At 43.9% G+C, this 72089-nt stretch overlaps 1 protein-coding gene across 2 annotated transcripts; it reads left to right on the forward strand.

Moving 5' to 3' along the window:
- Positions 1 to 23116: 23116 nt before the first annotated feature.
- On the forward strand, positions 23117 to 48828 carry LOC132889696 (cilia- and flagella-associated protein 251-like). 2 transcript variants are annotated; one of them, XM_060926453.1, is made up of 7 exons: positions 23117 to 23210; positions 30720 to 31040; positions 33974 to 34000; positions 36570 to 36596; positions 46101 to 46142; positions 46337 to 46456; positions 46860 to 48828. In XM_060926453.1, exons 1-7 carry the CDS (start codon positions 23129 to 23131, stop codon positions 47768 to 47770), a joined length of 1530 nt encoding a protein of 509 aa, XP_060782436.1. In that variant the 5' UTR covers positions 23117 to 23128; the 3' UTR covers positions 47771 to 48828. The 2 variants fall into 2 exon arrangements, with proteins under 2 accessions (XP_060782436.1, XP_060782445.1); XM_060926462.1 differs by having other exon boundaries at positions 46866 to 48828.
- The last annotated feature ends 23261 nt before the right edge of the window (positions 48829 to 72089 follow it).

Genomic DNA, 72089 nt, shown 5'->3' on the forward strand with positions numbered 1-72089 from the left:
TCACCCAGACCATTTAAATATGTTCCAGGACTAAGACACACAGTTTTGATGATGTCCCTTCAAATACACCGCTCAAAAAAATAAAGGGAACACCATAATAATGCGTTGTTATTCCAAGTTAATCATACTTCTGTGAAATCAGTCTGTCCAGTTAGGAAGCAGCACTGATTGTGAATCCATTTTGCCTACTGTTGTGCAACTGTAACAGTGATCAGGTAGAAATGACAGGCAATAACCAAAACATGCCCTAAAAATAGTAAATAGCAACGCATTATTTTGGTGTCCCCTTTATTTTTTTGAGCAGTGTACAAACATTTAAAATGGCCATTTTATTTTAAAACCTACAAAACATCTTTTTTCTGTATTTTTTATAAATGTAACAGCATACTCTAAAGTGACAGCAATATATTTATGACGAGGCTAAGATCAGTAAACCAATTTATGACTTGGGCTACACTATTTACACATTGGCCACCACAGAGTGCAGAACTCAACCTCAGTGAGAATCTTTGGGATGTGCTGGAGAAGGTTTTACACAGTGTTCAGACTACCACCATCAATACAAGATCTTGGTGAAAACTTAATGCAAGACTGGAAGGAAATAAATCCAGACATTGCAGAAGTTTATTGAAACAATGCAACACCAAATGTGTGCCGTAATCAAAGCTATAGGCGGTCCAACAACATATTTGTGTGTGTGTGTGTGTGTGTGTGTGTGTGAGACCTTTTTTTTGGTGGGGAATTTTTTTGGCCAGGCTGTGTATTATGATTGTGATTGGGTTAATATCAAACGATGCATCAGTTGGGCTACGGCATTTATTAACAATGTCACCAACCTTTAACAATGACAACGTATGCCACAAGGGGAGTCGGGTCCTTCAAGTCAACAAGCTCAATTAGGCCAACCTTTCTAGTGGGCGAATCACAGTTCAAAGCCAACGGAATGCTCCCTGTACCAAGCACCAACACATTCAGTCCTGATCTGAAACAGAGATGTACAACAAGAAAAAAAAAACACATTAGCAATATATATTAAATGCAAATAGTTCATACTTTAAAAGAGCCAGATAAACGCCCAGGTTATTTAGTGGCGCCCAACTGATAATGTTTGAGGCCAAAGCCAGAAACAGTTCTGACAATACAGTTGTCACTTAAAGCGTTAAATGACCATTATAGTTTGCAACCTAAAATACAATTGAAAGAATCTTTTTCTGCATCGTTTTCTGTAAAGAGAACAGAAAATCAATCAGCATATTTGGAAACACTGGTTTATGATAAGGCTAATATCAGTAAATTGACCAGTTGGGCTCCACCATTTATATTAAAGATTTTCACTAACCTTTAACAATGACAAATCTCTTCAAAATGACCATGTGCAAACCCGCTACAATGTACTCCACAAGGGGATACGGGTCCTCCAAGTCACCAAGCTCAATTAGGCCAACCTCTCTAGTGGGCAAATCAGATAATTCAAAGCCACCGAAATGCTCTCGGTACCAAGCACAAACACCTCTCACTATAAAAATTGGATTATCCTTTACAATGCACAGCTGAATTATCTCATTAAATTTCGGAAGTCCATCTACAGATCCATGCACAATAAGCATCCCCTTTCTGTAACATATGCCGCTGTATGACAAATGTTTTGCCATATGAACCTCAGTAATTTCTGGGTATCTTTGATGCAGTTTTGACCTTACTCCCTCACTAAGGACATCCATAGGAAGGATTGAAATATCCGAGACTTCCAAGGAAGACTTCTTTAAGGTGGAGGCATGCGTGTCATAGGCTAGCATAAATTGATTAGTAGCCAGTGAACGAGGTATATTTTTAAAACAGTTTGTATACCGAGCAACCTGCTTAAAGAAGCTATGCTTAGCCTAGGGTGACCACCTGCTCATAAGCCCAAGGGGGGACAAGGGGTATGTTTTTGAGGGACAATGTGGGACGCCGCCCCCACTGCGCCACGCCGGCCGCTGGAAGACTCACAGATAGTGGTTTACCCATTTCTAGCACATACTACCTTACATGGTATATCAATAATACCCTATTCTGCTGTTATTGGTGATGTATGGTCATGAACAGGCCACCAAATGTGTTTTTTTTTTTATAAACATTCATAATATTTTGACCATCCAATGACTTGTCAGACACACTTCCACTTATGATTTACTGAAGCTAATTAATTTTATTTATTTTCCATTACAATTTATTCACTTTAAATCAATCATAATATAATATTGAGTCTGAGGCTTTGCAGTGCATCAGTACAGCAGGAATAGAGACAAGTCTCCATTTAGTTTTCAGTGGATTAACAGGAATTGTAGTGGCTCAGCACCACAGAAACAGTAGAAAAAGTCTCTTAACTCACAACCGCAGTCACTTTGTCAGCTAGAGAGTCGTTTTTAGGTCGGAGGAAAGCATCCATAGATTTAGACGTTTCTTTCTGTTGCACACGTTTCTTGTGAGTCTCCGCGAGCCTGTGTCGTTTCACATCGTATTCCCCGCCATGGAACTAAGATCCATGCATGCATGTCCGATTGAGAAAGATGTTTTGCAAAGGTCACAAAAAGCCCTCTCGGTATCCCCTTCAACCCCTTTCAGCCACAAATATTCATTTTCCCACTCTTTCCTGTACATACACCTTCTCTTTTTAACTGGAGGTGGCGGTGCCTCACCTGCCATCTCCCCGGTACCTTTCTCCATTTTTTAATATGAAAGCAATGCATGCGTTGCACCTGCGTCCCTCGTCACTGTCTGTGCACGTGAGTGCGGTGTCATGGCAACAACAAAAAGTTGACAACAACCAGTCAGTTGTGAGGGGTGTGTGAGTGTGTGTGTGTGTGTGTGTGTGTGGTTTTGTTCTACAGTCTATAGTGGCGACGGTGGTGTGCTGAAATGTCAAGTAATATTCGTTTGGCTGCCTGGGTGGCCCGGGGAGAGCAACATCCCCCTCAGCAAGCATCAATTATGCGGGACACATTCTGAATTTGCGGGACGCATAAATTCGGCTTCAAATGCTGTACGCGCACGCGCTATGCGGGACAGGTGGTCACCCTAGCTTAGCCTCGAACCTCATAGTCCATAGTGCTACCAGCGGCCCAAAGCAACGAATCATTTGCGGATAATGCTCAAAAAAGTGATGTTTTGGCAGGAGTTTTACATGTGGAAAGAGTTCAAGATAGCGTTGTCTGTGATCATAGATCTTAGCCTCAAGATATGCAATGGTCTCACTTGTGTGTACATGAGCTACTACCAACTCGACAATGTCCTTCAGATCCAGAATCAACAACCACGATGGTTCATTTTCTGGTACAATATGCCCAATGAAAAAGGGAAGAAATCGTAACAATGTCCAATTTTCATGTGCATTTCCGTCTATGGTGTTAGTGGATGTGAAAGAACGCGGTACGGCATGTGGGCGATTGGTTTTGTCTCCCCATTTGAATGGAAATGTCTGAATCAATGTGTTAAGTAAATCAAGAGTGAAGTATTTTTTTGAGATCAATAAAGTAATACAGCGTGCAAGTTCAACTGGCACAATACCTTCAAAGAGGTCGTGCACAATATCAGGAGGATATCCAGTGCTTACATGAAAATGAGAGAGGTTCTCTGTTAAAACACACGGTTTCTTGATACCACAGCAAATTGTTGCACTTTCCTGAGCAGACTGGACATGAACATCATGAATATCTCGGGTTCTAAGTTGGAAAGCACCAGACTTCACATCCTTGGTCTGAAATTCTGACTTATCTCCTGTACAAAATCTGCAGATTGACCCACCAGAAAAACTCTCAACAAATCCAGCTATTGCATGCGCACCAAGATTGTCTGCAATAACACATTGCACTGTACCTTTAACAAACTGACCAATCTGGGAAATAAAAACTCCGTGCTGCTCTAGTATACTCAAATCTTGCAAGAGTGGCTCAAACAGTTTTTGATAGCCATAGGTCTTGATGTCATCAGATTTGGAAAGAACAGCTAAATAGATTGAGCTAAGTTTTGAATGTGAACCTGGTGGCAAACTTCCCAACACCCAGGAGACACCACAGAGTTTGTGTTTTTTACGAGATGTCCCCAAAGGGTTACAGAGTTCAAAATCATCTACATAAAGATGAAGTGCTATTCTAAAGCCTTCACCGGACAGAAAGCTGTTTTGTTTATAGTACTCACCATCTCTTATGGTGCGGTACTCTTGTAAGCAAGATGTGGTTGGGTGGTTTCGCAAACCTGGAGTTTTAAGATGATCAAGGACGCCTTCATCAGAGAGCAACTTTTGTAAAGATTGTAACAGTGGTATATATTGAAATGACCTTTTCCTTTGGGTATCTAGTATGTATTCAACAGGCTCCACAATCCTAAAATGAGAGATATAATATTCTTTACGCTTATAAGCAGTAGCAAGAGGACCATCCTTTGCAATTGCTATACCTAATGGGTTAGTCTTACATATAACATTGGAAAGCTCATCAACGACTGAATCTTCAATTTGTAGATTATGGCTCTGAAATACACCAGAAACTGTAGCTTTTGTCAAAGACAAAGATTCTGTACTTAATATAAAGTGAAGTTCAGAGAGGACCTCATCAGTAACAGTCTTTGGAGTGTGAACAATATTTTCCAATCTCAGTAAAATACACGCAATTTTCTCTTCAATAAAATTTGTTTGATGTAACTCTGCAACACCACTACAACTTAGTGCATCGTGGTCATTGTCTGTGTCAATGGAGTCTGTTTGCCCATCTGCAGAATGATCTAACTGATGTAAATTATCATTTCTACAGATTACGGTTGCTTGAAAGTCTGTTAATGAATACTGGTTTTGTTTCCTGTTTTTGTGTGTGTGTTAAATGTACTGTAAATGTTGGTTTTAAATGTACAGCCTGAAAACACACATGGAACGGTTTCGTTTTGCTTGAGATGTCTATTTAGATGATGAAAAAAGTCTCTCTCTGTCGCTATTTCGCTGCAAGAACACACATGACACTGGAATGTAGATACTTCTAGTGGCTTTTGAGATAACTGTTTAGCGTGACTTTTGTATGTGTGATTTAATAGCTTATTCCATGTGTTAAATGTACAAGGACAATCTGCGTATGGACATGGAAAGAGACAACTACCTCTAAAATGGCCATGTGTCTGTCTGAAATGCTGCAACAACAAATACCTGCTAGTTAGTTCTAAAAAGCATTCTTTGCACTTCCACATTGATTATCCTGCAAAGGAGAGTAAAGACAATTAGCACAATTAACTCTCGTAAGGTCTTGTGTTACATGGGAGATCTGGACCCATGGCATTTTGGGGCTTTTAGATCAACTTGTTTTTAAATTCTTTTTTTAATTAACCAAGGCCAGTGAATCCCAGTGTGAAAATTATTTTTATATTTTTTCTTAAGATAAAAATTGAAAGAGAGTCAAACAGACCCGAAGACCTCACAAGGGTTAAAATTGAAGATATAACTGGCACAGATCCTGTGACAACAGGTGGTCAATTATTTACAATCACTGAGAGGTTGGCTGCTGTACTTTGGTGCCATTGATGTAAACTGCAAAAGATTAAGATAAATTCAGTGCAAGTGTAGGGATGCTCAGCATTTTCACCAAGTTAACAGCATTTCATGAGGACATTTGTCAAGTTTATTAGGACATCACCAACTAAAATGTAAAAATGAGTCCACTTCACATGTATTACACATCCTAGACAAGCATAGTTAATTAGCTGACATTTTAGCCATTGGCTTTCATACGCAAATTTAGGGATTGTATGTGGATTATGACTATTTGCCTAATGGCATATGGCTACTGACTGCCGCACGTGAGAGAAATGGACTGCGAAGAGTTCTGAGTAAACATGGGGACCATGATCTGAGTTCAGGATGCAAAAAAAGTAGCAAAACATTAACTCAACAGACACAGTGGGGCTAAACACCGCGTTGCGTGACAAGATGGTTGGCTCAGAGGGATATTCCTCGTTATGGCAGAGGAAAATAGTCGCAGATTGTACAAGTGGTCGCACGCGGCTACCAAACGGGAGATAACAATTTCGAAAGCATGCTACAGAACGTTGCGCTCGTTGAGGCTAAGCAATTCCTTCAACCAAGAAAACAACATCACGTAGAAAGCCGGTGCATTGGTTAAAGTCGCCCCTTCCCTCAAACTTCACAATATATCTTAGTTCACTCCCTCAAACAGTCAACAAACATACCAAAAACCAATAGTTTGATAGATGAATCATTTGCCTGCGTGCAGTCGCGAGAGAGATCTGCTGGTCGGTGCATGGCTTTGTCAGTGCAAAAAACTTGAGTCCCTTGCTTTCTCCCCTCTCGCTCATGAGCAGACGCAGCTCAAACACGTGCAAAGTGTAGCGGGGAGAACTCGGAGAGCCTGCATAGGTCACAGTGTTGACCCACACCAGAAACGTAAATTTCGACAAGTTTGCACTGACTAAGAGGTCTTTTAACTGACAACCAATTGTAAATATTCAAGTAATCAGTGCAATGGGTGAATAAGCATGTCCACCTGCGTGCGAAGGGGGGGAGGGGTAAATTAACTAATTGAATTGGATTCGCACGCAAAATTAATGATGTAATAATTAATTTTCACGTATTATACACTTTTCCCATAAAATTCACTACTAGTAGGGTAAACACAAACCGTGGTTTTGGTCAAACTTAATTCTCCGTCAGGGACCTTTAGCTAGCTAGGCTGCCAAAGCCAATATACCGACTTGACTGGCTAGTAAGGCGTCTAATTTCATGGCCTTTTCGCAACAAGCTTTTTAAGACAGTGTTTTAAAACATAACGAAATCGAGTACTCGCCAATGAGCGGATTCATAGCGGTTTTCCCCAGCAGTTCTCTCTTACCTGTTTCCCGCCATCCAGCCATCTTGTTGAAATGGGCACTGCTGCCAAGGCGCATGCGCACGGGAAGGTCCCAAATCAAATGAAACATAATTGTATTGGGTTCATGAATGTAGGGCGAATTTATTATGTTGAAACAATTATATCTAAATACATTTAGTATTTAACCAATTTGTTTGAGCAAATCAAACAAAAAATTAATGTGACACACCAAAGAAGGGCTTGGGTCATTTTTTTGAGTGTATTTGGTCAATAACAAAAGTTCATCTCAATACTTTGTTATATACCCTTTGTTGGCAATGACAGAGGTCAAACGTTTTCTGTAAGTCTTCACAAGGTTTTCACACACTGTTGCTGGTATTTTGGCCCATTCCTCCATGCAGATCTCCTCTAGAGCAGGGATGTTTTGGGGCTGTTGCTGGGCAACACGGACTTTCAACTCCCTCCAAAAATTTTCTATGGGGTTGAGATCTGGAGACTGGCTAGGCCACTCCAGGACCTTGAAATGCTTCTTACAAAGCCACTCCTTCATTGTCCGGGCGGTGTGTTTGGGATCATTGTCATGCTGAAAGACCCAGCCACGTTTCATCTTCAATGCCCTTGCTGATGGAAGGAGGTTTTCACTCAAAATCTCACGATACATGGCCCCATTCATTCTTTCCTTTACACGGATCAGTCGTCCTGGTCCCTTTGCAGAAAAACAGCCCCAAAGCATGATGTTTCCACCCCCATGCTTCACAGTAGGTATGGTGTTCTTTGGATGCAACTCAGCATTCTTTCTCCTCCAAACACGACAAGTTGAGTTTTTACCAAAAAGTTCTATTTTGGTTTCATCTGACCATATGACATTCTCCCAATCCTCTTCTGGATCATCCAAATGCTCTCTAGCAAACTTCAGACGGGCCTGGACATGTACTGGCTTAAGCAGGGGGACACGTCTGGCACTGCAGGATTTGAGTCCCTGGCGGTGTAGTGTGTTACTGATGGTAGCCTTTGTTACTTTGGTCCCAGCTCTCTGCAAGTCATTCACTAGGTCCCCCCATGTGGTTCTGGGATTTTTGCTCACCGTTCTTGTGATCATTTTGACCCCACGGGGTGAGATCTTGCGTGGAGCCCCAGATCGAGGGAGATTATCAGTGGTCTTGTATGTCTTCCATTTTCTAATAATTGCTCCCACAGTTGATTTCTTCACACCAAGATGCTTACCTATTGCAGATTCAGTCTTCCCAGCCTGGTGCAGGTCTACAGTTTTGTTTCTGGTGTCCTTTGACAGCAATTTGGTCTTGGCCATAGTGGAGTTTGGAGTGTGACTGTTTGAGGTTGTGGACAGGTGTCTTTTATACTGATAATGAGTTCAAACAGGTGCCATTAATACAGGTAACGAGTGGAGGACAGAGGAGCCTCTTAAAGAAGTTGTTACAGGTCTGTGAGAGCCAGAAATCTTTCTTGTTTGTAGGTGACCAAATACTTATTTTACCGAGGAATTTACCAATTAATTCATTAAAAATCCTACAATGTGATTTCCTGGATTCTTTCCCCCCATTCTGTCTCTCATAGTTGAAGTGTACCTCATCTTTTTAAGTGGGAGAACTTGCACAACTTTTTTGCCCCACTGTATATATATATATATATATATATATATATATATATATATATATATATATATATATATATATATATATATCACAGAATATTTAATTTATACTGATCCTGGTTTTTTTGTAATTAGATATTGTCTACATTTAAGTAATCATGTGATAAGTATAAATACAATATTTATAGTTAAGAAAAACACTATTGAGGATCCGAGCACTGAGACTGGAAATGGAATCCAATGCTTTTCTTACTTTTGAGTAACTTTCTTCTTCATTTTCTTTCTTTCTTTCTTTCTTTCTTTCTTTCTTTCTTTCTTTCTTTCTTTCATCTCCCACTTCTAAAGCAGGGCATAATCATGATTATTAGCTCATCTGGCCAACAGGCTATGAGCTTAATGCCTTATGTGTTGTCTATTGTCCATCCACCATCCACGTTTCATGAAAAGCATTTCTTCTCTCTCAGTTCTTCACCGATTTTGATTCTTTCTGACATGAAGGTAGGGGAACCTAGGGTGCATATAACTTCTACCCAGATTTGCTTAATTACAATTATTAATAAAGTTATGCACTAATTAAGCCTTAATGAGCAGTTCAACAAAAATTGCTTCTTCTCTGTCAATTCCTCACCGTTTTGGATTCTTTGTGGCAAATAGGTCGGTATTCCTAGGGTGAATATCGCTTCTATATATAGCTTGTATATCGTGTATATAGCTTGCAACATTTATTGCACAAGGTGGCCCACTTTAGATCGTTCCTTCTGGACTAGACGGGGCCGGAGTGAGTTACACCCTCATTGACGCTCTCGTTACTTATCATTACTTGTAGCAGTAACCTGATGATGTGTATCCACAATAGTATTTAAATCCACATTTTTTTTTCCTTTGTAAAAATCTGCAGTGTTTCAGTGTGTGCGCTGTATGTTTGTGTATTTTCTTTAATCAGAATGTTATATGTCTGGGATTTTAACTTCTTTTTCCATGACTTGTTTTATCTTCCTTTATCTCAACATGCGGTCGTTTGACTTGACTGTACTGCACTGATAAAAGTGCATCTTAAAAATATCCTTGGCTCATCTCTGAATGTTTATTCCATTCAGCTCAAGTATTTAAATATTATAAATATAGTTTCTACTAAATTAAAAACTACAGAATTATTCGCACCCTTAAACATAGCAGTGTCAGTATCCCCATTGAAAACGCAGTCACTAACCAAACTACAAACATGGACTCCCAGAACTACACATCCCAGAACACACAGCGCCCTCTCCCCATATAACCACGCCAGTTCCACACCTTCATTGTAAAGTATCACTCTGTGTTTCGACCAGTACTACTGAGCCTTTTCATTGTCTGCCTGCTATCTCGTTATTCTGACCCCGCTAGTATTTCGCTCTTGTCTTTTGCCTCGCCTACTTTGTGTTGTTTGCATGATCGATCGACCCTTGCCTGATTACTGACTATGTCTCTCATCACACGATTTGGCTTTGTTTGCAGTCTGCTTCTCAATCTCCTTCTGCACATACATCCGTGAGTGCCTGCAATCTGACAGTCAAGCTTTTCAAAGAGTCTGGATGTGTTTTTGAAATGGTGAGTCTCAGTTCCACTGTCACACCCAGCTTCAGGTCATACAGAAAAAAAGAAAACATGATCAGGTATGCCGTTATGGGAAACTAATCAACATGGGGATGGTGCAGTATATCCTAACACACAGTAAAGCATGTGGATCAACATGCATTTTGAGTGACACATTGACAGCATTTCATTCATTCAGCCTTAGTACCTGCCTGGTCAGAGTTACAGTAGTCTTAATTAGGGAAATAGAGTTATTTATAGATCTGTATAGCTCTATAGTCAACTCCAGATGTGTCTCATTTCATCTGAGTCCTTTGTGTTTCTGAATTTGTTCTTATTTCTCTGTACATGATTTTGATTCTTCATTTTGCCCCTTCCAGGTTCCAGTGTTTCCTTTTATGTGAGTCAGTTTCCATCCATGGTCATGCTGAGGAAAGAAGACCAAGTCCAGATCACTTGCAGCTGGAACATCAGCATCACCAGAGCAAAAGTCAAATGGTTTAAAGATGACCACACGGTTAAATTTAACCAAACTGACAAACTTGTTCAGAGAAACCCCAGCGAAAGCAATTCTATGTCAGTTCTAAAAAAAACCGCTAATAAAAATGATGCAGGTTTTTATACGTGTGAAGTTACGCAAGACATACCTCGGCTGGTGAAGGTAAACCGAACGGGGACAAACATCACATATGAGCTGGAAAATGGTGAGTGTGCTTCTTCCAAACGTACCATTTCATAAGGCTTGACTGAATAAAAATTAAACAAGGATGACTAGGAAGTCATGAAGCAGTTTTTCTTATAAATTTATCAAAATTTGTAAGAAACGTCAAAATTTTGCTTAACATTGATGTAATTGAACCTAATATTATGAATTATAAGTCACAAAATTAGCATCAGGCTGGATGAGATATTTCATGACATAAATATCTCAGGAAGTGAAAATATCATGGATGAATTGAGCTACTGGGTTACATGCCAACACTTAAGCAGCAGTTACACAGACTGGCCAAAGGGGAGCACTAGTGCACTAATGCAAATAATTGTTTGTTTGTTTTCTTTTTTTACTTTTCTGTAAGTTTACCAATAGCCATGCTGCCATATTGTCAATATACATAAAATACAGTCATAGTGTCTGTAGATTTACAGTATAGTGTGAGTATGGTAAAGAAGTAAAGACAGCTGTATGGTTCTAGTATATGTTGATATAAGGGATTCCTCGTCTCGTCTTCTTCCGCTTATCCAGGACCGGGTCGCGGAGGCAGCAGTCTAAGCATGGAAGCCCAAACTTCCCTTTCCCCAGACACCTCGGCCAGCTCCTCGGGAAGAACACCGAGGCGTTCCCAGGCCAGCCGAGAGACATAGTCCCTCCAGCGTGTCCTGGGTCTTCCCCGGGGCCTCCTCCCGGGGGGACATGCCTGGAACACCTCCCCAGGGAGGCGTCCAGGAGGCATCCGAAAAAGATGCCCGAGCCACCTCAGCTGGTTCCTCTCGATGTGGAGGAGCAGCGGCTCTACTCCGAGCTCCTCCCGAGTGACTGTGCTTCTCACCCTATCTCTAAGGGAGCGCCCAGCCACCCTGCGAAGGAAACTCATTTCAGCCGCTTGTATCCGCGATCTTGTTCTTTCTGTCATTACCCAAAGCTCATGACCATAGGTGAGAGTCGGAACGTAGATCGACCGGTAAATTGAGAGCTTCGCCTTTTGGCTCAGCTCCTTCTTCACCACGACGGACCGGTAAAGCGACCGCATCACTGCGGAGGCTGCACCGATCCGCCTGTCGATCTCACGCTCCATCCTTCCCTCACTCGTGAACAAGATCCCGAGATACTTAAACTCCTCCACTTGAGGCAGGACTTCTCCACCAACCTGGAGAGGGCAAGCCACCCTTTTCCGGTCGAGAACCATGGCCTCGGACTTGGAGGTGCTGATTCTCATCCCAGCCGCTTCACACTCGACTGCAAACCGCCCCAGTGCATGCTGAAGGTCCTGGTTTGAAGAAGCCAACAGGACAACATCATCCGCAAAAAGCAGAGATGAAATCCTGTGGTTCCCAAACAGGATTCCTTCCGGCCCCTGGCTGCGCCTAGAAATTCTGTCCATAAAAATTATGAACAGAACCGGTGACAAAGGGCAGCCCTGACGGAGTCCAACATGCACTGGGAACAGGTCTGACTTACTGCCGGCAATGCGAACCAGACTCCTGCTCCGTTCGTACAGGGACCGGACAGCCCTTAGCAAAGAGCCCCGAACCCCATACTCCCGAAGCACCCCCCACAGAATACCACGGGGGACACGGTCGAATGCCTTCTCCAGATCCACAAAGCACATGTGGACTGGTTGGGCAAACTCCCATGAACCCTCGAGCACCCTATGAAGGGTATAGAGCTGGTCCAGTGTTCCGCGACCAGGACGAAAACCGCATTGTTCCTCCTGGATCCGAGGTTCGACTATCGGTCGAATTCTCCTCTCCAGTACCCTGGAGTAAACTTTCCCTGGGAGGCTGAGAAGTGTGATTCCCCTATAATTGGAGCACACTCTCCGGTCCCCTTTCTTAAAAAGAGGGACCACCACCCCAGTCTGCCACTCCAGAGGCACTGTCCCCGACCACCACGCGATGTTGCAGAGGCGTGTCAACCAAGACAGCCCCACAACATCCAGAGACTTGAGATACTCAGGGCGGATCTCATCCACCCCCGGTGCCTTGCCACCGAGGAGCTTGCAAACCACCTCAGTGACTTCGGCTTGGGTAATGGACGAGTCCACCTCTGAGTCATCAGCCTCAGTCTCCTCAGTGGAAGACATGGCGGTGGGATTGAGGAGATCCTCAAAGTATTCCTTCCACCGCCCGACAATGTCCCCAGTCGAGGTCAACAGCTCCCCACCCGCACTGTAAACAGTGTTGGCAGAGTACTGCTTCCCCCTCCTGAGGCGCCGGACGGTTTGCCAGAATTTCTTCGAGGCCGACCGATAGTCCTTCTCCATGGCCTCCCCGAACTCCTCCCAGTTCCGAGTTTTTGCCTCCGCAACTGCCCGAGCTGCAGCACGCCTGGCCTGCCGATACCCGTCGGCTGCCTCAGGAGTCCCGGAGGTCAACATGGCCCGATAGGACTCCTTCTTCAGCTTGACGGCATCCCTTACTTCCGGTGTCCACCACCGGGTTCGGGGATTGCCGCCACGACAGGCACCGGAGACCTTGCGGCCACAGCTCCGAACAGCTGCGTCCACAATGGAGGTAGAGAACATGGTCCACTCAGACTCAATGTCCCCCGCCTCCCTCGGAAGCTGGGAAAAGCTCTCCCGGAGGTGGGAGTTAAAGACCTCCCCAACAGAGTGCTCGGCCAGACGTTCCCAGCAGACCCTCACCATACGTTTGGGCCTGCCAGGTCTGTCCAGCTTCCTCCTCCGCCAGCGGATCCAACTCACCACCAGGTGGTGATCAGTTGACAACTCAGCCCCTCTCTTCACCCGAGTGTCCAAGACATAGGGTCGGAGATCAGATGACACGACTACAAAGTCGATCATCGACCTCCGACCTAAGGTGTCCTGGTGCCACGTGCACTTATGGACACCCCTATGCTCGAACATGGTGTTCGTTATGGACAAACTGTGACTAGCACAGAAGTCCAATAACAAAACACCACTCGGGTTCAGATCGGGGAGGCCGTTCCTCCCAACCACGCCCCTCCAGGTGTCACTGTCATCGCCCACGTGAGCATTGAAGTCCCCCAGTAGCACAATGGAGTCCCCAGTCTGAGCACCCCTCAGTACCTCTCCCAGGGACTCCAAGAAGGCCGGATACTCTATACTGCTATTTGGCCCGTAGGCACAAACAACAGCAAGAGCCCTCTCCCCAATCCGAAGGCGCAGAGAGGCGACCCTCTCGTTCACTGGGGTAAACTCCAACACATGGCGGCTGAGCTGGGGAGCTATAAGGAAGCCCACACCAGCCCGCCGCCGCTCACCATGGGCGACTCCAGAGAAGTGGAAAGTCCAGCCCCTCTCGAGGAGCTGGGTTCCAGAGCCCAAGCTGTGCGTGGAGGTGAGCCCGACTATCTCTAGCCGGTACCTCTCAACCTCCCGCACAAGCTCAGGCTCCTTCCCCCCCAGCGAAGTGACATTCCATGTCCCAACAGCCAGCCGCTGTGTCCGGGGGTCAGGTCGTCGAGGCCCCTGCCTTCGACTGCCACCCAATCCACACTGCACCAAACCCCTACTGCTACCTCTGTGGGTGGTGAACCCACAGGAGGTCGGGCCCACGTCGCCTCTTCGGGCTGAGCCCGGCCGGGCCCCATGGGCAAAGGCCCGACCACCAAGCGCTCGCATACGAGCCCCAACCCCGGGCCTGGCTCCAGGGTGGGGCCCCGGCTGCGTCCTACCGGGCGACGTCACGGTCCTGGATTTTTTCTCCATAGGGGTTTTTTGGTGAACTGCTCTTGGTCTGGCCTGTCACCTAGGACCTGTCTGCCTTGGGAAACCCTAACAGGGGCATAATGCCCCCGACAACATAGCTCCTAGGATCATTCAAGCACACAAACCCCTCCACCACAATAAGGTGGCAGTTCTAGGAGGGATAAGGGATTCCATTACCTTTAATTTTAATAATATATTCTATTGTTTCAACTAGAGCCTGTTTCTACCATCAGACCAATTTTACTGCCTCACCCAATACAGAACATACGATTAATCTACAATGGCATCATGGGATCTCGGTGCCTATAAGGATATGGAGTTAGTATAGCAGAGAGGTATGTACTTTTTTTGTTTGGCTGATGCTTTTATCTAAAGTGACCTACAGCTGAGATGGGACACAGCTGAGCAGCTGGGATGTGAACTCAGTCTTCTAGTCAGTCCAGAGCCTCAACCAATGAGCTTCCTTTTCCAACAGATGTCTACAATGGTATGGTGCTACTATAGCAGAGTAGTATCTATAAAGGTATAGTGTTATTATTGCAAAGTCGATACTATCCATAGTGTTAGTATAGTAGTATTTATAGGGATATAGTGTTAGTATAGCAGTATCTACAGGGCTATAGTAGTAGCATTTATGGGGTCATAGTGTTAGTATTGTAGTATTTATAGAGAAATAGTGTTAGTAGTATTTATAGGGTTATAGTGTTAGCATTGAAATATCTATTGCATTATAGTGCTAGTATGGTAGTATCTACAGGGATGTAGTGTTCGTATTGTAGTATTTATAGGATTATAGTGTTAGTATGGTAGAATTTATAGGGCTATACTCTTAATATAGTAGTATCTATTGGGCTTTAGTGTTTATAAGGAAATAGTGAGTATAGTAGTAGATAGGGATATAGTGTTCACATCAACAGATGCTTGCTGACCTCAACACTCAGATGACACAACTCGCAACTGTGATGTCACAGGCCCTCCTACTATGCCCCAAGTCTCCTCCTAGCCCTGCGCTACAACTCCTCATGCCAGAGAAGTTCGCCGGAGACGCCATCACATGTAAAGGTTTTTTTACTTCAATGTTCTTTGTAAGTCCTGTGATGACCTGGTGACTTGTCCAGGGTGTACCCCGCCTTTCACCCATAGTTAGCTGGGATAGGCTCCAGCTTGCCTGCGACCCTGTAGAACAGGATAAAGCGGCTAGAGATAATGAGATGTTCTATGTATTTCGCCACTCTGCCGAATCTATCTGATGAGCACAAAATCGCTAAGTTTCTAACCTTTCTCAATGGAAAAGCTATCCACTGGGCAACTGCCATTTGGAACAAGGGCAGTGAGCAAACTAAGTCATATGAGCAGTTCCTCTCCCTATTCAAAAGAGTTTTTGATCATGAACCAGAAGGGATTGAGGTTGGAGAGAGTCTACTCGCCAGCTCTCAAGGGTCTTGAAGTGTTGCTGAATACGCCCTGGACTTCAGGGCACTAGTGGCTGCCAGTGTTTGGAATGATCCAGCCCTTAAAGCAGTTTTTAGCCAAGGTCTGTGCCCTGAGATCATCAGTGAACTGGCCTGTAGAGATGAGAACCTCACTCTGGACTCCCTCATTGACTTAGTTATTCGTCTTGACTAACTGTTAAATCACTGACCCTCTATCCACAAAAGTACCAGGTCTGTTCAGCTGTCAGAGGACAGCTCACCCATGGAGGTGTCAAGCACTAGGTTAACCCATGCCAAGCGTGCTAGACGATGGAAGGAGGGTTTATGCTTCTACTGTGGGAGCTCCGAACATAACGTCCGGCACTGTCCGGTCCAACCAGCCCGTGGGGTCCCAGCAGTAACACCAGCAAGATCTACAAGTCCGATGAGAAAATTCAACTCAAAATCCTTTAAGATTCCAGTTTTACTAAAGATGGCGTCCTCCACATACGTCCTTTCTGCTTTTGTTGATTCAGGGGCAGAGGGGAACTTTATCAGCAGTACCATTGTACAGAAGCTCAACCTGCCTACCACCCCTCTGCACAGTACACTCAGCATTAGGACCATCGATAGAGGACCCATAGATGACAGGCTCGTCACCACACGCATCCATCCAGTTCAGATTCAAGTAGGAGCATTGCACAAAGAATTTTTTTTTCACTTTGTGACCACAACCATTGATCATGACATTATCCTTGGATATCCCTGGCTTCAGTTGCATGACCATCTGATCTCATGGCAAAGAAATTCTTCAGTGGTCACCCACGTGTTTCCAGAGCTGCCTCTCTCATCCTCAGGTCAAAATACCTTCCACCTCAGTGAAAAGTCCTCAACCTGACTCCATGGACAATGTTCCTGACAGTTATCGGGACCTTTCGGAGGTCTTCAATAAGGGGAAGGCTTGCGGGCTACCACCACACCGGCCATATGACTGCGCGATTGACCTACTGCCAGGTACGTCACCACCACATGGTCATATTTATTCTCTATCCCAGAAAGAACACGTAGCCATGGAATACATTCAGGAGGCCCTCAAACAGGGATATATCCACCCTTCCAAGTCTCCTGCTTCGGCTGGTTTCTTTTTTGTGGTGAAACGAGGAGGTGGATAAAGGCCTTGCATCGATTAGAGGTTTAAACCAGGTCACCATAAAATGCCCTTATCCTCTTCCCCTGGTTCCAGCGGCCCTGAAGCAAGTCAGATCCATGAGGATCTTTTCTAAGCTTGACCTGCGCAGCGTAGAGGTCTGCGCGGGTCGGATTTTTCAGTCCCACTCCCGCCCGCACCTGCATTGTGCAGTCCCTCTCCCACCCGTGCCCGCAAAAAATTATGATTTTCAGTCCCACTCCCACCCGCGCCCACAAAAAAATTATGATTTTCAGTCCCACTCCCGCCTGCGCCTGCCATATTTTGTCCTGCTCCCGCCCGCAAATCCCGCATGATGCAGACGTTCGTGTTATTTCTCAGGAAAGTTCTTGTCTTGACACAGCGTGATGGTGCCCCGCCCCCTACTTTGAGTGGATTTGAGCATAAATATCTACAGCTCACGTTCACGTTTGTTATTATTTACCTTGTTTCTGAATTCAGCATGTAGTGTCTCTAATAATAATAGTGCTGTCAAGCGATTAAAATATTTAATCACGAATCGCACATTTTTATCACATGAGAAACCATTGTAATTCTCTGATCAGCATAAAAAAGTGAATGGGCTTGCTTTGTACCAATGGTGTTGTTTTTTTTTATTGCAAAGCAGAGCTAGTAAGAGAAGTGAATTGATTTACTACTTGAGTTAGTCTACAACTCTAATCACAGAGACAGGTTACACAGTGACGGTAGGCTTGACTCAATGCTATCCCAGAAATCCTTCCTGTGATATGCAAATTTGGCCGCCTCTGATTGGACAGCCAAATTTGCATATTACAGGAAAGATTTCTGGGATAGCATTGAGTCAAGCCTACCATCACTGTGTAACCTGTCTCTCTGATTAGAGTTGTAGACTAATGCAAGCAGTAAATCACTTCACTCATGGTTCTCTTGCTAGCTGGGTGTGAACTGCGAGTCATTAGAGTGATCAAAGGATTTCCCGTTAGGGTGATCAATGGCAAATTTAAGATGCTATTCCTCACTCAATCTAGCAATCTGACTAAAAATGTTTTTATTAATGCCAAATAAAATATCCAGCACAAATTATATATGATAGACATAAATTAATAATTTATAAATTTTATTTCAAACAAGTTTTTAGTTAGCGGGACTGCAGCTTGTCACCACTCCCGCCCGCGCCGCATATGTGAACTCCCGCTCCCGCCCGCGCCGCATATGTGCACTCCTGCCCGCGTGCGCATGTGCGCACTTCCGGTCCTGCCCGTGCCCGCAATGAGCTTTCAAAATTTGTCCTGCGCCACACTGCTTTGCGGTGGGTCCCGCGAGTCCCACGGGACTCCCGCGGGAGTGCAGGGCTCTAGCGCAGCGCATATAATCTGATCAGGATAAAGAAGAGCGATGAGTGGAAAATGGCCTTCAGCACTACTGCTGGACACTTCGAGTACTGGGTAATGCCTTATGGCCTCTCTTTGGTGCCCAGCGTGTTCCAATGCCTCCTCGGGGGGGGGGGGGGGGGTTCTGTCAGTAGACCCGCTGAGAGAGAACAAACTACAAACATGGACACCCTAAACTACAGCTCCCAAGGCACAGAGCCCTCTGTCTCCAGCCTACTGAAACTCAGCTGTCTCTCATTTCCTTAAACAGACTTGCTGTTTTACACTTCTGCTGAGATGGTAACTACATTTCTTTGGCTTTGTACTTGCATTGCTTAATGACATTAAAATTGAATGTAAACTAATCTATTCTAATGTGTAAAGTTCTGTTTTTCAATATCAGGGGCTGCTCAAGAAGTTTATAAAAACGGACTCCTCATTTTTGCAATCCAATGTGTGCCCATTACCACTTTACTGCTAGCTGTGTGTGTTCTTCACAGAGACAAAAAGAATAAATGGATAAGAGCAGGTGAGTAGGTACCAAAAAAAAGGATGTAAATTCCTGACCAGAAAAGCTGATTAGTTAGCTAAACTATGCGAGAATCACTTCAACATTTAAAGCTTTCTTTCAAAGAAATATAGCTAGCTACACTACAGGATATATGGCGAAAGTAACTACACCACAAAGTGTCAGAGAGAGACAGAGATGTCTCTTTGCCATCCAGTAACCTCAAGTTAAACCAGGTCAGCCCAGCTGCTGTAGATACGAGGGTTTGTATTTATACCTGATTTTATGATAACTGCCTGACTTTTAGTGGGTTGGGGGGAGGGGTGTATTGGTGTTGAGCAGCATCTCCTCTGTTTTAGTTAAGATGTACTGTAGACACTCTATTGAACACTACATTATTACTGTCTTAATTACTATTTAGCTGTACTGTAGAAAACAATGTTCATTTTGCAGAAGTTTGTTCAACAAAAACAATCCATTCTTATTATTCTGGACAAGTTCTATCACTTATATTAATGAAATACATACAGGATATTACAGAGTTGTGCGAAGATATGAAGGGTATCTTCGAGTGGTGAATATATTCTCAAGTGAGCAAAGCGAACGAGTAATGTTCTTTATATTATATGAACACATCCACACAAAAATGCAAGTCAATCAAAATTTTAATTCATCAAATTTTAGTTCACCATTTTGACAACGCGCGTCTAGTCATGAGACAAAATATCAAATGTGTTTGTAAGGTCCACAAACTACTGAAAGCAAGACTTAGTCATGGAGGAGGAGAATCATGAACTAGCAGGATAAGAACAACAGGGACAAAAAAGAAGAGAGGGATAAACGAGACCGTCAATTATGGCATGGCTCACTCCGACTCCATCTAGTCCAAAAGGAACGATCTAAAGTGGGCCACCTTGTGCAATAAATGTTGGAAGCTATATACATATACACTATATGTATACACTATATACAAGCTCTATATAGAAGCGATATCCACTATAGGAATACTGACCTATTTACCAGAAAAAATCCAAAATGGCGAGGAATTGATCAAGAAGCGATTTTTTTAACCATAACTTCATTAATAATTGTAATTAAGCAAATCTGGGCAGAAGTTATATGCACCCTAGGTACCCCTACCTTCATGCCAGAAAGAATCAGTCAGTGAAAAACAGAGAGAAGAGGCAATTTTCGTGAAATGGGGACGACGCCAGACGGACGACGGATGACACATCATGGGATAAGCTAATCACCTGTCAGCCAGATGAGCTCATAACTAGGAGAAGAAAGAGGAGAGGAAAGTAAGAATGAACTAACAGTAGAGGAAAGAAATGAGAAAGAAAAGGATAAACCAACAACATGGGGAAGAGAAGTGAAAGTTGTGAATGAATTAATGGGACAAGAAGAAATTTGAACAAGAGAAGTGAGGAATTGAATGAATGAATGTGTTGGATAGTTTATGAATTAGCAGATTCATGGAAGAGCTGCTGTTCTTGCTGCTAGAAATCACAATTCTCCAAACCTAGACCCTCAAACAGAAGGACAGTTAGAAACAATGCACTGGCTACTCATGTGCTTGTATAACACATTGAAAGTAATAAATAATATACCACAGAGGTTCACAGGTATGCAAATGAGTGCCCCCTGTCATGAGTTGCAGTGTTGCTTCATAGTCCCGCTCAAGAATCAGCCATCCGAGTGTCCCAACAACCCAAACTGCAAAGTAAAATGATTTCCACCTTAGTCCAGGACAATGTGCAGTGGTAGCTATCAGTTGTGCCAAAACACACTACTTTTAGCCCACATTCTGGCCTCAAAGTCCTGTACAGACTCTTGCAGGTTTCTTGCACCTGGCATACCTGCTTTTTGCTGAAGTCTTGAACAGCCATGTTGGTCAGTGAGGCCTCTGCAGCTGTGTACTTCTTAGCTGTATTTACACTCCAAGCATTCACGGTAATGGCAGAGCTCCTCAGCACCAGGGACAGATCCCACCCACCCACCTGGCCCCTTCCACCCCCTCTTTCCCTCTCTACTGCTAAGTCTCTAAGCTTAGAGATAAGAAACCATATGTGCTAAAGAAGGCAACTGGACTTGCTTGAAATCCTTGAAGACATTTCACCTCTCATCTGAAAGGCTTCTTCAGTTCTGTCTGACTATTGGGGAGTTCCAGGTATTTATCCTCTAGTGGACCAAAAGCAACCCTAAGGAGAGTCATTGAGGTCACATTGGTCATTGACCCTCTCAGCCATCCTGTAGGTATTAGGGTCACTGGAGGCCAGGTGTAAACGGTGTTAGCAGCCTAGAGAGTCTTTAGGGTGATCTGTGGGTTGTTGGCTCATATACCTCATGTACTAATACCTCATCCAGATTCCTGACACACCACAGGCTTCCCCTGATTGAGTTAGGACATACTGCATACCTGTGAATATTCTAGGGTGAATCCTGGATTCAGTTTGGTTCAAACATCAAATTTAAAGTATGAGAGTTCTTGCAAACTTCCACTGGGGTTTCCTGATTTGAATTACTATGAGTGCAAGCCTCATGGTGTAGTAGACATCATCAAAAAAAATTGGGAAGTGTGACCAACACAGAGTAAAAATGAAATTGAGTACATTCTTGATATGAGAATAAAAATTAACTGATTGGGTTACAGGATGATTTGCTACAGATGCAAGAACATTGATCCTGGCTGTATAGTAAAGGCACATGGCTACAGAAACTTTCACCAGGAGATCTTGTATTATTCCACAAAAGCCTGAGTCACACTCTCCAAAGCCTGCCTCCATGTCCTCATATTTTCACACACCTACCAGGATATCAAATATTGTTACTGGCCTCAATAATAACAACAATAAAGGACTGGAGCTACATAACTGGGGCAATGTTAACTCTGGCCTGGTAATGAAAGCAGGCTCTGGAATACCATGTCTGGGAGTATATGAGGTTGGCTACAAAGTGTTTGGACATCTTATTGACACTGTGGGCATTAATGAACAGGTCATCCAAGTCCACCATGCAACTCTTCTTCAGCAGGTTGTCCAGCATCTGCTTCATTAAAGTGGCTGGCACATTACAGACCCCAAATGGCATGACCCTGAAATACTTGAGCCCTTCACTTTGTTCACCCTTGGAATGAGTGCCACGTGACAATAACCCCTGTACTGGTCCAGGAGCTGAAAATCAGAACTGCAATCTGGTCAAGGGTGTTGTCATTGCAGGGCAATGCATAGGAGTCCTGCTTGGTGATGGCACTGAGCTGGCAGTAATCCACACAGACCCCACAGATACTATTATTCTTCCTGAAAAGTACAGCATGAGACCACCCAGGAGCTATTCAATGGCTCAGTGGGAGACTATGATGATTGAAGTGAACTGGGGCTGCTGCAGTACCAATGTCAGTGCCATCCTGGATCAAGTCAGTGTGTGTACAATCTTCATAATGAACTAGAAATGCCTAGATACTGTAGGTCTCAATCACTTTCCACAACCTCTCTCCTTGTGCCACTTCTCTGCCACAGCTCTGTCTCTGCGTCTCTCATTGGGCAGGCATTCTCACCTAGGGCTGTCATCACGCCTCTACACCTAGCCTGGATGCTAGCCTTGAGTTTGCTGCCTCCAGTCCTTGGGTTCCCTAGGCATATCCCTGTATGTTCAACTCCTCCAGGGTTGGGGAAGGATCTCTTCTACCACCTATTGCTCTTCTTCCCTGTCTATGTCACTTGCAGAGGAAGGGAGGGGTCAGAATAAACAGGAAATGAGTTATTGCGTTATGGACTGCTTCTTTCAGTAACCAATGACCAAAGAGAGAAAAAAGACGAGGCAGTGAGACCAAGAAAGACTTAGCAGAAGAGATTATGATTTCTTTAGTGGTTAGTGAAAGGAAGACTGTGTTGCAAAGTGTGCACTGTTTTGTGTGTTTTTGTAAAAGGGGAAAAAAGGCTCTGCAACTCATATATATCTGTTTCTTCCTGCGTCCTTAGAATAAAAAATTTCATTCTTGGTTGTATGTAAAATAAAATTCTGGGGTTATTTTGGCTGTGTGCGCTTGTACAAAATTGTATTCAATGTGTCTGACAACAGAAACAGAACTCTTGAAAAAAGCCTTGAACTTGAACCACTGTTTTGTGGTCAGACCTGAGGCCCAGGATGAGAGCATGTGTTTGCTTAGTGTGTGTATGTGTGTGTGTGCATGCATATACGATAGCGTGTGCGAGATGAAACAATATCGCTGTATGATAACAGAGTGTGATGGACTTTCAAACATGCAGCATCTCTTGGTTCTACTCGGGGGGTTTTTTGTTTCCTGTGCATGTGGTGAGTCTGAGAACTTAAAATAGCACGTATAATATAATCTCACATGGCATTTATTTTAAATTGATCTATGTTCCCTTCTTAATTAGAGCTTAGATATATTGGAAATTAGATATAAGTTCATTATGTACAAAATATAGCTACAATAACATGTTATTAGGGGGCCAAGCACTAAGAGCTGGAATTCAATGGTTTTCGTTACTTGAAAGGAACAATCTTCTCTTCTTCTTCTTCTTCTTCTTCTTGTCATTGTTAAAAGTCATAAGAACACAAAGAATACTACTACTACTTTTATTATTATTATTATTATTATTATTATTATTATTATTATTATTATTATTATCATCTATTCTGGTATCATGGTGTAATAATTATTTATTCCTAGACGTAGCAGTAATTTTACGATATGTATCTGGATTAATATTTAAATCCACATTTCTAGACTTTAAAAAAATCTACAAAGTTTCTAAGTTTATATTTTTGCATATGTTCCTTGGTTGTATTGTGTAGTTTGGGAGATGTCCTTTTCGGGTATTTTAATTTTTCTTTCTTTTTTTTTTAATCTTTGTGACCTCACTGTACAGCAAAATTACAATACAATTTAAAAAAATAGCCTTGTCTTATTTAATGAATTAAATGAATGAATCACATGTCTGTTGGTTTCTATGCATAGTTGGTTTTTTTTTACCTCCGCCAAGGAGGTTATGTTTTCGGTAGCGTTGGTTGGTTTGTTTGTTGGTTTGTCTGTTAGCAACATTACGGAAAAAGTAATGAACGGATTGCTCTGAAATTTTTTCCAGAGGTGTGACTGGGCACAACTAACAATCCATTACATTTTGGCGGTGATCCGGATCACCTTCTGGATCCAGGATTTTTTTAAAGGATTCTTTATCATTGCGAGATGAGCTGCTTGGCGGAGGTCTGCGCTCTCCGAGTGCTTTTCTAGTTTTTTATTAAACAATGTGCATAATTTATTTACTGAAAATATGTAAATGTGCTCATTTTGGATTTGTTTGTTTGCTTGTTTGTATTAAAGGTACTTATAGTTAAAGGGTTTTTTAATGCGTATTTCCTTTTGATGATTCAATGTTTTTTAAAAATTGCTTTGATTTTTTTTTCATTGGACTCAAACACGTCACATTTTGTGAGCTAAAATAATTTTTCCTTTCTAAAATATTTTTACTTTGCACCGGTGTCCTGACAAGAGTTTTGTTACTACAATCAACTCCAGAATTATTGGCACCCTTCAATAAAATGGATTATTATATAAAAAATTGATATAAAAGAATCATAACACGCTATGGGCCTTATTTATTAAGCCGGGTATAGAACAGATTTATGCCCAAATGCTGCTGAGGATGCCTCACATAGATCACCATTAAACTGCTGTGGAGGGTACGACATGGACACGCTAACGATGACTGTGGATGTTTTTTACACTAAAATCTCAATCACTGAACAGTCCATAACTTCAATCTGATAAGACAGACATGAAGTTTAAACTCTACAATTCAAACAAACATAGCACTCTTTGACAATATAGTAAAAGAGAAATTATTTATAACCACACTATCCACTACCCAGATGAGTCTGATTCCTCTCAAGGTTTCTTCCCGATGTTATAAATATTCTTCCTAAATTTAAAAATGTATATCTGTAATTTATATATTTCTTTAAAGCTACTTTGTGACAATGTTCACCGAATTAAACGTACAGGCTCCTGACCTCTACACATACATCTGAGCCTCGACACAGGACGTTTGGTTTTCGTACATCCTGTAAATTCAGAAGAAAACTTGTAAGTTTACACAAGAAGGCTCACTAATATAAACCACCATTGGCTTGACTTCATCATGTAATTTGATCATATATGGTACAAATCCCATTTCCAGAAAAGTTGGGATATTTTCCAAACTGCATTAAAAACAAAAATGTATGATTTGTTAATTCATGTGAAACTTTATTTAACTGAGAAAAGTACAAAGAAAAGCTTTTCAGTAGTTTTACTGACCAACTTAATTGTATTTTGTAAATATAAAAAAGTTAGGATTTGATACCTGCAGCACACTCTAAAAAAGTTGGGACAGAGGCATTATTACCATTGTATTACATCACCTTTCCTTTTAATAACACTTTTTAATCGTATGGGATCTGAGGATACTAATTATTGCAGTGTTGCAATTAGGATTTTTGTCCATTCTTGCTTGATACAAGACTTCAGCTGTTCAACAATCCGTGGTCGCTGTTGTCTGATTCTCCTCTTCATGATGTGCCATACACTCTTAATAGGAGACAGATCTGGATTGGCAGCAGGCCAGTCAAGCACATGCACTCTGTGTCTATGAAGCTACGCTGTTGTAGCCCATGCAGAATGAGGCCTGGCATTGTCCTGCTCAAATAATCATGGACTTCCCAGGAAGAGACATCACCTTGATGAATATGACTCTCGAAAATCCCAATATATACCTGCACATCAATGGTACCTTCACACACATACACCTCACCCATGCCATGGGCACTGATACCCCCCATACCATCACAGATGCTGGCTTTTATACCTTTCTCTGATAACAAGATGGATGGTCGTGTTCACCTTTGGCACTGAGAACTCGACCTTCAGTTTTCCTAAAAACAAGCTGAAATGTGACTCATCTGACCACAGCACACATTTCCACTGTCTTTCGGTCTGTCTGAGATGAGTTCAGGCCCAGAGAAATCAGCGGTGTTTCTATATAGAATTGATAAATGGCTTCCTCCTTGTGTAATACAGTTTCAGGTTGCATTTCTGGATGCAGCGGTGGACTGTTAAGTGATGACGGATTTCCAAAGTACTCCCAAGCTCATGAGGCTATATTTATCACATTAGCATGATGGTTTCTCAGGCAGTGCAGTCTGAGGGCTTGAAGGTCACACCCACTCAAGAGTGGTTTCCAACCTCGCCCTTTACTTGTTAAATAAAGATTCACATGAATTAACAAATCACACATTTTTGTTTTTATTGCAGTTTGGAAAATATCCCAACTTTTCTGGAAATGGGGTCAGTAATCTGCATGGATTACTGCACTTTTATACCTGGAATATACCGTGAAGTTTAAACTGTTTATTTTCTTTATGTTTACAGTGTTTATAGCAGACACTCTCATCCAGAGCTTTGGAGTCTCGATCAAAAACATATCCTTCACCGTCAGGGACTAAGAGCAGAAAATTTAATAAAAACCAGTCTTTTTTTAATACAAGGCTGTAATTAAAGAATATGAAAATAAAGAAAGCAAGCCAACACACACCCATAAATGAAGACAAATAAAATGAATCATTCAGGTACTACAAAAGAAATGGCGGCGTATAAACGGAGGACGGGCCGGTCTGTCTGCACGGAGCCATCAGCCGTAAACAAACACTTCAGCTGACAGAAGGTTCAGCACCTACTTGTTATACTGTAATATTTTTATTGGTACAGAAGTGAGTCAAAATCACTTCCATGTCTGTTTTTCAGACTTTAGCCCGATTGTTCATTTTGTGCTCCCAGCTCTCTATGCACTTTACCTTTTATGGAGTTTTGTGGGCATCACGTCATGCAAATGTATAATATAACAGTGTACAGGAAAGATATTGAATATCTAGCCTTATATATTAATATATAACAAATATCTTTATATATTAGCTGGGCTGCCATCTCTCACGCAATGAGCGTGAGACACACGCATTTGATTGTCTTCACACACTCACACGCCATACCTCTGATTTCTCACACTAGAAAAAAATCTAGTTTATCTATCTGATCTAGGCTACCCATTGCGTCACACCAACCACTCGCGATCGATCAATTACTCCTTACGCACGGCTAAACAGGCAGAGAGGTGTTCCTTTCTGTACACACTCCCCTATGGTAGGTGGCGCATCTAATGATGCTGCACTCGCCAGAAGTTGGATAATTGCCTACCGTCAATTTAGAGGAAGGGGAGAGAGAAGAAGGTATCCGAGTTGAAGACGGGTGTCTCAGACAGGTTTGTACATATGCACGCCAATGTGTGGTGTTACTGGAGTAATTATGAACTTATATAAAGTTTCTGAATCGTTTTAGCCTATAAGTGTTGTGAGAATATTTAATGCCATATCGAGAGCTGTGTACTAGGCATGCGAAATCATTATAGGCCTACTGCCGTGGCACAGCCTCTATCTTCCCCAGCAAGCAGCACGGGAGAGCACCTCCTTAGCACACGGTTATTAAGGCGCACTTTTAGTTTGTTTACTGTATGTTATCATACTTTATGACTTTATTTGAAGCCATACTGGAAATGTTGTAAAATAAAGCAAGTAAGAGATAATATTACAAATGCAAGAAGAGTCATTAGCCACTATACCTATTGTTTATTTACAGGGTATTTATTTTTAATTATTTATGATGTACAACCCTGATTCCAAAAAAGTTGGGACAAAGTACAAATTGTAAATAAAAACGGAATGCAATGATGTGGAAGTTTCAAAATTCCATATTTTATTCAGTTTAAACATCAAATGTTTAAACTGAGAAAATGTATCATTTAAAGAGAAAAATTAGGTGATTTTAAATTTCATGACAACAACACATCTCAAAAAAGTTGGGACAAGGCCATGTTTACCACTGTGAGACATCCCCTTTTCTCTTTACAACAGTCTGTAAACGTCTGGGGACTGAGGAGACAAGTTGCTCAAGTTTAGGGATAGGAATGTTAACCAATCAATCAATCAATCAAGTTTATTTGTGTAGCGCTTTTAACAATAAACATTGTCGCAAAGCAGCTTTACAGAATTTGAATGACTTAAAACATGAGCTAATTTTATCCCTAATCTATCCCCAATGAGCAAGCCTGTGGCGACGGTGGCAAGGAAAAACTCCCTCAGACGACATGAGGAAGAAACCTCGAGAGGAACCAGACTCAAAAGGGAACCCATCCTCATTTGGGCAACAACAGACAGCCTGACTATAATATTAACAGTTTTAACAGGTATAACCCTCAACTGTCCTCATGGGGCCGTCCTTCACAGGAGTGGGGCGATAAAACTCCGACCAGACACAGGGCACCAGGATGGATCAAGCAGGTCCGAGGGGCAGAAGAGGCCAGCATTAACCCATTCTTGTCTAATGTAGGATTCTAGTTGCTCAACTGTCTTAGGTCTTTTTTGTCGTATCTTCCGTTTTATGATGCGCCAAATGTTTTCTATGGGTGAAAGATCTGGACTGCAGGCTGGCCAGTTCAGTACCCGGACCCTTCTTCTACGCAGCCATGATGCTGTAATTGATGCAGTATGTGGTTTGGCATTGTCATGTTGGAAAATGCAAGGTCTTCCCTGAAAGAGACGTCATCTGGATGGGAGCATATGTTGCTCTAGAACCTGGATATACCTTTCAGCATTGATGGTGTCTTTCCAGATGTGTAAGCTGCCCATGCCACACGCACTAATGCAACTCCATACCATCAGAGATGCAGGCTTCTGAACTGAGCGCTGATAACAACTTGGGTCGTCCTTCTCCTCTTTAGTCCGAATGACACGGCGTCCCTGATTTCCATAAAGAACTTCAAATTTTGATTCGTCTGACCACAGAACAGTTTTCCACTTTGCCACAGTCCATTTTAAATGAGCCTTGGCCCAGAGAAGACGTCTGCGCTTCTGGATCGTGTTTAGATATGGCTTCTTCTTTGAACTATAGAGTTTTAGCTGGCAACGGCGGATGGCACAGTGAATTGTGTCCACAGATAATGTTCTCTGGAAATATTCCTGAGCCCATTTTGTGATTTCCAATACAGAAGCATGCCTGTATGTGATGCAGTGCCGTCTAAGGGCCCGAAGATCACGGGCACCCAGTATGGTTTTCCGGCCTTGACCCTTACGCACAGAGATTCTTCCAGATTCTCTGAATCTTTTGATGATATTATGCACTGTAGATGATGATATGTTCAAACTCTTTGCAATTTTACACTGTCAAACTCCTTTCTGATATTGCTCCACTATTTGTCGGCGCAGAATTAGGGGGATTGGTGATCCTCTTCCCATCTTTACTTCTGAGAGCCGCTGCCACTCCAAGATGCTCTTTTTATACCCAGTCATGTTAATGACCTATTGCCAATTGACCTAATGAGTTGCAATTTGGTCCTTCAGCTGTTCCTTTTTTGTACCTTTAACTTTTCCAGCCTCTTATTGCCCCTGTCCCAACTTTTTTGAGATGTGTTGCTGTCATGAAATTTCAAATGAGCCAATATTTGGTATGAAATTTCAAAATGTCTCACTTTCGACATTTGATATGTTGTCTATGTTCTGTTGTGAATACAATATCAGTTTTTGAGATTTGTAAATTATTGCATTCCATTTTTATTTACAATTTGTACTTTGTCCCAACTTTTTTAGAATTGGGGTTGTATGTAATTGCTCAGTTAAAGTAAATAAAGCATGGTCACCTGTAATATCAAAGAACTTGAACTTGTGAATAATTTAAAAAAAAGACAGAGAACAATATACTGAGGAGACAGGGTTTCAAAGAGGGCAAGACAGGTAGAGAATATTTGTCAGATAACAGGCCCTGACGAATGCTCTATTACTAATAAGAAACATAGATAAGAAATAAATTAATAAGAAATATATTAATATAGCTTATTTAAGTATGACCAAAATTTTTAAGCCCAACTTTGTGTGCACAGTCCCACCTATGGCCAAGGTTCAGCTTTTTGTGTTTCAATACTGTTCAAACTTAATCATTTTAATGTTTCTTGTAGCACATGCACATTTTGCTTACTGTTTAAGCATTTTATTTGTTCTTTTGCTGTTGATATGTTTCCCCATGCCAATCTTCTGCTGAACCCAGTGGTGGGGAAAGCCCTTAAATGCATAATGAATAGTCAGTGAGGGACAATCTTATTTTTGCAACAGTTATTAAAAACTTAACATTTAGTTTCAATTCAGAAGGTGTTTAGGCTTAGCTGATGAAATATTTTCAAACATGAACTTGCCTTTAAATCTGAAACACAGGTCTATAGGGCTACAGGAACATTGGCAGTCATCTGTAGTTTTCTAGTGTGGGGGCTTTTAAGCCAAAACTTGGTGCTTTTGTTGGCCACAAGCTGAAGGCCTGGCAAGTCAGGGTGTGTAAGAATGTAGGTATGGCACAGCAGGCCACTCCAAAAATCCACCAGAATGCAGGAACATCTACTAAATCCAAAATCTCAACACCCCCCCCCCCCCCTTCATTGTCCATCTCCAGCTGGACGACCCACAAACAAAACACCAGAATGCAGGGGGACAAGTGAATATCAAACTGAATACAAAATTCCCACTTACTGCGTGGTGTGCGGAAAAATTTTGCGGAAAAAAAATCTCACTCCAAGGAATTTTGAAAAGTTGGCAGCCCTGTATTAGTATATCTGTGTGCCTGTCTAGTTTGCTGGTCTCTTCTGTCGCATGTCAGTTTTCAAGAAAGTGAATTTGTAATGATTTTCTTTCTCTGTCTCTGATTTTTATCTTTGTGTGTCCATCTTCCAGGTTCCAGAGATTCTTTTTTAGTGAGTCAGTCTCCAACAACAGTCGAGTTGAGGGAAGGAGAACCAGTTCAGATCACCTGCAGCTGGAACATCGCCGTCAGCAATTTAAAAGTGAACTGGTTTAAAGACAATCAGAGAGTTACATTTAATCAAACGGACAAATTTATACAAACCCACAACACCAAAAACAGCTCAACATTAATTATAAAAAATGCTGATATAAGTGATGCAGGCTTTTATATTTGTGAGGTTACAAAAGACATACCTTATCTGCTGAAGGTAAACGGAACGGGGACAAAAGTTACATCCATGACAGAAAATGGTGAGTGTCCTTCACACAAACTTATCAGCAGAGGTGGACAGTAATGAAGTACATTTACTTGAGTATTAATTTTTTTTGGAAACTTCTGACTTTAACGTCACTACATTTGAAAGAAAAATATCGTACTTTTTACTCCACTACAGTACATTTCTATCAAGGTCCTCGTTATTCGTTACTATGAAGCGGCTTTGAAAGTGGATGAGGTTTTTTTTCTAAAACGTGATTAGTTTTTCCACAGGTGACACTGAGAAAGCCGATCAGTAAGCACTAGGGTCACATCACATCCATAGACTGGATAAAATCAAGCTCAATGATTTCTCAGCAGCATTATTTTAACATGATCAGTTGATGGCAGAATGGAAGGAGGTGGTTCTTCTGGGGAATGTACGCACTCATGGCCGTGAACCCATGTTTCAGTTTTCTGAAAGGATTAAAGATTCGTTTCATTTTAAATGTGTGCTTTGTTTGCTGAAAACAAACCACATCACGGCCTACAAAAACTCGCCGTCCAACCTGCGGAAGCATATTGAGGTCTGTAAACATTTTATTCCAAGAGAAAGCTTGTAACGAAGTTGTCTGTGCTTTTAGAGCTAACGATAATGTCACAATAGCTTATCTGAAGTCCGTTCAGAAATATGTTTTAGCGTAATCTTGCCAAATAAACAAGGTAGAAATCTTTCTTTTCGAGTAATGTTAGATACCCAATATGATTATGAGTTTGAAAAGAGTGTGCTAGTCTGTCAGGTGGAGTTTCACTGTCTAGCTAACTTAAAGGTCCCATGGCATGAAATTTTCACTTTCTGAGGTTTTTTAACATTAAAATGAGTTCCTCTGACCTTCTTAAGTCACCCCAGTGGCTAGAAATTTCATAATGTGTAAACCAAACTATGCCCAACATTTGAGAATGGCACGTCAAAATGGTGCGTTGATAAGCTCTTCCCTTTACTACGTCAGCAAGGGAGATGATCCCCACGCCCCCCCTCTGGATTCCCACCCACTGTATGGATTGCCCCGCCCAGTTGTAGTGAGGAGACCATAGAGGACACAACATGGCATCACCTAAGCGAGCGAAACATGGAAATTGCGCTGTACATGGATGTGACAACACAGAAAAGAGTCTGTTTTTACTGCCGACGGGAGAGCCCCTGAAGACGCAGTGGCTTAATTTTATTTACTCCAATAATACGCCGTCGAGTCTACCTAAGACGGTGTATGTTTGTCGGAAGCATTTTCCTGAGGAATGTTTCCACAACTTGGGACAGTACAGGGCAGGTTTTGCACATCAACTGTCACTGAAGCCTGGGTCCGTACCAAGCATCCCTGCCGCATCAGCCACAAACACCGAACAAGTAAGTGTATAACTGTTAAGTCGTTTTGCCGTGTTTTAAAATCGGTGCGTTAGCCTAGCAATGGCTACATTAGCTGTGCAGCTAACCGCTTCCTGCAGTTAGCCAGGTAATCTGCGCTACAAAACTAAAGAGCATGCAGCATGCTCTGTTAAACTGAGTTTAGTCTGGAAATTGACTGTAACTTATGAGCTTATGTTTGACTATTGCTCCGCAATGCATGTCTTCTGTTGGATAAGCGATATGTTGCCGTAGTTGCTGCTTCTATCCTCTTTGGTTATGGAGTGCGTGTTCAAGCCAAGGGTATTATACGTTCGTAAACTACCACTCCGAACACTCTCACTCTCTGTTCTCTGTGTCACGTTGAGTTTACGAAAGGAGTCCGAGGGAGAACGGGGTTTTGTCTTAGCAGCGTGGCTACAGGCACTGATAGCAGCGAGTATGTGTGTGCGCAGCTTGGTCAAGCCCCTCCCCCTCCCCCATGGCCCGCCCCCACCCTCTACCCTTCCCCGCCTCCTGCTTCTCATTAGCAAAACGACGCACTGGGAAAAGTGCTGAAATGGGGCTTTCTCCCAAGAGGCTATATTTACGTGCCGAGGGTTTATTTCGAGAAAGGCTGCGGATATAACATCCGGAAACCTCCACGAGCCCGTTTAAAGCATCAACAAACCACCATGCCATGGGATCTTTAACATTTAAACCACCATGATGGCACAGCATGTGTTCATTTCCTGAATTCACATTTCTGTCTTTGGTAACGGCATGAGGTTTTGTAAGCGTTGTGGCAATAATACAACGATGCTTTGACAGAAAATGTACTTTTAATACTTAAGTATTTTTAAAAGCAAGTACTTCAGTACTTTAACTTAAGTAAAAAATTGACTGGACAACTTTCACTTGTATCAGAGTAACATTTCACCAGCGGGATCTGTACTTTGACTTAAGTAATGAAGTTGGGTACTTTGCCCACCTCTGATTATCAGTAAGTTACAAAATGAAGAGCGGAACAGTAAAACCAGCCTGGACGAAACGTTTCATGAACGGAGCTGAGAATGATCTCAGAATGAATTCATTATGCTTTGTTCTTCTACACAGGAAGTGGTTTAAAAAACATGTTTACAAGCCAGTTTCAAAAGAAAAGTGGAATATTTTGATTAACCTGTTTTTAAAGTTCTTATAAAATACCAATATGAAATTAATGAATGTATCATAAGGTGCCTTACACTTCCGTGAGGTCTCACTGTTTGTCTTTAAAGCTTTTTACATTTCTTAAACCCAATTTGTGTAACTTCACAGCATTTTAAACAGCAGTTACATGCACAGGCCAAACGGGAGCGCTGGTGCACTAATGCTGCAAAAATGATCCTTCATGGTCCTCTTGATATTTCTGTTAATATTATGCATTTTTCTGTTAGTAAAGCAATAGCCATATTGGGATATTGTCAGTATAGTATAGCAGTATCTGTATCTGCACAGTATAGTCTTAGTAATGGTATATGCAGCTGTAGTTTTACTATGTGTTGGTATAAGAGTAAAATTAAATGTAAAATATAATATGGTAATGTGATCTTTTATTGTTTTAACTAGATCTTACGACCTCACGCCAAACAGAAGGTAAGTAAAGTAAAATGATATATACAGTATTTCTGTTACTATTTTGTGAAACTCAGAGGGCCATGAATTAAGGATGGACGGCCTTTCAGATTTTTCAAGTGTAGGTCATTAAAAGAATTTTCCCTGACACCCAATTATTTTTGTTCTGTGGACCGAAAGCTACCGAATTCGAATCACAGACTTCCAATTTTATCATTATTATTTTTTTAAATAGAAGAATTAATGAATTTCGAGCCACGTGGCCTTAAATTCTCTGCTATTTTTTCCTGCTTCACCATGACCCAATTCAAGATACTGTGTCATGCATGCATCACATGGTGGGCTTTCCCCGTTTACGCAAGGCATTGTGGGATACAAATTTGAAACAGGAGAGAAAAATGGAGGATGTGAGCGTACGAATAAAACGTGAAAGACCGATTACAGTAACGAAAAGTGAGAAGAAAAGATGTGATGTTATATACGAAGGAAAGGAAACACAGGACCATACTAGTAAATATCGGTGCTCAGCGAGCACTTTGGTGTAATCAGCTGTTCGTTTAGCGACAGAATGATGGAACTGGGCGGCACGGTGGTGTAGTGGTTAGCGCTGTCGCCTCACAGCAAGAAGGTCCGGGTTCGAGCCCCGGGGCCGGCGAGGGCCTTTCTGTGTGGAGTTTGCATGTTCTCCCCGTGTCTGCATGGGTTTCCTCCGGGTGCTCCGGTTTCCCCCACAGTCCAAAGACATGCAGGTTAGGTTAACTGGTGACTCTAAATTGAGCGTAGGTGTGAATGTGAGTGTGAATGGTTGTCTGTGTCTATGTGTCAGCCCTGTGATGACCTGGCGACTTGTCCAGGGTGTACCCCGCCTTTCACCCGTAGTCAGCTGGGATAGGCTCCAGCTCGCCTGCGACCCTGTAGAACAGGATAAAGCGGCTAGAGATAATGAGATGAGATGAGATGATGGAACTGTCAGTGCACGCTCAAAGGTAAACCTGTAGATGGCAGTAATGCAACACAGCTGCTGTAAAACCCAAAAGAAGAAGAAAATAAAGAAGAAGGTAAACCTGCACATGAGCACACGGACTTCTTCTGTCTGCTTGACTGCGCGAAGTAAGTGATTTCATGCACATTATTTGCTTTAATCCCCTCGAATTAAATAACTTCCCAGCCACAGAATGGCCTAATATTTTGTGAGATATTAAAGAAATAAACATATATCACAATGACCACATTTCAGAGGGAATTAAATTTCACCAATTTTATAAAATCGAAAGGCTATCTATCTTTAAAGCTCATCTCATCATCTCTAGCCGCTTTATCCTTCTACAGGGTCGCAGGCAAGCTGGAGCCTATCCCAGCTGACTACGGGCGAAAGGCGGGGTACATCCTGGACAAGTCGCCAGGTCATCACAGGGCTGACACATAGACACAGACAACCATTCACACTCACATTCACACCTACGCTCAATTTAGAGTCACCAGTTAACCTAACCTGCATGTCTTTGGACTGTGGGGGAAACCGGAGCACCCGGAGGAAACCCACGTGGACACGGGGAGAACATGCAAACTCCACACAGAAAGGCCCTCACCGGCCACGGGGCTCAAACCCGGACCTTCTTGCTGTGAGGCAACAGCGCTAACCACTACACCACTGTGCCGCCCATCTTTAAAGCTGTTTTTAAAAATATTATTACCTTTGTTATCCAGATAACCAAAAGCATGGTCTCTGAGAGTAAAATAGGAAGCTGACCAAAACTATTCAACCATTCCATACACTATGTGTCTGATGTGATTTTTGGGTATTACCGATCTGGTGTGCAGATTTTGAGTGGTTTCAATATTCCATCAATCCATTATCTGTAGCCACTTATCCTGTGAGGGTCGCGGCCCGGGCTGGATCCTATCACAGCTGACTATGGGCGAGAGGCAGGGTACACCCTGGATAAGTCGCCAAATCACCGCAGGACTGATACATTGAGACAAACAACTATTCACACTCACATTCACACTTACGGTCAATTTAGAGCCACCAATTATCCTAACCTGCATGTCTTTGGACTGTGGGGGAAACCGGAGCACCCGGAGGAAACCCACGTGGACACGGGGAGAACATGCAAACTCCACACAGAAAGGTCCTCGCCGCCCACGGGGCTCGAACCCGGACCTTCTTGCTGTGAGGTGACAGTGCTAACCACTGCACCACCGTGCTGCCAGGTTTCAATATTATTTTTTGAAAGTTTGTGCAGGCTGAAATGTAAGCTTTTTACATTTATTAAACCCAAGTTGTGTAACTTCACTGCATTTTAAACAGCAGTTACACACACAGGCCAAACGGGAGCGCTGGTGCACTAATGCTGCAAAAATGATCCTTCATGGTCCTCTTGATATTTCTGTTAATATTATGCATTTTTCTGTTAGTAAAGCAATAGCCATATTGGGATATTGTCAGTATAGTATAGCAGTATCTGTATCTGCACAGTATAGTCTTAGTAATGGTATGTGAAGCTGTAGTTTTACTATATGTTGGTATAAAAGTAAAATTAAATGTAAAATATAATATGGTAATGTGATCTTTTATTGTTTTAACTAGTTCTTACGATCTCACGCCAAACAAAAGGTAAGCAAAGTAAAAGGCTTATATATTACAGTATAAGTATTTCTGTTACTATTTTTGTGAACTTCAGAAGGGCCATGAATTAAAGGTAGACTGCCTTTCAGATTTTTCGAGTGTAGGTCATAAAAAATATATATATTTTTGTTCTATGGACCAACAGCTACTTAATTCAAATCACAGACTTCCAATGTTATTAGTTTTTTTTTTTTTTTAAATAGAACAATTAATGAATTTCGGTCCATGTGGCCTTAAATTCTCCGCTATTTTTTCTTGCTTCACCATGACCCAATTCAAAATACTACAGTGGTGCTTGAAAGTTTGTGAACCCTTTAGAATTTTCTATATTTCTGCATAAATATGACCTAAAACATCATCAGATTTTCACACAAGTCCTAAAAGTAGATAAAGAGAACCCAATAAACAAATGGGACAAAAATATTATACTTGGTCATTTATTTATTGAGAAACATGATCCAATATTACATATCTGTGAGTGGCAAAAGTATGTGAACCTCTAGGATTAGCAGTTAATTTGAAGGTGAAATTAGAGTCAGGTGTTTTCAATCAATGGGATGACAATCAGGTGTGAGTGGGCACCCTGTTTTATTTAAAGAACAGGGATCTATCAAAGTCTGATCTTCACAACACATGTTTGTGGAAGTGTATCATGGCATGAACAAAGGAGATTTTGGAGGACCTCAGAAAAAGCGTTGCTGATGCTCATCAGGCTGGAAAAGGTTACAAAACCACCTCTAAAGAGTTTGGACTCCACCAATCCACAGTCAGACAGATTGTGTACAAATGGAGGAAATTCAAGACCATTGTTACCCTCCCCAGGAGTGGTTGACCAACAAAGATCACTCCAAGAGCAAGGTGTGTAATAGTTGGCGAGGTCACAAAGGACCCCAGGGTAACTTCTAAGCAACTGAAGGCCTCTCTCACATTGGCTAATGTTAATGTTCATGAGTCTACCATCAGGAGAACACTGAACAACAATGGTGTGCATGGCAGGGTTGCAAGGAGAAAGCTACTGCTCTCCAAAAAGAACATTGCTGCTCGTCTGCAGTTTGCTAAAGATCACATGGACAAGCCAGCAGGCTATTGGAAAAATGTTTTGTGGATGGATGAGACCAAAATAAAACTTTTTGGTTTAAATGAGAAGCATTATGTTTGGAGAAAAGAAATTACTGCATTCCAGCATAAGAACCTTATCCCATCTGTGAAACATGGTGGTGGTAGTATCATGGTTTGGGCCTGTTTTGCTGCATCTGAGCCAGGACAGCTTGCCATCATTGATGGAACAATGAATTCTGAATTATACCAATGAATTCTAAAGGAAAATGTCAGGACATCTGTCCATGAACTGAATCTCAAGAGAAGGTGGGTCATGCAGCAAGACAACGGCCCTAAGCACACAAGTCGTTCTACCAAAGAATGGTTAAAGAAGAATAAAGTTAATGTTTTGAAATGGCCAAGTCAAAGTCCTGGCCTTAATCCAATCGAAATGTTGTGGAAGGACCTGAAGCGAGCAGTTCATGTGAGGAAACCCACCAACATCCCAGAGTTGAAGCTGTTCTGTATGGAGGAATGGGCTAAAATTCCTCCAGGCCGGTGTGCAGGACTCATCAACAGTTACCGCAAACGTTTAGTTGCAGTTATTGCTGCACAAGGGGGTCACACCAGATACTGAAAGCAAAGGTTCACATACTTTTGCCACTCACAGATATGTAATATTGGATTGTTTTCCTCAATAAATAAATGACCAAATATAATATTTTTGTCTCATTTGTTTAACTGGGTTCTCTTTATCTACTTTTAGGACTTGTGTGAAAATCTGATGTTTTAGGTCATATTTATGCAGAAATATAGAAAATTCTAAAGGGTTCACAAACTTTCAAACACCACTGTAGTATCTATGCTGATATAAAACCAATTCTACAATAGTTAGTTCCAGTTCAAGATCTGATTGGCCACGTGATATCCTGGTCCCATAACGGCACTGGGGTGTTTCACTTATGCCGCTTTTCCACTACAAACGCGGCTGAGCCGTGCCGTGCCGAGTCGAGCTGAGTCGGGCTGAGCGGGGCTGTTGGAGTTGCATTTCGACTACAACCGCGCTGAACCGTGCTGGCTGGAAGTGGGTGGACACATTGGGTGGAGTTAGCGAAAGTGGGTGGACGTCATGTGATGTCGTTAAGCAGCGCAAACAGTGACATCAGTGACAGTGGCGGAACAAGTCAGAGCCGGGCCGGGGGCGGGGCAAATGACCGGGCCCTTTATTAAAGCTTATCATAACATCATTTTAGGCTACAAAATGTCCGCAACTGCGGTGTTTACCAATTTCAACACTACCGGGTGCAACTATGTTATTTAGTACATCAAGTCCTTCAAACGAACATGTAACTCAGAAACAAAAAACATTAAGATACTGTACATGGCTCATAATAAAGCATCAATAGCCTATACTGCGCACATTATTTGAAGGGCATACGAATGAGCGCTCAGAGGTTGCAGCAGTGACAGGAAGAGTCAGAAATAAAAGGAGGGCGGTGCAAACCTCACTGAATGCACTGTGTTTACCAATTTCAACACTACGGGGTGCAACTATGTTATTTTGTACATTAAGTCCTTCAAACGAGCATGTAACTCAGAAACAAAAAAACATTAGGTGACATACTGTACATGGCTCATAATAAAACATCAATAGCCTACTGCGTGCATTATTTGAAGGGCATACGGCGAGCCTTGCGCTCCGCGAACTCGTCCACGATGCTCTGTATGTCACTGATTCAGTGATCTTTTAAGCGGTAGTCTCACGACCCGAATAGTAAACAATAAACATGGAGGACATGGAGTCGTTAGTGTTGCTGGTCTTGGTGCTGTGGCTTGTTGTCACCGACAACGCCAACAGATACTGGCAAGAGCGTATAGATGAGGCGAGGCGCATAAGGCTTCAGAAATTCTCGTAATTCGTAATTATTCTTCTTCCGGGTTTGCGGTGTTTACAGATCCCAGCGCGCTCGCGGGGCGTGTGTGGGCATGTGAGGACACTCCTCCTCACCAATCAGTGCACAGGGGAGTGTCTGCTCATGCCCCCAGCCTCACTCAGCTCGGTTTGGCTCGCTTCAGCCCCACTCCAAAACCGTGCGAGTTTTGGGGGCTGAGCGGGGCTGAAGCGAGCTGAGTCGTGCTGTTCTTAGATAGTCGAAACGCGAGCCGTGTCGGGCTGAAGTGAGCTGAAGCGAGCTGAAAAAGGGTAATCCTATGGCCCTTTTCCACTACCCTTTTTCAGCTCACTTCAGCTCGCTTCAGCTCACTTCAGCCCGACACGGCTCGCGTTTCGACTACCAAAAACCAGCACGACTCAGCTCGTTTCAGCCCTGCTTAGCCCCTAAAACTCGCACCGTTTTGGAGTGGGGCTGAAGCGAGCCAAACCGTGCTGACTGAGTCTGGGGACGTGAGCAGACACTCCCCTGTGCACTGATTGGTGAGGAGGAGTGTCCTCACATGCCCACACACGCCCCGCGAGCGCGCTGGGATCTGTAAACACCGCAAACCCGGAAGAAGAAGAATTACGAATTACGAGAATTTCTGAAGCCTTATGCGCCTCGCCTCATCTATACGCTCTTGCCAGTATCTGTTGGCGTTGTCGGTGACAACAAGCCACAGCACCAAGACCAGCAACCCTAACGACTCCATGTCCTCCATGTTTATTGTTTACTATTCGGGTCGTGAGACTACCGCTTAAAAGATCACTGAATCAGTGACATACAGAGCATCGTGGACGAGTTCGCGGAGCGCAAGGCTCGTCGTATGCCCTTCAAATAATGCGCGCAGTAGGCTATTGATGTTTTATTATGAGCCATGTACAGTATGTCGCCTAATGTTTTTTTGTTTCTGAGTTACATGCTCGTTTGAAGGACTTAATGTACAAAATAACATAGTTGCACCCCGTAGTGTTGAAATTGGTAAACACAGTGCATTCAGTGAGGTTTGCACCGCCCTCCTTTTATTTCTGACTCTTCCTGTCACTGCTGCAACCTCTGAGCGCTCATTCGTATGCCCTTCAAATAATGTGCGCAGTATAGGCTATTGATGTTTTATTATGAGCCATGTACAGTATCTTAATGTTTTTTGTTTCTGAGTTACATGTTCGTTTGAAGGACTTGATGTACTAAATAACATAGTTGCACCCGGTAGTGTTGAAATTGGTAAACACCGCAGTTGCGGACATTTTGTAGCCTAAAATGATGTTATGATAAGCTTTAATAAAGGGCCCGGTCATTTGCCCCGCCCCCGGCCCGGCTCTGACTTGTTCCGCCACTGTCACTGATGTCACTGTTTGCGCTGCTTAACGACATCACATGACGTCCACCCACTTTCGCTAACTCCACCCAATGTGTCCACCCACTTCCAGCCAGCACGGTTCAGCGCGGTTGTAGTCGAAATGCAACTCCAACAGCCCCGCTCAGCCCGACTCAGCTCGACTCGGCACGGCACGGCTCAGCCGCGTTTGTAGTGGAAAAGCGGCATTAGTGTATCACTTCGTCCGTCTGTGTCCTCCATGTAAAATTCCACTTCCTAGTTGGAAACGGTTCCTGGAATAATGTTTGTGACATCAACAGTAGACATGCCAAATGATACTTTTCAGGAATATAACTTTTGACTGAAAATATGAAAGCTCGTCAGATGAAGATGAAAAGCTTGTTTATACAGCTGTTGTACATAAGTATTGGATCATATATGACTATATTATATGGACACAAGTGTTTTACTGTGAAATATGCCAGTCATAATTTTCATACAAGCTCCATCCGCAACATGGAGAACCAAAAATGGGACATAAATATCTATATGTTACTTGTGAGGAAATCGATGAGTTGTTTTGATACATTTGGGTACTTTTTGTTGGTGTCTATATAACAAAAAGAAAATCACATGTTAGCTTGAAGATATGAAGTTTATCTTCTCGTGTTGAAAAACTCACATTTTCATACAAAATACATCGTGGATCTGAGTAACATAATTCCCAAGATTTCACTCCAATGACGTCACTCCCGGTGTTTTCATGCTGACTAGATGTGCATTGTCAAAATGGCAAAATGGTTCAAAATTAAAATTCTTTTGATTAACTTGTGTTTTTTTTGTGGATGTGTCGATATAATATAAAGAACATTTCATGGTGGCATGAAGATATGAAGTTTATCTTCTTTTGAAAAATATATCACTCATTCGCTTCACTAACTCGTTAATACGTTCAATACTTGAAGATAAATGACATATATTTGTGCAAACATGTAATATCCTCTTTATATACAGTGGGGCAAAAAAAGTATTTAGTCAGCCATCAATTGTGCAAGTTCTCCCACTTAAAAAGATGAGAGAGGCCTGTAATTTTCATCATAGGTACACTTCAACTATGAGAGACAGAATGGGGGGAAAGAATCCAGGAAATCACATTGTAGGATTTTTAATGAATCAATTGGTAAATTCCTCGGTGAAATAAGTATTTGGTCACCTACAAACAAGAAAGATTTCTGGCTCTCACAGACCTGTAACTTCTTCTTTAAGAGGCTCCTCTGTCCTCCACTCGTTACCTGTATTAATGGCACCTGTTTGAACTCGTTATCAGTATAAAAGACACCTGTCCACAACCTCAAACAGTCACACTCCAAACTCCACTATGGCCAAGACCAAAGAGCTGTCAAAGGACACCAGAAACAAAATTGTAGACCTGCACCAGGCTGGGAAGACTGATTCTGCAATAGGTAAGCAGCTTGGTGTGAAGAAATCAACTGTGGGAGCAATTATTAGAAAATGGAAGACATACAAGACCACTGATAATCTCCCTCGATCTGGGGCTCCACGCAAGATCTCACCCCGTGGGGTCAAAATGGTCACAAGAACGGTGAGCAAAAATCCCAGAACCACACGGGGGGACCTAGTGAATGACCTGCAGAGAGCTGGGACCAAAGTAACAAAGGCTACCATCAGTAACACACTACGCCACCTGGGACTCAAATCCCGCAGTACCAGACATGTCCCCCTGCTTAAGCCAGTACATGTCCAGGCCCGTCTGAAGTTTGCTAGAGAGCATTTGGATGATCCAGAAGAGGATTGGGAGAATGTCATATGGTCAGATGAAACCAAAATAGAACTTTTTGGTAAAAACTCAACTTGTCGTGTTTGGAGGAGAAAGAATGCTGAGTTGCATCCAAAGAACACCATACCTACTGTGAAGCATGGGGGTGGAAACATCATGCTTTGGGGCTGTTTTTCTGCAAAGGGACCAGGACGACTGATCCGTGTAAAGGAAAGAATGAATGGGGCCATGTATCGTGAGATTTTGAGTGAAAACCTCCTTCCATCAGCAAGGGCATTGAAGATGAAACATGGCTGGGTCTTTCAGCATGACAATGATCCCAAACACACCGCCCGGGCAACGAAGGAGTGGCTTCGTAAGAAGCATTTCAAGGTCCTGGAGTGGCCTAGCCAGTCTCCAGATCTCAACCCCATAGAAAATCTTTGGAGGGAGTTGAAAGTCCGTGTTGCCCAGCGACAGCCCCAAAACATCACTGCTCTAGAGGAGATCTGCATGGAGGAATGGGCCAAAATACCAGCAACAGTGTGTGAAAACCTTGTGAAGACTTACAGAAAACGTTTGACCTCTGTCATTGCCAACAAAGGGTATATAACAAAGTATTGAGATGAACTTTTGTTATTGACCAAATACTTATTTTCCACCATAATTTGCAAATAAATTCTTTAAAAATCAGACAATGTGATTTTCTGGATTTTTTTTCTCATTCTGTCTCTCATAGTTGAAGTGTACCTATGATGAAAATTACAGGCCTCCCTCATCTTTTTAAGTGGGAGAACTTGCACAATTGGTGACTGACTAAATACTTTTTTGCCCCACTGTATCTGTAGTACACTCCTGGCGTGGGTGGAACACTGAAGTACGGACAGGCAGGAAATAGTGTCAACACAGGCTTTAGTCCCAGTTTTCGTATTGCTTTTCAGCTCAATTAAACTCATTCATTCACACACACACACACACACACACACACACACACACACACACACACACACAGACATACTCTGGTCGGGAGAGATCCCCCTCTTTGCTCTCTCCCTCCTTTTCTTTCCTCTGTCATCACTGCAACAGACACACACAACATTAATTGACAGCAGGTGTGATGATTTTGCCACTCACCTTCCCTGGTCCCGACCTCCGTTCACAAACTGATGCTTGGCCACGCCCCCACTGCCACAATATCATATTTTAATAACTCACATATAAATGTATAATATAATAATGAATTGCCTTGTGACATATCCTATCATAACATCATATAATAACAAATCATATATTTCTGCTGGTATGTTAGTATCAGTTGTCGTCGTGTTAATATTGTCCAGTAGTGTTTATAGTAGTGTAGCTTTGTACTAAACCTGGAACTCAGTTGCTGTGACCACCGTCTTCTACCCTCAGCCTATAGAGAGCGTGCATGTGACGTCACGAGGTCACGTGATATTCATTATCCGCCATTTTGGACGGCAAGGCCGCGCATAGAACTTAGACGAACCCGTTCTAATTATCAAGTGTGTGGGAGTAGATCTTTCGAGAATGGTTATATCTTGTTCAGCATTTGGTGTAATCTTCTAATTCAATACTCCTAGTACATCTGTTAAGTTGATTTTCGGATTGAATGATAGCTGCATACTTAGAAACTAGACAGTCTCTAACGTTTAAAATGGCTATGCCTAGCCCTACTACCCTGGCCTAGTCTATGACAATGTTTTATCGTTTTGGCTCATATATGCCTTTGAAAGGCCAATCCATAGTAGGGATGGCGAAAACTAAAAAAAATCTTGACCGACCACCGAGCCTCATTAGCCGGTTAAAGTCGGTTAACCTATGAGTTTAAACAGGGATGTAAATGACGGATGCCGCCTTTTTCACGGCTGAATCATGCAGATCCGATTTTTTTTTAGGGGGGGCGTTGGAGTGTCTGAATAATTTCGTCAGAGTAAATTCTGTATTAAAATTACTAAATAAGCAAATGCCGTACAGTCCATGAAAAATAGGAAGTATGAGAAGAAAACAGTAAATCAGAAAGCTGCCCACATTTTCGCGGAAGCTGCGCAAACGTGCGCAGCTTTCTGATTTCCTGTTTTTCAGACAAAAACATACATATTTACAACCCTGTCATTATCTGGAACTGAGTTTAGATTTCGAACATTCTTACGATAAAACGTCCTGCATAGTCTCTTTATGATAAACGTCTTAATGCCACTTACCCGTGAGGTTATCAGGTAGACATTCTTCTTCGGAACCTTCCAGAGGTATAGTTGGGATACCCATCCCGCAACAAAATATTTATAAGCTTCCAGGCTCTTGTAAGCTTTGAGGGCTTTGCCAGTGTAACACGATTCACGATTAACGAGAAAATTGTAAATGTCGTGGTAGGCCAGATCCAGCAAATCGCCGGCACCGCAGCTCCGAATTTCCCTGAACAAGGATTGCGGCAAGTTGTACGGATCTGCAATCCCCAACCTGGAACACTTTTCCATGTAACACTGCCTCACGTCACCTTCAAGACGCTGAACAAACTTAGACAAGTTATTGCGCGATGTAGATGGGGTATTTTCCAAATTTTCTTGGGGATTACTCCCTGGATCCATTACGCTCGCGCTAGGTAAACAATCCTGAAGCCGTCCAATATGGCGGAGTGGGCAGAGTACACACGTGCGGGTCACGTGACTGTACATCCTCTATAGAGCACTACATACATACTTATCAAGCTGCAATGCCACATACCGTATTTATCCTTATAGAAGCGCCCTCCCTATTTGACACGCCTCCACAATTTTCAGAGCTAGAATAGTATTTACCAACCATTTTCTTCATTTAACAAACTTTAAATCCAACAAACCACAACAGAGACGTTCAATTTCACCGCTGATTTTTTTTACCAGAAATCGCGTTAGTAAACATGGACAGTATAAAATACGGACATTCACTCTGCTGCGGATATCAATACGGGTGGAGACGTACCTTTTGTTTGCACCACTCTTGTACACGTTTACGGTGAACATTAAATGTTTTAGCAGCTAAGTGTTTGCCTTTCTGCTCTGCCAGTTCTACAACCTTTAACTTAAAACTAACGGTGAAGGATCGTTTTGAGGACGACATTTTGTTTTGTGAGCTCATAAACATCGACGATGATGTGAATTGTGACGTCACTACAAATAGTTTACTTACCAATGTTATCCTTATAAGCGAGCTGGACATTGTTTAATTGACTTTTTGGACATATAACTGTATTTTCATGTGTTTCAAAATAAATGTTTTAAATTCTGATGATTTTGTCATGTTCGATTTTTGTCATTTAAGGGTCAAAATTGACGCTCCCCCTTCATGTTTTGCATCGCGCCCGGGCGCGTTTATTAGGATAAATACGGTATTTGTCATAATATGATGGTTTTTATTGTTGTAACCAGATCATGCCAGGCCAGACTTTCCCTGGACTCCTGATACTGAATGTAAGTTTGTGAATTATTCACATTTTTGAGAAAAATATAATTTTGTGTTCATCTGGAGGAGTTTGGGTGCATTTTATATATATGTTTGATATGTTTGATACCCATCTGTCTCTCTCTCTCTCTCTCTCTCTCTCTATATATATATATATATATATATATATATATATATATATATATATATATGGATATATCAGGGGATACTGAAAATGAAGGACCCATCATTTTTGCAATCCGATGTGTGCCCTTCATCACTTTACTGCTGGCCGTGTGCTTCCTTAACAGAGATTACAAAAGGCTCAAACAGCCAAGAACAGGTGATTATATACCATTAAACAATAACATTTAAAAGCCACTCCATTATATGGAAAAAGTGGTATCATTCATGAAGTAATTCAAGTAAGTATTTGAACTTTTAAACACATTTCTCTGAATGCTTCCTCGGGGTAATTATGGCTGTAACCAGCTATGACGACACCAAGGTCCAGACCTCTGTAGTTTTTGAAGATTTTCTTTTTCTTTTTTTTTTGCCTCTCATTTCGCTTAGTTCCAGTTGCCAAAATCAATATGGAAACAGCAACATCCTGAAAATGTTGTGACCAAATGTAGCCATTGGCACTGGTGGTAATGAGCAACAAGAATATTTTAAATGTAGATGTCAGACATGTGACGGTTCATGAGAAGAAATATCTGATCAACTGCTGTGAATGTGTTTGTAAGGAACAGGGCCTGCAGAAGAGCAAGCTTTAGTCATAGAGGAGGAGAATGAACAAATGGGACAAGAACAAGAAAGAGAAGAGAGAAGTGAAACATCTGGACAAAGAAGAGAACTGAGAGAGAGGGATGGACAATTGGGACAAAAAAAAGAAGTGAAGATTATGAATGAATTAACAGGGCAAGAAAGAGAAGTGGAAGAGAGGGATGAACCATCAGGACAAGAAAGAGAAGTGAAGATTTTGAATGAATTAATGGGACAAGAAAGAGAAGTGGAGATTATGAATGAATTAACGGGAAAAGAAAGAGAAGTGGAGATTATGAATGAATTAACGGGACAAGAAAGAGAAGTGGAGATTATGAATGAATTAACAGGACAAGAAAGAGAAGTGGAAGAGAGGGATGAACAATTGGGACAAGAAAGAGAAGTGGAAGAGAGGGATGAACCATCAGGACAAGAAAGAGAAGTGAAGATTTTGAATGAATTAACAGGAAAAGAAAGAGAAGTGGAGATTATGAACGAATTAACAGGACAAGAAAGAGAAGTGGAGATTATGAATGAATTAACAGGAAAAGAAAGAGAAGTGGAGATTATGAATGAATTAACAGGGCAAGAAAGAGAAGCGGAAGAGAGGGATGAACAATTGGGACAAGAAGTGGAAGAGAGGGATGAACCATCAGGACAAGAAAGAGAAGTAAAAGAGAGGGATGAACAATTGGGACAAGGACGAGAAGTAGAAGAGTGGGATGAAAAATCAGGACAAGAAAGAAAAGTGGAAGAGAGGCATGAACAATCGGGACAAGAAAGAGAAGTGGAAGAGAGGGATGGACAATTAGGACAAGAAAAAGAAGTGGAAGAGTGGGATGAACAATCGGGACAAGAAAGACAAGTGGAAGAGTGGGATGAACAATTGTGACAAGAAAGAAAATTGCACAAGGGAAATTAAGGATTGTATAAAACACACTGCATAGTTTATAATTTAACAGGTGCAGGGAAAATGCTGGTTTTCTATCTGCTAGAAATCATCATGCTTTAATCAGACATTCCCAAATTAATTAGCAGATTTATTCATAATAATAGTGATAAACAAAATATGGACAGTATATATCAAGCTCCAGCCTTCAAAAATGTTGCTAATGCTAAATACAGCATAAATGCACCATAATCATTATAATACACACATTTCCCACCGTCAGTAGTATATCTATTTTTTATATATTAATAATGTTTATGTAATCAAAACTAAAAATAAATATTTGAATGTTAAAGATTCCCACAGTTCTGATTATAGACACCTAAAGTAAGTCTACAAATACGTGTCATAGACTCTGTAGCAAGATGATAGTGTACATTTTGTATTGCTTAACATAAAAGAAGAGGTCAATCGGGGTCAGAAACATTTATCATCACTGGAAATAGCAGCAAGAAAATTGGATGGTGTATCAGTAAATAGAATTAATTTGGATGAATACATTTCATGAAAAAGATATGATTTTTATTCAGAAAATGATACAAGTTTCAACCCTGTGAATGCATTAATATCCAAGTTCAAAGACATGCAGGTTAGGTTAATATGGGACGGCCTCGGGCTGAGGTGCCCTTGAGCGAGGCCCCTAACTCCCAACTGCTCCCCGGGCGCTGTTAGCATGGCTGCCCACTGCTCTGGGTATGTGTGTGTTCACTGCTTCAGATGGGTTAAATGCAGAGAGGAATTTCACAAGTGTGTGATGAATAAAGTTGTACTTTCTTTCTTTCTTTCCTATATGTCTAAAGTACGGTAATTGCAATCCAAATAAAAAAAAGTTGACAGAAATTTGACATTTCTTGTGCAGACAGGAGTTTTCCACCTCCTGCTAGCATAAAAGATTTTTAAAAAGGAGTAGCCTAAGAGCATACAATCAGTAGATTACAGTGTGTCCGTGTAACAATGCATGAAAGTTAAGAAAACATACAATAAACAGCCTTTTAAAAATTCTTTCCAGAGTCTATGGTGGGGGGGGAGGGGTTGAAATTCCCAATAAACATGGATTATCATACGGGGCATGTCACCTTAAAATGAGTCCAGTTGGTTAAAAAATGAAAAGTTGTTTTATTGGATAATCAAATCTCATTCATTATCTTTAAAATAAGGGCCTATTTGTTAAGTTTGGTGCAGCCAATCCAGAGAAATGAGTGAAAATACTGAAAGTGTCATCACCTTAACGGAAAATCAAGTTTGGAGAAAATCAGCTGAAAACTTTGTGATGTGTAAATTGAAATTAATGCATAGCAAACATTTATTTGGCCTACAAAATCATATTTATAGGTTGTTTTACAGTGTAATATTTTGGTCATGGATAGATTAAAGGTCCCATGGCATGGTGGTTTGTTGATGCTTTAAACGGGCTCGTGGAGGCTTCCGGATGTTATATCCGCAGCCTTTCTCAAAATGAACCCTCGGCACGTAGATATAGCCTCCTGGGAGAAAGCCCCATTTCAGCGCTTTTCCCAGTGCGTCATTTTGCTAATGAGAAGCAGGAGGCGGGGAAGGGTAGAGGGTGGGGGCGGGCCATGGGGGGAGGGGGAGGGGCTTGACCAAGCTGCGCGCACACATACTCGCTGCTATCAGCACCTGTAGCCACGCTGCTAAGACAAAACCCCGTTCTCCCTCGGACTCCTTTCGTAAACTCAACGTGACACAGAGAACAGAGAGTGAGAGTGAGAGTGTTCGGAGTGGTAGTTTATGAACGTATAATACCCTAGGCTTGAACACGCACTCCATAACCAAAGAGGATAGAAGCAGCAACTACAGCAACATAGCGCTTATCCAACAGAAGACATGCATTGTGGAGCAATAGTCAAACATAAGCTCATAAGTTACAGTCAATTTCCAGACTAAACTCAGTTTAACAGAGCATGCTGCATGCTCTTTAGTCTTGTAGCACAGATTACCTGGCTAACTGCAGGAAGCGGTTAGCTGCACAGCTAATGTAGCCATTGCTAGGCTAACGCACCGATTTTAAAACACGGCAAAACGACCAGTTATACACTTACTTGTTCGGTGTTTGTGGCTGATGTGGCAGGGATGCTTGGTACGGACCCAGGCTTCGGTGACAGTTGATGTGCAAAACCTGCCCTGTACTGTCCCAAGTTGTGGAAACATTCCTCAGGAAAATGCTTCCAACAAACATACACCGTCTTAGGTAGACTTGACGGCGTATTATTGAAGTAAATAAAATTAAGCCACTGCGTCTTCAGGGGCTCTCCCATCGGCAGTAAAACCAGACTCTTTTCTGTGTTGTCACATCCATGTACAGTGCAATTTCCATGTTTCGCTCGCTTAGGTGATGCCATGGTGTTGTGTCCTCTATGGTCTCCTCACTACAACTGGGCGGGGCAATCCATACAGTGGGTGGGAATCCAGAGGGGGGGTGTGGGGATCATCTCCCTTGCTGATGTAGTAAAGGGAAGAGCTTATCAACGCGCCGTTTTGACGCGCCATTCTCAAATGTTGGGCATAGTTTGGTTTACACATTATGAAATTTCTAGCCACTGGGGTGACTTAAGAAGGTCAGAGGAACTCATTTTAATGTTAAAAAACCTCAGAAAGTGAAAATTTCATGCCATGGGACCTTTAAGAAATGTATTTAACCATAGACATTTTTTGAAACACTCTAATTTCAAATCACTATATCTTTGAATCTCAGGGTGCTGGTGGTAATCAGTTTGAGCTGGGATACATGAAATGAGGAGTGACTGTGCAAGGATTTGGGCAGCTTGAGGTGGATGGAGGAAGGGTCTATAATGCGCTTGACTTCAAAGGGGCCTATATACTGAGGGGCGAGCTTCTTGGTTTCGGCCTCAAGTGGGATATCTTTGGCCGAGAGCCAGACCTTTTGCCCTAGCTGGTAGTCACAAACTGGAATCTGACAAGACCAGGGATAGCTAGGCACAGGTAAAGGGTGGAGCAGTCCCACTGGGGGGTACAGATACAAAGGAGTGGATATCACACTCCATAGAGGGTCACCAAAAATACCCTTTTCAGGAGAGAAAGTGTACAGTTGAAACCAAGGTGGAGGATAACCAAGACGTGTGCACCCACTGGAGGACATGGAACCAGATGGAGTTTGGGCTAAACAAATGACCTGGAGGGCCGTTGCCAGGGTCTTGTTGGGTTCACTGGGCTTCACTGATGGCAGTCCCCACCTGATGGATCTCCCAGGTGATGGAGGCCAATACATAGAAGGATGGAATAAGGAGATCAAAACTGGAGGGATTATCCTCCCTGAAGTACCTACAGGACAAGGCATCGGGTTTGCCATTTTTGGAGCCTGGGCAGTAGGTGAGTGTGAACTTAAATTGGGCAAAGAATAGTGTCCACTGGGTTTGATGGGAATTGAGATGCTTGGCTGATTGGATATATGAGAGATTCTTATGGTCTTTCCATATGATGAAGGGATGCTCTGCTCCCTCCAGCCAATGTCTTCATTCCTCAAGGGCTAATTTGATGGCAAGAAGCTCCTGGTTGCCCACATCATAATTATATTCAGTGGCTGTTTGGTAGTAGGAAAAAATGCACAAGGATGCAACTTTTGGTCAGGTTCATATTGCTGTGATAAGACCACTCCAATCCCAGAATCAGGGGCATCTACTTCCACAATGAATTGTCGGGAAGGGTCAGGTTGCACCAGAATTGGAGGGGTGAAGAAGTGTCTCTTCAACTCAGGCATTAACCCAGACATCAACCTTGGAGGTCCAACAGAAAAGGATAGCTGGAGAGATGAGCTGAGTGAGAGGGAGGGAAGGGAACCCAACTGTAGTCCCAAATGAACCTGCGGTATAAATTTGTGAACCCCAGGAACCAGTGCAGGTGTTTCTGAGAAGTGAGTGTGGGCCATTCAGTCACAGCTTTGACTTTATCATGGTTGGCTTTCACTTTAATTCCTTCATGTAGCCAAGGATGTAGCCAAGGAAGGTGATGGAAGGGACATGAAACTCACACTTCTCAGCTTTGACAAATAGTTTATTCTCTCGTAGATGCTGCAGGATCTTCTAATATGTAGGTTGTGTTCCTGGGGATCATGAGAGAAAAACAGGATATCATCCAGGTAGATAAAGGCATACTGGTTAAAAAAGTCCTGAAGGACATTGCTCACCATGGCCTGGAAGACAGCTGGGGCATTGGCGAGGCCAAAAAGCATTACAAGGTACTCAAAGCTGAGTATGTGAGGGTTATGAAGGGTTAATCAATGGTGACTAAGGACTAGTGGAACCTGAGGGGAGGTAATGAGATTGAAATGGATACCTTCATGATGGTTCCTGAAGAGGATGAGATACACAAGCATGGTGCAGTGGGTAATACAGGCTAGCAGTTGACCATCAAGGCCATTGACTTGTAGTGGGGTTGGCAGTAGCTCCCTAGCAATCCATGCTCATTGGGATAGCTTCTTGTCCAGAAAGTTACCTTCAGCATCTGAGTCAATCAGGGTTAGAATGGACAGGGATGTCTGGAGACTAAGAGTGGCAGGCAGTGAAAATGAAGTTGACAGCAAGAGGTGTTCGAGCCAGATTCCCCACAGCTACTGGTGAACTCTCCCTGTTGGCTGGAAGGAACAGTCAGAGAGGTTGTTCACAGTACAGACACAGCCCAGCTCAAAGCCTATGGGATCACTCAGTGGTAGAGAGACAGGACTGGCTCAGATGCATGAGTTAATTGTCAGTGTCCTGAGGAGCAGGGAGATGAGAGGAGGCCTAGGAGACTGAGGATGAGAGCGTAGGTAATGGGTCGACTAGAGTAGGTGGTGACTGGGAGCCTATCATGGTCACCTGCACGGAGCGGCCCTGCTTCACCTGATGGCACTCCTCAAGGCCGTTATCCAGTCAAGTGACCAGTGAAACCAGTGGATCCAAGCTTGTGGGATCATCCCCAGCTGACAAATCATCTTTGATCTGCTTGCTTACCCCATTAAGGAGTCTACTGCTAGCATTTGGAACTCCACAACATATTCTGTGATGCTATGAGCACCCTCATGGAGTGTGAGCAGTCATCTAGCAGCTTCCTTGCCTTGGATGGGGTGGTCAAAGATGGTGAGTATCACAGAGTTGAAGCCCTGGAAGGAGGAACAAAGGTCAGGTTGCAGCTCCTACACCACCATGGCTTTATCCCTAAGAAACCCCATTATAAATATAATTTTAGTCTTATCTGTAAGGAAGGTCTGTGATTACTGCTTGAAAATCAGAGATCATTGGTGGAGGAAGCCCCAGCACTTTCCCATTTCTTCAGAGTAGGAAGCTGGCATCAGCACAAGAGACTCTCTGAGCTGGAATGACAGTGGAGAGAAAGGTAGGGCCAGCTGGTTGGTCTGGGGTCAGCCAGGCCCCTTTCCAGGGTGAGGGGTGGAGAGGCTCAGGTCACCTGGCTCTTGATCTGGGTAATAAGGGAAGTTAGGTTCCAGACACTTTCCATTGATCTGCTGAAGACACAGTTCATGGCTGCTGATCATCGCCCCTGACTGGAGAGAGCCTGGTGGAGGGAATTAGTGTCTGCTTGGTCCACGTCTGGCCAATTTTCTTCTGTCAAGGTCATGTTCCAGCATCATCATCATTTTCCAAACCATTTAATTAATTTCAGGGTCCTGGTAACAACAGAGAGAGCAGAGATGCCCAGGCACCCCCATCTCCAGCAACTTCCTCCAGCTCCTCCTGAGGGATCCTCAGCTGCTCCCAGGCAAGCTTGGAGATATAATCCCTCCAGTGAGTCCTGGGTTGGCCCTGGGGCCTCTGCCTCACTGACCATGCCTGGTACACCTCTAAAGGGAGGTGCCCAGGGGCATCCTTACCAAATGCTCAAACCACCTCAACTGGTTTCTCTCAGTTTGAAGGAGCAGCAGGTCTACTCTGAGCCCTCCCAGATTTCCAAACTTCTCACCCAATCTCAGAGAGTAAGCCTGGCCACCCTGCAGAGATAACTCATTTCAGCCACTTGTATTTGCGATCTTGTTCTTTCGGTCATTACCCAAAGTTTGTGACCATAGGTGAGGGTAGGAATGTAGACTGACTAGTAAATCAACAGCTTTGCCTTGTGTTTCTGCTGTGTCTTCACCTCTGAGGTATGGTACAGGGACCACATCACTGGAGAAGTTGCACCCAACCTATGATGGCTCTTACAGTCCCTTTTCCCATCACTCATGAACAAGACACAGAGATACTTTAATTACTACACCTGGGATAGACTCTCCCCCTTCACCTGAAGGGAGCATACTATCTTTTTCTGGGATATAACCATGGCCTCAGATTTGAAGGTGCTGATCCAAGTTCAAGTTCAATTTTATTCAAGTTTTAGCTAAATAAGTACAATAATTTATGCACCTGCATATAACTAAGTAGCTAGTCTAGGCAAGTTTATAAATGCAAATAACTAAATATAATATCCAAAATAAAGCTTCTAGAGAATTGTTTTTTACAAAGACAGATTTTTTACAAAACAAAACAGATTTTATTTTACAATACAGATTTTTTTAATGAGATAGATTTTGACAAGATCTAGATCAATAAATATGTACAAGATGAATATTTAAAGTATTTATATTATTAAGTGGGCAGTGGTTAGACCCAGGTTGGAGCTGGTCTAGAATGGAGAAGTAAGATGCCTCCTTCCCTCCACTAGTCTGGGTGCTCACCTTGGGCAAGTGTCAGCATGCTAGGGTGTAGCCTCCCATTGCCAGAGTTATGGTGTGCAGGACTGTTTGTCATTGTGACGTCAGTCCTGGCACAACAGCTACAGGATCGTGACGTCCTTCGAGGGCAGTTGCATTGGTGAATCCCACCTCTCTTCTGGCCAGTCACTGTGACCATTTGAGATATTGAACTCGTCCTGGTCTCACCTTGCCAGTTCATATCATTCTCAACTGGTGGAGAGGGCTGCCCTGGCAACCTGCAAACCCCAGAGCAGCCTTACAAATATTTTGCAAGCAAATCCAAATTCATGAACTCTCAAAGACAAAGAAAACCATACTGGCTGGACATCGCCCAGGATAAAAAGGTCCAATCTACTCTTAAATTTTGCTTCGTGGAATGTTAGAACCATGCTAGACCGGAAAAAGCATGATAGACCCGAACGTAGAAGCATTATTATTGCTTGGGAATTAATTAAATTCAATATAGATATCGCAGCTCTAAGTGAAGTTCGACTTGGTGACAGTGGCTCCATCAAGGTGTTGGTAACTCGCCAGCGCCCCCTATAACGATCCCACAATTCCTTACGCGCTCCACCCGGATGTGACGTAAAGTGGAACTGCTTTAACTGTATCGAGAGCGCCTCGATTCGTCCTCTCGTGTTCTGGCTACTGGAGTGGTCGGATGGACTGTTGGCACGCTCGCCTACAGTGTTGAGACTAACCGCTATTGTCTGAGAACAGCCTGTTCAAATTAGTTTCGGCCGAACTTTTGAACGACCCGCTAAGTTTCAGCGATATAGTGGTTTTGATTCTAAACCTTTGCAAAGTTTAACTACAGTTAAGTAGTTTTCCACGCTAAGAGGCATTTGCGGACAGCTTCGCTCCTCTCAGCCTTTTTCTCGTCGACGCATCACCGGAGGTTTCTCCTGAAGCACCGTGGGCCAGCTAGGCCTCCATCTCCCTGCTTCGTTAGCCGCGGTTGGACGCAACGCGCCGCTAACCTCCTCTCCTCGGACTGCGACCCTCAGCGCAGACATCGGAGAAAGAACTTCCATCGCATTGAGTAGGCACTTGGGCAAATTTTTAATTTGTAGCTTATTCAGATGGTTGTTAGGGTCATGTTTAAGCTTTGAGCTATTTAGCATACCCGCTCAGACACGGAAGGTGTTTGTTTGTTTTTATTGTTTGTTTTGGTTCTGTTTTTTTTTTTTCTTTGAACTTGTTAGACAGGGTATCTTGCATGATATCTTTCCTTAACTCCATTGCTAGCTTCCCTATCTGATTAGCAGCGCAGCGACAAGTTTGTTATTTTAAGCTCCGAGGCTAGACCGCTACAAGGCCTAGTTCTCTCCATCCAACACCTATTACACACACATATACACACACTCTCTCTCTCTCTCTCTCTCTCTCTCTCGTGTTGAGTTCTTTGCCTAGATAGTCTGTTGGAAATTGTTGTTAAGTGCAGTGTTTGGATCCAGCTGTAGCGTGGTCAGATTCTCCTTAGCAACTTATTGCTAGCTACCTCAGGGTGATACGCTAGCTCGTAGGCTTGTGTTCTCGACTAGGCCTGCAGGCGCCATTTTTCAGACGCCATTTTGATACCTTCCTCATTGAGTTACCTGTGATACGACACCTAGGCACTGACCGCCATTTTGTTCAAGCATTGCCAGAGTGGCTAGTCATTAGCATCTGCCCACAGATACCTACACAAAGCACACATTAGCCACAGAGCTAATCCTTTGTTCTATTTAGCTAACATTCCTTTGTTTTAGCTAACGACAAGCTAGGTCACACACACACACACCTCCACACACACGCACACACAAGGGATTCTCTTTTTCTATCTTTTTCTCTCTCTTTTTCCCTCAAATTTATAGTCCAGGTGTAATTGTTCCATTGTTTTGTCTTGTTATTACCTTTGCCGACATTGAATGTATTTTGAGATTATTATTATTAGTGAGTAGTAGACAAATAAAAGCTAATAAAATTGAATTGCATTTTACTTGTTCCTGTTGTTTATTCACAAGGTCAACTATTTAGAACTCCTTTTTCCTTCAGAATTTAGCTTTTGTATACAACTGGGTTTCCCATCTAATACAGAGCTACCATTAATCTTGAATGTAACCATTCACGGTGAGTATTAAGATTAATAATTTAAGATTTTATGAGACTGATCTTTATTTATAAATTGATTAATTTAATTATCAATTATTACATAATTTATAATTTAATTAATCCCAATTCAACCTACATTAAAGTGGTGCCTCGTGTGAGGATTAGTTTAATGACCTTGTGAATTTCTCAACAATAACTTGTAAACTGCTGTATACCCAAAATCAACTGCCAAGGTATAACACAGATGACTTTAATGGTGAATCATTAACAGTGTGTTAATCACAGAACTGAAATTCAGCTGCCAACCACAGTTAGCTGATAAACTGGTTTAATTGATTAGTACATTAGAGTAATATCTAATCCAAGTACTTAATTAATATTAATAATAATCATTATTATTAACTAATTATTAATTGAGCTAATTAATACAAGTGAAACATTAGTGAAAACAAAGTAGCTAAGAAACCACATCAATTATTTAGCAACTTGGATTAAATTAAATTCTAACCTAATCAACCCCTAGTATTAATTTCCTTTAAGTTAATTAATACATTTCGAACAAAATGTCGCGTTCCCCATCAAGGGAGTCAGAAGGGCCCCTCCTCTCTCTCTTCGACGTTGTAGGCGATTTAGGCCAAGTCCCGGAGGACAGGAGAAATTACTTCTGTGATCTGGACCAAAAGGCTCGCTTTGATGAAATACACATAGCCGTTAGGGAACTTAAGGAGCGTACTATGACTCTCCCAGAAGGGCTACCCAAATTGTTCATGATCTACTATAAGGAAATGGAACATGTGTGTATGACCCTCGAACAAGAGAAAAGAACACTAAAACGACAACTGGCCGAAGCTCAAAGGAGAGCAGAAAGCGCGGAGAGTAGCCTCGTGGGCCTGAGAGCCACACAAGATGAACTAAAGCGCGAAATAGAATACCTCAGAGAAGAAGTGACGCAAGCACGTCGCTCAGATGAGGGATCGGCCAAACCCTCCCAAGAACAGAGTTCTGCTCTGGAGGAGGAAGAACCTGAGCTTAGAACGGTAGATCAGACACCGCACTCAAGCTCAACTCGCGTGAAAGCCACGCGGTCGCCACCTCGTGGCGCTGGGAGTTTTTACTTTACTCCCCACTACACCCCCTCGCGCTTCAATATCGCTGCAGCCTCTAGCCCGCAGAAAACGCCGCGCTACGTACCCTCAGACTCCTCTGACGGAGAGGCCGCCTACAAGCCGAAACGCAGACATAGGCGATATGAGAGCAGCTCAAATAGCGAAGACAGCGAGGACCCCTACGGGTCAAAATCAAAACGCCTCGTCGCAGAACGCAAAACTAGGATCCGCCAAATCGACGTCCTTGCGAAAGACATAGAGCGTTTTGAGCCGGAAAATCATAGACACCGAAGCGTTAATGATTATTTCCGGGAAATCGAGCGTAGCCTCCTGGACCTGCCAGAGGCTACGTCGCATGAAAAGGCCAGACTAGTCTGGAAAACTTTAGGTAGTGGCGTACGAGCATTCGTTGAGACCCTACCGCAGTCAGTCCTCGACAACTACAAGAAAATACGTAAGTACTTGAAAGAGGAATACTCGTTGTACGAGGACGAGACTGCTGCGACGATGGGTGCCATTCTAATCAGACAGAAACGAAGCGAACACCCTCGCGAGTACTACCGTCGGCTCTGCGCAGCGTACTTTCAGGGCAGAAGCGAGCCCGGGCTAGAGGAAGATCGCAACTTCAAGTCCCTCTTCCTCCATAACCTTCACCCGTGCATCCGTAACCAAGTAACACTCGCGTGTCGCCAGCGCCCCCATACTATGAGAGAAATGCGTCGCACCGCACAACTAATGTGGGAGACGTTCGTCCGACCCACAGACCGCCACGAGGACGATCCCAGAGTCCTCAGCCTATATGAGCAGGAAGGTCAGTCCTTAGGCCTAGAAGGGGGTGAAGCCCCAAACCGCGGGCCCCCTTGGGCGAACCCAAACCCCGGCCACCAGACGTCGAGTCAACCCAAAGGTGACTGGAAAGTTCGACAAGCTGGAGCCAAGGGGGAACAGGGCCCCAACGCCAAAGGGCAAGGTAACCGCAAACCTGGCAGTCACGGCCCTAAATCTCAGAATAGCGGACAGTCAAGGCCCCATCGCAACTCCTCTCGAAGGGAGCGGAGCCCTAAGCTAGCTACCGCTAAACAAGCCAACCAAGAGCCGCTTGGGATGGCAGAACTGAGGGCTGAATTAGCACGGATTAAACAAGCCAACCAAGAGCCGCTTGGGATGGCAGAACTGAGGACCGAATTAGCACAAGTTAAACAACTGCTGAGCAATAAGAACAGGAAGGGTAAGCCAAGCAAGGACAGGGACGAACCGTCAGCATGACTAGGCCGGGACCCATCCCCACCACCACCGCGTGTCTACCTCGTGGGGTGGGGAAAGGACCCCTGCCCAATAGGCAGCGATGAGTTGAAACCACCCCCTCCGTTAGTGAAGCCTGACCCGCAGGATGCACCCCTGACGCAGTTTCTTGGAGATTTGGTTAGGAAAGGCAACGCCAAGCGTATCTATACCCCAGTTGTGGTAGAAGGCAACGTTTCCCTCCAAGCTCTCTTGGATACCGGGTCGGAAATCACCCTGATGTGTTCCAAAGTCTTCGCAGAGGTTTCTGATGCGCGGCGCGCGCAAGGTAGACCCATCAGAACCGAACGTTGTGACGTCAACTTGGTTAGCTTCACCCAGAATCAAGCCCCAGTAACAACCATTGCATGGTTAGAACTCACCTTCCAGGGCATGTCCATCACTCACCCCACTTACATCTGCTCTGTTGGGGTAGAACCGTTCCTCATTGGCCAAGACCTACTAGATAGGCTAGCGCCCCTCATTGACTGTCGTCGTGGGCAACTGTGGGCCCAGGTCGCGTCCCCACAGACCCCAGATCCTCGTCGTCATGATCGAGCCTGTTGCGATGAAGTTAGCGTGGAGGCTACTCCACCGATAGCTGAGTCAGGGCAGGTCCCCGAGAACCTCGAGACCACTCCGCTCCACCCTGAGCCGAGTCAAGACGCACCAAACTCGACCGACACTCTTCTCAACCGCAACGCGCTTGATGGCCACCCGTCTTTCCTTTGCTTTCTTGGCGAATCTGCCCCAACCAGGTACTACCCCTGGATATCTGGCAACATTATTGTCAACGGCGTCACGGCACCTGGCGTCAGGTTAGCGTTTTGGTCAGAGAAGTCAGCCATCAGCCAAACGTGGTTCGACATAGTGCGTCAGAGCACTCCTTCCCCTGTCTTTGTGCAGAAGAGCCACCGGCTACTGTCAGCCGAACAACCCCAGAGCCCCATCAAAGCCACGGGCGTCTGCGCCGTGTCGCTCGCCATCGGTCAGAGAGAATTCCTTCATTTCTTGAGTGTCGTCCCCGGACTTCCTGACCCACTGGTCATTGGGGCAGACATCTTGGTCAGACTGGGAGCCCAACTGGACCTAGTCAACCGGGTCATCTGGACCCAAGCCGACGCTGCTAAGCACCCGTTCCAAGCTGACCCGGAACAAATGCGGTCAGGACAAACGATTCCCCAAGCCTGCCATGTCGCTAGCGAATTTGACATCGTCATTCCCGCTAGGACTGCTGGTTCCCCTCTTAAGCTGGTCATCATGAAAGACCAACAGTTTCGTAGCTCCCAGGCGTTCTTCCAGCCTCTCAGATTCTTCATGGAGCTTCACTTAGCCGTGTGTGGGACTCCGCTGCTTGAAGTGAGTCATCGTTCCGCTTACCTCCTGGTTCAAAACTCCACGCGGGATGCCATCACGATCCCCGCCCGTCGGCCTTTAGGCCTTCTGATAGACCAGGCATTCCATGACTTTAAACTCACCATTCCAGTCATTGGTGAGCTGCCAACGCCAGACACTCATTCCGATCCAGTGGAACCTCCCTGGATCACTCTTCCTTTCCACATGATCCGCGTCGAACCTCATGACATGCTTCGCGACGAGCGCATAGTCATGACCAAAACTGACACCCCGAAACACATGCTGGTGTACGCTCTTGCCACGCAATCGAGCAACGACACCCCTGCAACTGAGGTTGTCGATTCAGCTCTAGGTGAACCGTACCCAGGCTTCGAACGAGAAGTTCAACAACAGCTGGTGAAAGCTGACAGCCTGACCACGGACGCCCAGAGACGACAGCTCCGTGAACTGTTCTACGACTTCAAGGCGATCTGGGCGCGAGATTCTAATGACTGCGGAGTCACAGACATCCACACCGTCCGAATCCCAACAGATCCGAACGCTCCACCGACGTTCGTGCGGCAATACAAAATCCCGTTAGCCACATACGACTCAATACAAGAAACACTGGACACTCTGCTGGAAAAGCAGATCATTCGTGAGTGTAACTCGACTTACAACTCCCCCTTATGGCCAGTGCTGAAACCGAACGGCAAGTGGCGTCTCACCATTGACTATAGGCAGCTGAACAAGCAAGTGCCCTTGTCAAGATGGCCCATGATCCATCTGGATCAAGAACTTGCCAAGGTGAAGGGTGCAAAGTTCTTCTCCACCGCCGACGTGGCGAGTGGATTCTGGACCATGCGCGTGGATCCAGCTGACCAACACAAGCTGGCCTTTTCCTTTGGGAACCACCAGCTAACTTTCAACCGATGTCCGTTCGGCTACGCGAACTCCCCCGCTGAATTCAACATCTTCTTGCATAAGGCAATGAGCGATGCCGCAGCTCATGGCAACTTGATCTATGTCGATGACATCCTCATTAGGTCACAGACTTTTGATGCACACCTCGAAGAGATACGCCATGTTCTGTCTCAGCTGTCCAGAGCAGGAGCGAAGCTCTCTGTCACCAAAGGGCAGTGGTGTCGCACCAAAGTCGAATACGTTGGGCTGTGCGTTGGGCCAGATGGCATTGAACCCCTGTCGGGGAGGGTGCGGGCTATCCAAGACATCAAAGCCCCATCCAACGTACCCGAACTCAGGAGCTTCTTAGGGGTCTGCAACTACTCCCGACAGTTCATCGAGGACTACGCGGAGATAGCACGACCGCTCACCGAGCTCCTCCGGAAGGATAAACCCTTCCAGTGGAGTGAGTCTCAAGAACTCGCGTTCAAGAGCATGAAGCAGAAGCTCTGCTCTGCTCCCTGCCTCGCGTATCCCGACAAAGACAAACCGTTCTTCTTGGAGGCTAGTTTCTCCACCCACTGCCTGAGCGCTGCACTGTCACAGCAGCATGACAAAGATCGCTGTGTCGTAGCATACGCCAGTCGGCCCCTCAGTGCTGTGGAGTTTAAATTTTCAGACTGCGAAAAAGCCCTGCTGGCCATGGTCTGGGCCGTTGAACACTTTCGCAGTTACATTGGTGGCCAGAAGGTGGTGATAGAGACCAATCATCAACCGGTCTCGTTCTTGAACAGCCAGAGGCTGAGAGAGGGAAGAGTTTCGAACAGTCGCATCGCAGCTTGGACGATGGCATTACAGGGCTACGACGTCGAGGTGAAGTACGCCCAGAACCACAAGATGGCGCTTGGCCGAGGCCTGGCGGAATGCCAGCATTGCGACTGCGAGAATAGTCCGGATCAAACCGAACTAACAACCGTACCTGCTCTCCCCTCCGACCACCACTACTATGACGAGAACGTCTGCAAAGACCTCCCCACCGCTTACATAGATGGATGCTCATTCCATCATGAACACAAAGTCCAAGCCGGTGTCGGTGTCGTATGGGCGAATGGCCCTATACAAGGGAAATACCAACATCGACTCGGGGCTAAGACTAGCCAATATGCGGAGGTAGCAGCCGTGCTCATCGTCCTGCAACAAGCTGCCCATGAGAACATCAAGCGGTTAGTCCTCTGCTCTGATTCAAATTATGCCAGGCATAGCTTCATCTCACACTTTCCCTCGTGGAAGGTGCAGGACATGAAAAACGCAAGGGGCAAGGAAGTGAAACACTCCGAACTCTTCCTAGCATGCGATCGACTCGTAACTGAACAGGGAATGTGCGTCTACTGGAAGAAGGTGAAGGGACATTCTCAAGTCCCAGGACCTGACAAAGTCGGTAACGATGAGGCAGATGGCCTCGCCAAAGCGGGAGCCGTAGACGGCCCCCTTTGGGAATTCCAGCCGTCATGGCTTCCCGAGACGCCACGCCATAACGTAACCGCGATTACTCGCCGACAGGCTAGAGCAGGTCAAACTGACGCAGTACCCCAAGCAGGAACAGTGCAACTCGGCCGACTGCCCCAGGATGCCGACCTGGTGTCTATGCAGGAAAGGGATTCCGTGATCCACCAAATCCGTAAGTTCCTTGCGGACCCCGTGGCGTCCCCAATTTCCCCACAAGAGTTGCAACAGTCCCGAGACTTAAATCACCTTCACAATCTCAAAAACGGCTTAAAACTCGAGAAAGGACTCCTGGTGTACACACCACGCAACCAGGGACCTCCCCAGTGGGTCGTGCCCACAGATCATAGGGGGGTCATGTTGCAGTACGCTCACGACAGCCCGTGCGGGGGCCATAGGAACGCTCAGGCGACCTACCAGACACTCCAACAGATTGTCTATTGGCCCTTCATGATTCAGGACGTTACTGAGTATGTCAAAGGGTGCTTGATTTGCTGCCAATTCCGACCAGCCGAACCATTGAACCGCGCCCCACTGCAAAGCAAAGGCATCTCATTCCCCTGGTCTAATCTCCAGATAGACTGGGTTGGACCGGTGCCGAAATCAGCTCGAGGTAATAAGTACCTCCTGACCATCACTTGCGCGTTCACGAAGTGGGTGGAATGCTTGCCCGCCCCGAACGAAACCGCAGAGACCACCGCTCTCCTTCTTATGAACCATGTGTTCAGCCGTTGGGGCTTGCCCCTATCCATTGATTCCGACCGAGGTACTCATTTCACCACAGAGGTCATGAGAGTGTTGTGGGAGATGCTCGGAGTCGAGGCAAAATTCCACATCGCGTATCATCCTCAGTCTTCCGGTCAGGTCGAACGTGCCAACCAAACCATCGTGAGCATGCTTCGCAAGTATGTTAGCCACCATGGCAAATATTGGGACATCAAACTCCCTCTGGTGCTGATGGCCATTCGGTCCACTCCTCACCGCACCACTGGAGTCACTCCGTTCGAAATGATGACTGGGCGTGAAATGGTTCTTCCCTTACACCTCCTCTACCGACCAGAGGACCTAAGCGTTGCCACTGCGTACACCGCACACCAGTACGTCACCGACTTGCAACGCCACTTGCAGGCCACATTTGCGTGGGCCCAGGAACACCTCGAAAAGAGTGCGAAAGGACAGAAAGCTTACTACGACAGAAAGGCGACACACCGTGAGTACGAAGTAGGCGACAGAGTCCTATACTTCAATTTCACCAAACCGGTAGGAGTAGCCAGAAAATTCTTACCCCGTTGGTCCGGTCCTTTCGAAATCGTCGGTAAACTGTCCCCCGTCACCTACCGCATCAAAACTTCGAAGCCCAGCCAGGCGCCTTCGTATAGATGGGTCCATAGCAACCAAATAAAGCTTTTTGAGCAGTCCACACTCCATAGGGGGGTGGACAAACAGTAAGTTATAGCCTGCCCAACTTAGTTGCATGCCTCTCAATCCATAAGCATGCATCTATAAGTAACCACCCTTGTTACCACTCAAATCGGAATAACAAACTCCTGTATGTTGCAGAATGGCCCCTCTCTGGATCCTCGGCATCTTCCTAGTCCTGCAGACCACATTGGCCGGTAACATAGTGGAACCAGGTCCGCCGAGTGGCATTGTTCTCCAAGATGCCCCAGGACTGCTCCTCACCAATTGCCGCGTCCATACCCAGCGCGTGTACACCCGCCTCGATCCTTGACGTGTACCGTAAGCATTTTAGATCGCCCACACAAACAAACCTCGAAACCGGGCCTGACTCCGAGATTGGGTCCAACATCGAACACGCCAAGCGTACCACAGTTCACATGCTCGAACAGTTACAGAAGTTCATAGTCACTGAGGAGGAACTCAGCGGCAAAACACGCCCTAAACGGTTCCTCGGAGGACTACTTACTGCTGCATCCGCCATTGGCTCTCTGTTCTCAATGGGCCTGTCTGCCGTTAACACCGTTAGCCTGACCGCGGTCAAACGAGAAATGAACATTCTTAAGGAAGAAATGCCAGAAATCCAGGGTAGACTACTAACTCAACAGGAGGAGCTGCAGGGCCTAGGCAAAACCCTGCAGGGAACCATACTAACCGTTAACATGCATTCTACATTAATCAAGAACACAGTACATGCCGTAGACAGGCTAGCGACAATCATGAGAAGCGAAGTCAAGTACGTCCGAGTAATCCGAGACCTAATGCAGGACCTGATGAGAGAAGTAAGTAGCTCTCTCAGCACCCTGAGTGGAGGTAAAATCCCACCATATTTGATACCCCTCAGCATGGTTGACAGCATACTCCGATCTACTACCACGACTAACGTTTACTCATCACAGATTCATCTGGCTTATAGTCTTGGCAGTGCTATCCCCATTTTTGTGAACCCTCAAAACCTAGAAATAGGCTTCATCCTCAATCTCCCCGTTATTGAACGGCAAAACATATACAGAATCAAATCTGTCCTTAATGTAGGTTTCTGGAACAATGACGTACACGTACGTTTGCAGACACCTCCCACCATAGCCTATCACGATGACAACCCCTCTATCTACCTCGTCCCTAACTTAGACATGTGCACCTCTACCAAAGATATCCACTGGGTCTGCCCCAGCAATCCCTTTATCCGAGACACCACAGACCGTCTCTGTGGATTGACAAAAGTCCCCGAGCAGAAGTGTGCAGGCAAATTGTCTATTAAAGATGAAGGAATAGGAACTAGAGTAGAAAGAGCTGGTAATCGGTGGCTAATCAACACTCCCCAAACTGAGATTCTGGTATCATATGATCAACATAACACTGCCACTAGAATGAAGATCCCTAACGAAACCTCTCTCCTAAGTGTCCCACTAGGAGCCACTGTTCACGTGGGTGACATCACCCTCCATCACCTTAGCGCTGACCAGTATGAGACCGAGATAGAAATGCCCGATGCCTTCCCAGGTCACGAACTTGAGATAAACTCCACCCTCCAAGCACAACTACTGCTGGAAGGGACCAAAACCGTGCAATTCGATCTTAAGCCCACTGGCATCGCTACCACTTTCTTGAATAACCGCGCAAACCCTTCGTCCGATCAAGGATCTTTAATAAGCCGAATTGCGCTGGGATTTCTAGCTAGCGGTTGGGTTATCACAGTCTTCATAGCCATCACTCTACACAGGTACATACTGACACTACACCGCAAACTGGACAAAACGATCTACGCACCTGAGAAATTAGATCGTGGCATTGTCCGATTCTCCATCAGGCCTAAGGCCTCCACTAACTTTCTTGAAGAGTAGGCTTGCTAACACGCTAACTAACCCCTCTTTTCCATTTTCCTTTATGGAGTTTTGATTATTTTTGTTTGCTGTGTGAAATATTGTATGTAGAAGGTAGTTAAGTAGCCATAGTGTAATTGTTTTCATGTCCAAGTGCCTATGCTTTCATGCCCAAGTGCCTATGCATCTTATGGACTGTATGAAATGAATTGAACTGTTGAACTGTGTCTGAAAGACTTTTCACAGAAAGGACCCTTGGAACTACCTCATTGTGGAACTACCTCATTGTGGAACTACCTCATTGTGGAACTACCTCATTGTGGATTACTAGGGACCGTGGGTCGCAGACTAAACACCATGTGCCCATAGGGTATCATTCCTTTCAGCGCCTATGGCCAAGGGGGGAATGTTGGTAACTCGCCAGCGCCCCCTATAACGATCCCACAATTCCTTACGCGCTCCACCCGGATGTGACGTAAAGTGGAACTGCTTTAACTGTATCGAGAGCGCCTCGATTCGTCCTCTCGTGTTCTGGCTACTGGAGTGGTCGGACGGACTGTTGGCACGCTCGCCTACAGTGTTGAGACTAACCGCTATTGTCTGAGAACAGCCTGTTCAAATTAGTTTCGGCCGAACTTTTGAACGACCCGCTAAGTTTCAGCGATATAGTGGTTTTGATTCTAAACCTTTGCAAAGTTTAACTACAGTTAAGTAGTTTTCCACGCTAAGAGGCATTTGCGGACAGCTTCGCTCCTCTCAGCCTTTTTCTCGTCGACGCATCACCGGAGGTTTCTCCTGAAGCACCGTGGGCCAGCTAGGCCTCCATCTCCCTGCTTCGTTAGCCGCGGTTGGACGCAACGCGCCGCTAACCTCCTCTCCTCGGACTGCGACCCTCAGCGCGGACATCGGAGAAAGAACTTCCATCGCATTGAGTAGGCACTTGGGCAAATTTTTAATTTGTAGCTTATTCAGATGGTTGTTAGGGTCATGTTTAAGCTTTGAGCTATTTAGCATACCCGCTCAGACACGGAAGGTGTTTGTTTGTTTTTATTGTTTGTTTTGGTTCTGTTTTTTTTTTCTTTGAACTTGTTAGACAGGGTATCTTGCATGATATCTTTCCTTAACTCCATTGCTAGCTTCCCTATCTGATTAGCAGCGCAGCGACAAGTTTGTTATTTTAAGCTCCGAGGCTAGACCGCTACAAGGCCTAGTTCTCTCCATCCAATACCTATTACACACACATATACACACACTCTCTCTCTCTCTCTCTCTCTCTCTCTCTCTCTCTCGTGTTGAGTTCTTTGCCTAGATAGTCTGTTGGAAATTGTTGTTAAGTGCAGTGTTTGGATCCAGCTGTAGCGTGGTCAGATTCTCCTTAGCAACTTATTGCTAGCTACCGCAGGGTGATACGCTAGCTCGTAGGCTTGTGTTCTCGACTAGGCCTGCAGGCGCCATTTTTCCGACACCATTTTGATACCTTCCTCATTGAGTTACCTGTGATACGACACCTAGGCACTGACCGCCATTTTGTTCAAGCATTGCCAGAGTGGCTAGTCATTAGCATCTGCCCACAGATACCTACACAAAGCACACATTAGCCACAGAGCTAATCCTTTGTTCTATTTAGCTAACATTCCTTTGTTTTAGCTAACGACAAGCTAGGTCACACACACACACACCTCCACACACACGCACACACAAGGGATTCTCTTTTTCTATCTTTTTCTCTCTCTTTTTCCCTCAAATTTATAGTCCAGGTGTAATTGTTCCATTGTTTTGTCTTGTTATTACCTTTGCCGACATTGAATGTATTTTGAGATTATTATTATTAGTGAGTAGTAGACAAATAAAAGCTAATAAAATTGAATTGCATTTTACTTGTTCCTGTTGTTTATTCACAAGGTCAACTATTTAGAACTCCTTTTTCCTTCAGAATTTAGCTTTTGTATACAACTGGGTTTCCCATCTAATACAGAGCTACCATTAATCTTGAATGTAACCATTCACGGTGAGTATTAAGATTAATAATTTAAGATTTTATGAGACTGATCTTTATTTATAAATTGATTAATTTAATTATCAATTATTACATAATTTATAATTTAATTAATCCCAATTCAACCTACAAAGGAAAGCAGGTTACATGATTTTTTGGAGTGGAAAACCTATGGGAACAAGAGCGAGTCTGGGGTTGCTTTAGCTATTAAGAATGATATAGTCGCCAAACTGACCGAAGAGCCTAAGCCAGTAAATGACAGATTGATGACCCTTAGGCTTCCCCTTACAAACAGCAGGTACCTAAGTTTGATTGCCATCTATGCTCCTACTATGTTCAACAGTACAGAAAGCATCATACAGTTCTATGATGTGCTGGATCAGACCTTGAAAACTGTGCATAAATCTGACAAGATCATTCTTTTGGGTGACTTCAATGCTAGAGTTGGTCAGGATGATGCAATTTGGCTGAATGTGCTGGGAAAATTTGGAACCGGTAAAACGAACTCAAATGGTGAGCTTCTATTATCGATCTGTACTGAACATCAGCTAGTTATCACAAACCCGTGTTTTAAGCACAAAGACGTACACAAGCATTCATGGATGCACCCACGATCCAAACACTGGCATCTGATTGATTTCATTATCACCCATCAACGTGATCTTGGTGACTTCCTTGATACCAGAGCCATGTGAGGTGCTAATTGTAGCACAGATCACATCATGATATGATCAAAAACCAGGCTGAAAGTGAGACAAATGATGAAGAAAGGACGTCAATGTACATGCAAACTCGATGTAAACAAAACTAAGAACAACAAAGCAAGACACGTCCTAGAAGAGAAGTTGAGCCAGAGCTTGATCAACATCTCTGGCTCCATGGAAGAAAAGTGGGCTTCTTTTAAGTCAACTGTGTATGATACATCCAAAGAGGTACTGGGCTTTGCCACATGAAAACATGAGGACTGGTTTGATGAGAATAACAACAAACTTAGCAAGCTTTTGCAGGGCAGAAACCATGCCCAATTGTGAGGGAAATTTAATGGACGAACATTATTATTCTCTGTGTTTCTGTATGTTGAGTTAAAGTACCTTAGTGTACTGAGAAGAGATGTTTTCCACATGCTGTAATCGCCTTTCTGTGGCCTTGGTGGTAATGAGCAGGGTGCTTGAGTTCATCCTAACTACGCATCTTCTCATGATGTAATCACCTTTCCTGACCTTGGTGGTGATAAGCAGAGAGCTTGAGTTCACCCTACTTGCATCTGCCTGCACGTACCAAAGCATGCCAGGTGCACTCATTAGCAAAGCTTCATAGAAAATCTTGAGCCAATCACCTGAAGACACAGGCAGTAAAGTGAATGCCTTTAGAGTATATAGATAACAGCCACTAAAACACAATTCAGAGTGCGCGCGTACTCTCACATCACTAGAGGTGGTGTTCTGCTTTAAATTTTTTTCTTTCCTATCTTATATATCTTTTATATGATCTACTATAATAAATAACTGAAAAGACAACTGTTAAGCATTCTGAAGTGTTTATTAGAAGTTTCCATTACAATTTGGCGTCCCCTGGGTGGGCCCTATGTGTCTGATCCTCGGACGATGGAACACTCCCAAGGTTACGGTGCGGAACTGAGAACTCGGACGAGAGACCAGGCCATCAGGGCTCACCGAACCAGTAAGTGACAACTTTGCATTCTTGTGTAAAGAAATTAGTGGAAACAGTATTTAAAGAATGATACAAGAAATGGACAGAGAGTTGTCCTAGTATTTAAAGAATGATATAAGAGACGGACAGAGATTTGTCCTAGTCAATGAAGACTGATATAAGAGATGGACAGAGATTGTCCCAGTCAAGGAAGACTGATATAAGAGATGGACAGAAGTTTGTCCGAGCCCAGGAGGACTGCTAAGCTGTGGTACCATCAATATGTTTGCCGAAATGAATAAAACACAATTTTGAGACAATAAACCGTGAGTAGTTTATTGGGTTGTGTAAGAGAAAAATCCGCCCAAGTGACAACTGGGTAACAGCTCACCTACTTGAGAGAGGGAAATACGGGTGCGTGTCTCGATGGACTCACATTCAGCGATTCATAACTGGGAGAGAATTGAGTTTTGCTCCCTTTGCTCTGTGTGAACAACTGGCCCATTGGAGGAACGGGATAGAGAAGTTCGATTACGAAGTCGCAAAGACACACCGGTGTGCACGCAAAATATTGATGACTTAACAGAGTACTGTCCTCCTCCAAATTCTGAAACAAAGAAACAGCTTTTGTACACATGCGTGAGTTGTCTTTGAGGTTGTTGTGCTAAATGATACCTACTTTTAGTTTAAGGCAAATGTCAGATAAATTGTTTACTAATAAGAACACACCTAATGGATTATTGTGTCGCATTTTTGGACATAGTCCAACTTGTTCTTCTTGTGATCCTAATAAAAAAACTCAGCCATTGTTGTCATAACCTATTGGTATAACAGTGTATAATGAGGAACAGAAACGGTAAGTTAGGGAAAGAAAAGAAAAAGCAAGTAAGCCTGAAGCTAAATGTGCTATAATAAGAATGGGATGTTCCTATGACGGCGGCACGGTGGTGTAGTGGTTAGCGCTGTCGCCTCACAGCAAGAAGGTCCTGGGTTCGAGCCCCGGGGCCGGCGAGGGCCTTTCTGTGCGGAGTTTGCATGTTCTCCCCGTGTCCGCGTGGGTTTCCTCCGGGTGCTCCGGTTTCCCCCACAGTCCAAAGACATGCAGGTTAGGTTAACTGGTGACTCTAAATTGACCGTAGGTGTGAATGTGAGTGTGAATGGTTGTCTGTGTCAGCCCTGTGATGACCTGGCGACTTGTCCAGGGTGTACCCCGCCTTTCGCCCGTAGTCAGCTGGGATAGGCTCCAGCTTGCCTGCGACCCTGTAGAAGGATAAAGCGGCTAGAGATAATGAGATGAGATGAGATGTTCCTATGACAGCCCAAACATCCAGGTTATGAAAACCTCGTTTGGCGAGGATTATTTGGCACAGTTTGACATATGGGTAAAGGACTTAGGATTCCCTGAGAAGGGCAGTTTTAGTCCCAGGCACATAGAACAGAAGAAAAGTTGAAATGGAAGGAAAAAGAAGAGTCTGCAGATAATGTTAAGTTCTTAGGGGACTGGAGGGCATTTTCTGCATGGAAAAAAGAAACACTAAAGAGAGAGTACAAAAGAGAGAAACAACAGGCAGGGCTCTCACCCTCTTCTCAGTGTTTGAAATTTCAGATGGACCCTGACCTGGAGTCTGCCCCACCATCCCGACACACACTGCCTCCTCAGCAAGGCGGAGCATCACTCCCACAAGCACTTCACCCACAGAAAGGGGGAGAAGTCAAGACAAAGAAAAAAAAACTGAGCCTCTGGAATCTCTCCCAGCCTACCAGCCACCTCCAGCATCAGCTCTCAGCGCTTCTCCGTCACACATGAGATCCGGTCTTGCATATGGCAACGGAAGAGACACCCTCCTGGACCTGACCACATGCTCACCAGTGGGTCCACAAGGCTGAAACCTAAAGTCTGAAGTTCTTCATCTTACAATGGTGGAAGTGGCTGGAGCTGACAGCATGCTTCTAGTCCACAGACCCTGGATGACAGCTGACATGAAGGAAAGCATGGCTTCTCTTCCCAACGTGAGAGAGGTAGGAGGAAAGAGATTTGGTAACGAACTGTTGATGTTTTGCAGAGAATTCCAACTGACCACCCATGAACTTCGCCACCTGCTCATGACCAAGATGGGTATAGATTGGAACAAAGTTTCCAAAGGGTGGCCGGAAGCTGACCAGCGAACGACTACACCAGACTGGAGCACAGCTGGCAATGGTGAGTACAGAGATACCATCACTGCTCTCTGTGCTCGTCTGGACAGTGCTTTTCCCTTGAACATAGACATTACTAAGATCAGTATGTGTAAGCAAGAAGATGGTGAAGTGGTGTCAGCATTTCTCACCCGTCTCACCACCGCGCACGAGAAACACAGTGGCCTGACCAGGCCCGTGGCCCTGGCTGCAGTGGAGGGCACTCCTGAGCCTC

This window comes from Neoarius graeffei, chromosome 1 (assembly GCF_027579695.1).
Source record: "Neoarius graeffei isolate fNeoGra1 chromosome 1, fNeoGra1.pri, whole genome shotgun sequence".
Classification (NCBI taxonomy): domain Eukaryota; kingdom Metazoa; phylum Chordata; class Actinopteri; order Siluriformes; family Ariidae; genus Neoarius; species Neoarius graeffei.

Coding starts and splice junctions, on each gene's coding strand:
- LOC132889696 (XM_060926453.1), top strand. CDS start 23,129: ATGATAACAGAGTGTGATGGACTTTCAAACATGCAGCATCTCTTGGTT. Junction 31,041..33,973: donor TACATCCATGACAGAAAATG/GTGAGTGTCCTT, acceptor TGTTTTAACTAG/ATCTTACGACCTCACGCCAA. Junction 36,597..46,100: donor GATCTCACGCCAAACAAAAG/GTAAGCAAAGTA, acceptor TGTTGTAACCAG/ATCATGCCAGGCCAGACTTT.